At 44.9% G+C, this 69,784-nt stretch overlaps 6 protein-coding genes across 6 annotated transcripts; 2 read left to right on the plus strand and 4 right to left on the minus strand.

The window, feature by feature from the left end:
• Positions 1–552: 552 nt before the first annotated feature.
• LOC149277024 (ubiquitin carboxyl-terminal hydrolase 36-like) lies at positions 553–8,979 on the minus strand. Its single transcript, XM_089503153.1, has 21 exons — positions 8,730–8,979; positions 8,267–8,485; positions 8,026–8,136; positions 7,676–7,778; positions 7,252–7,319; positions 7,082–7,152; positions 6,903–6,985; positions 6,702–6,813; positions 6,452–6,592; positions 6,211–6,311; positions 5,950–6,088; positions 5,256–5,861; positions 4,432–4,562; positions 3,711–4,247; positions 3,098–3,240; positions 2,391–2,695; positions 1,811–1,905; positions 1,586–1,722; positions 1,331–1,495; positions 862–977; positions 553–678 (listed from the first exon to the last, which is right to left on the minus strand). The coding sequence occupies exons 1-21, from the start codon at positions 8,977–8,979 to the stop codon at positions 553–555; spliced, it is 3,759 nt and encodes a 1,252-aa protein (XP_089359279.1).
• An 8,796-nt stretch (positions 8,980–17,775) lies between these two features.
• Positions 17,776–26,104, minus strand: LOC149277025 (metalloproteinase inhibitor 2-like). Its single transcript, XM_089503135.1, has 5 exons — positions 25,969–26,104; positions 20,641–20,741; positions 19,917–20,025; positions 19,307–19,431; positions 17,776–17,973 (listed from the first exon to the last, which is right to left on the minus strand). Exons 1-5 carry the CDS (start codon positions 26,102–26,104, stop codon positions 17,776–17,778), a joined length of 669 nt encoding a protein of 222 aa, XP_089359261.1.
• A 5,491-nt stretch (positions 26,105–31,595) lies between these two features.
• LGALS3BP (galectin 3 binding protein) lies at positions 31,596–35,559 on the minus strand. The gene is made up of 5 exons (XM_089503154.1): positions 35,499–35,559; positions 34,456–34,647; positions 34,241–34,381; positions 32,944–33,205; positions 31,596–32,589 (listed from the first exon to the last, which is right to left on the minus strand). The coding sequence occupies exons 1-5, from the start codon at positions 35,557–35,559 to the stop codon at positions 31,596–31,598; spliced, it is 1,650 nt and encodes a 549-aa protein (XP_089359280.1).
• Positions 35,560–39,572: 4,013 nt separating this feature from the next.
• On the minus strand, positions 39,573–41,172 carry LOC149277027 (soluble calcium-activated nucleotidase 1-like). Its single transcript, XM_089503174.1, has 3 exons — positions 40,539–41,172; positions 40,031–40,234; positions 39,573–39,943 (listed from the first exon to the last, which is right to left on the minus strand). Exons 1-3 carry the CDS (start codon positions 41,170–41,172, stop codon positions 39,573–39,575), a joined length of 1,209 nt encoding a protein of 402 aa, XP_089359300.1.
• Positions 41,173–50,480: 9,308 nt separating this feature from the next.
• On the plus strand, positions 50,481–51,463 carry LOC149277028 (complement C1q tumor necrosis factor-related protein 1-like). Its single transcript, XM_089503155.1, has 2 exons — positions 50,481–50,571; positions 50,913–51,463. The coding sequence occupies exons 1-2, from the start codon at positions 50,529–50,531 to the stop codon at positions 51,461–51,463; spliced, it is 594 nt and encodes a 197-aa protein (XP_089359281.1). The 5' UTR covers positions 50,481–50,528.
• A 3,752-nt stretch (positions 51,464–55,215) lies between these two features.
• Positions 55,216–69,161, plus strand: LOC149277029 (cytosolic endo-beta-N-acetylglucosaminidase-like). Its single transcript, XM_089503156.1, has 16 exons — positions 55,216–55,331; positions 56,530–56,662; positions 58,373–58,434; positions 58,809–58,876; positions 59,014–59,215; positions 59,604–59,752; positions 60,313–60,470; positions 60,681–60,829; positions 61,444–61,603; positions 62,247–62,350; positions 62,650–62,758; positions 62,979–63,169; positions 67,236–67,384; positions 67,642–67,732; positions 68,470–68,584; positions 68,766–69,161. The coding sequence occupies exons 1-16, from the start codon at positions 55,216–55,218 to the stop codon at positions 69,159–69,161; spliced, it is 2,352 nt and encodes a 783-aa protein (XP_089359282.1).
• The last annotated feature ends 623 nt before the right edge of the window (positions 69,162–69,784 follow it).

A 69,784-nucleotide genomic window follows, 5' to 3' on the forward strand; every position in this document is an offset into this window, starting at 1 on the left:
GATTCGGACGAGGACTTTTTACCCCCCCACCACATACAAATTGTTAAATGGGTCATAAACGCTACATAGAATGTAAACTAACGTACAGATCATGTTCTATGGAAGAAACGGGGAAGATGTTTCCTGCTTTCTGTCATCATGAAGCTACCTGCTTAATAAATAAGGTCACGGTCTCCTGACCCTGATGGAAGCTATGCTGCTTTCACTTGGTCTGATGCGTCCAGAAAGTCCTCAGAGGACCGATCAATGTTTTACCAGGCAGGCTTAGGAGGTCCTTGACCGACCAACTCACAGATCGGTAGTTTGGACCCCCTCGCACATCTAGCTTTACGATGTTAGATAGGATCTCCCCTCTTTCTGCTGGAAAAAAACAAGTCGAGAGACGTCTGCGACACTTGGTCTCTCATACAATAAACCTCAGAACCCTACGCCGGTACACTGACGTCGGACATGGGTTTTGCAAAAAAAAAAAAAAAAAATTATATGTATATTCCTGTCGCTGCTTTTTTGTTGTGTGTTGGTTGCTTTTTCAATGTTTCTTCTGGCTGTTCATTAACGATATCCCTTATTGGAGAAGTGAGGCGAGCGCGTGACCGACCAGAAGTTGCGTCGGTTCTGCAGAGACTGAAAACTATTGCTGGTTCTCCACCGGTCCCGCTTGAACTTTATCTTCTTCACCTGTTAAATGACACGAGGGAAGAAAAATAATGAGTTTTTTTGTCCGCTGCCCGCTTAAGTATAAGGTAAGCCCTTGTGGTGCTTATCAAGGTGTTTAAATCATGGTTAAATCTTTATCGTAAAACAAGTAAAAAAAATAAAAGCATAAATGCCAAGACAAACTTTTAACGCCTCTCAATTTACCTTTCCACGGTCAAAATCTTCATCCCATTCATCGATGACCTCGCTGTATTTGGAATCTACAGAATTGTAAGCAGCATCTCGACTCACAGCAGAAACTTGGCCGTCCCAAGTAAGCACTAGGGTAAGAAGCAGATGCCTCCTTTTACTGTTAAGTCACACATTTCTATTACATCACCCTGAATCCCTCTCGTGGGACTTATTTACTAAATTATAAGTGGAGCGTTAAAGGTCAGTTTGCATTATAAAGCCTCAACCACTAATCAGACTCTTCTGCAAGAGTGACTCAATTGGCCAGCAAAAACACGGCTTAGTCATTCCAACTGCTTGGACGTCCGCTCAACAATTTTATGATCCATTATAGGGGTCCAACTGAGCTCTTCTTGCTCACTGAGGTTGGGCCCTCACACACGGCGGTCACTTCTGTAACACAACTTACAGCCCCGGTCCTGTCCCTGGTTTACACACTTACCTTGTGCCCCATAAGCCTTGTCATTTGAGCAACTAGTCAGCAGCTGGACTACATGCGACTCCTTCTTGCCATCCCAGGCTGGCCGGACTGGTTTCTCCATGTTGGTTGCGTCCCTATTACGCTTGTAACCGTCCCGGATCTGGCTGTCCCACACAAACACGGAGGCTAAAACGGCAAATGAAAAGGGTAAATGAAAGACCGTCGCCCAAGAGAGATGGGCGCCACGACTAATTTCCTTGCCGCGGTGCACCATACCTGTGTTTTCCTCCCGCAGTACAGGTCTCTGCTCTGCGGCAGCTTCATGTTCCTCGTTCGGCTGGCTCTCCTCTCCCAATAGTTTTCGGGTTTTTTTCTTTTTCTTCCTGACCATCTCATCGATTTCCTCCTGAGAGCTAAAAACCAGGGTTCTCATCAGAACACTTTTGGATTATAGACACTGAAGTGTACAACGTAGGACAAAAGAAACTGGCCATCACTTACCTGTTCAGTCTGGATTTGGGGTGGCCAGGAGAATCAGAGGCGAGATGAGTGGAACCTGAAGCGTCAGTTATGCTTCCCTTCTGTAGCTTGATGGCCTGTAGTTATTGAAATAAATAAAATCTTGGTGGTTTAAAGAAACAAAAATGAGGTTTGTGCCAAAAACAGGAAGCACAAAGGCAGCAAATAGGAGAAAAAAATGAGTGATTGTGATGGAATGGAAGAAAGAAGGTTTTTGTTAGAAATAAAAAAAAAAAATAATAAATTTAAGCAGAAAGATGAGAGAGAGCAGTCTATGCTAACATTATAAAGGACCACAGATGTGCTTTAAAAAGCCCAAAACATGATTACGAGAACATACTTCAATTTATCATCGCAGCTTTCATACAATTTTTGCTAATTTCATGTTTTATACGGTATATAAGCCCCTGTAAAAAAAGGGCTTATACTTCCTATTCTGCTCATGCTATGTATGGATTTAAACACAAAAGTTTAGTCCCAAAAAAAAAAAGTCCTGCCCAATATCTACTTCTAATATAAAAGACGGCCATTGATGTTTTATTCTTTTCACCAGGACACTCACCTTTTTGGCAGACAGTGTTAGCTTCTTGGCAGGCGGGGGTGACGTGGTGGCCAAGGCATCACATACACTTGCCAGCGAAGGTGATTTGGATTTTGGAGCGCTGGTTTCACTCGACCTCTCTGATGCCTTTTCCCCCGTACTATTGATGTTCTTGGTGATGGGGGGTCTTGGAGATGTGTGTTGGCCATTGACAAGGGTCTCTGGTTTTGGTGGTTCTTTGCCGCCATCAGTCTGAGGTCTTGTGGCATTACTGTATTTGGCATCGCCAGCACTCATAGCGGAAACTTTGCCATCCCAAGTAAACACTACCGAAAGAAGCAGGCACTCAGTAAGGGACTCTTCCCTTCCTTTTACTTATGACACATTTCTATTACATCACCCTGTGTCCAATTCTTGGAGCTTATTCCATGACGCACAAATTTGTGAAGGGTCATGATGTCTTCCCATTGCATTATAAAGCCTCAGACATGAATCAGATTTTTTGGCCAGCGTGACTAAATTGCCCATGAAAATGGAGCTTAATGCTTGGATGTCCTCTCCACAATGTAACCATCCGTTGCCGAGGACCATCTGAACCCTTCTTGTAAATGAAGCTTATTGGGGTCGGCCCCTTACACATAATGCCGAGGCTAAAAGGGTAATGATAGAGTATAACCCAAGAGAGGATTTGGTGGCAGAAACAAACACCTCGCCATGGTGCACCATACCTGTAGGTTCCTCCCATGCTACAGGTCTATGCTCCGCGGCAGCATCACCCTCCTCGTTCGGCTGGCTCCCATCTTTCAATAGCTTCCTCTTTTTTTTCTTTTTTCTGCGGATCACCTGATCTACTTCCATTTCTTCCTGAGGGCTGGAAAACAGGGTTCTCAACGGGTTATATAAAGGCATTTCTTTAATACCTCGCGTTGGTTAATGCCCTGTCTGATGGCATTAACACGGTTAGCATGGGCAAACAAACACATAAGGATCACAATAAAGCAGGACTTGAGCAGCCCTAGCAGTAGGGAGATTTATTTTACCGATGGACCACCGAACAAGGTGCTTCTTCTAATGCCTCATCATAAACAGCCTACCACAAAAACTTCTGGAAGAGGCCCCCGGTTTTTATTTTGCTGGTTTTTATTCTGGATATTAACGCTAAACAACCTTGGTTATATTATAATTTATGGTCATCACCCAGCTAATCTCTCCCAGGTCATTTCTGGCCCCACAAACCCTTCATGGAGCTAAGCGGATCTACTGTACATACAACTAAAGACCAAGCTTTTGTTGTGCGCTAAAACATTTGTTGACTTTGAGCCACAATTGTTTTTTTTTTACCTTTGGTGTGATGCATGGGAATGGTCATCTCCATGTTTGCTAGTTCTCTCCCTTTTCCTCTTGTTTTTACGCTCTGTCTTCTGGGCAGGTCTGTCGGGGTCTGTTGGTTCTGGTGAGGTAAGGCTTGGTTGACTACCGGACTGCTCTGACGTGGTCTCACAGTCCACTTTTTCGTCCTTATCCAGGCAAGAGGCATCCTGTGTTAGGTCTTCATTTTTCCTCTTCTTTTTCTTTTTCCTGGGCAGGTCCTCCTCCTTGGTCCCATTTTGGTTCAAGGCCGTTTTCCCGAGTTCAGATTTTTGCTCTAGTTTAGAGGGGGTGGACGAAGAGCCAGCCACAGAGTCATGGCCCCCATTGCCCTGGATGGGACGGAAGGGAGAGGCTTCCTTACTGGAAGGGTTTTGGGATGTATGAGTAACCGGGCCAGTGTGGTCTTTTACTCCAGGGCTTTGCTTTACGCCGGATTCTGGAGTTTTGTATTTAACGGAGATGTCAGCACAAGCTTCAGGAGAAGCCTCTGCAGACAGGGAGCATTCCCTGTAAAAGACAAAAAAACTACAAGGTCAAGCAAGTACACAATAGCCACTTTATCAGAATGCACCCCTTCCTTGATAGTGAGTGTTACATTTGCATGGTTTCCTTGGCCATAAGCAAACACTTTAAGTTATATACTGGACTATACAATGTAGGACCCACCAGATAGGAACTGAGCATCACTTACCGATGCTTATGGTGCAGTCTGGATTTGGGGTGGCCAGGGGAATCGGAGGTGAGATGAGTGGAACTGGCAGCGTGGGATGAAGACCGGGAGGAGCAAGCGTCATTTCTGCTTCCCCTCTGTAGCTTGATGGCCTGCAGTTATTGACATAAATAAAATCTTGGTGGTCCAAAGAAAAAAAAAAAGGGGGGGTTTGTGGCAAAAAAAATAATAAAAAAAAATGCAAAGGCAGCAAATAGGAGAAAGACGCAAACAAAACAAAAATGAGTGGAATTGTGATGGAATGAAAGAAAGAAGGTTTTTGTTAGAAATCAAAAAATAAAAAAATTAAAAAAGTTTTAAGTAGAAAGATGAAAAAGAGCAGTCTGTGCTAATGTTATACAGGACCACAGATGTGCTGTAAAAACAAAAACCTGATTACGAGAACATATTTCAATTTACGATCTCAGCTTTCATGGGGCCAAACAATTTCTTGTTTTATAGGGCCTTATCCTCTAAACCGCAGTTAAAGTACGACAAGGGGCTTATACTTTCCAGTCTGCTAATGCTAAGGATGGATTAAAAAAAAAAATGTACATCTGTGAGCCCGCCCCCTGGGTGACATCATCTGTGGGCTGTGTATGCAGATGAACCGCTTCAAAGGAAAATTTACATAAAGGGTTTACTTGTTGTTACCATAAGTATTAGTTTAATAGTGTTCTATATACCAGTCCCAAATGCTTCTAAGCTATAAGCTGCATTAAACTCCCACCCATACAACAGCTGCTTGGGTCCTACCTAGTAAAAGATGACAATTAAAGTCATATTCTTTTCGCCAGGACACTCACCTTTTTGGCAGACAGTGCTAGCTTCTTGGCAGGCGGGGGCGACATGGTGGTCAAGGCCTCACAAACACTTGCCAGAGTAGGTGATTTGGATTTTAAAGCACTCGTGTCACTCGACCTCTCTGATTCCATTTCCCCAGAACTATTTCCATTCCTTATGACAGGGGGGCTTGGAGATGTGTCTTGGCCATTGGCAAGGGTCTCTGGTTTTTGTTTGTCCTCAACATCCTCCTTTGGTTCCTTGCCATCATCCGTTTGAGGTCTTGGGTTCCTGCTTAATGTTTTTGGGGAGGTAGATGAAGTGAGAGCACTGGTCTCCCAGTTTTGTTTTAAAGTATCTTGCCTATTCTTCTCACTTGTGGCACAGGCTCCCTGAGCAGCTTTCAGCTGAGGATGAAGCGGTTTCTTGACTCTACTCACTGGCTCATCCAAAAAGAATGGATTATGAAGTGGCTTGGAACCCAGCTTGGGGTAAGGTTCAGCACTCATGGGCCTAGGACGGGGAACACCATTCTGTTCTTTCACCCCAGATGGCAGAGACGAGCGGCAAACTGGGACACCTGTTTCTTCTGAAGTTGGCGACTTCTTTATATGCAGACCATCGGGGCTCTAACAAATCATATCAAAGTGCAAAAAGGTATTAAGAATTGTCTGGGGCACTTCCCGAGACAATATGTGCCATAATTGCATTACCCACCTTTCCAATTAGGGGAGAGGAAAGGCTGCCATTAGACAGCGTCTTCTTTATGGAGGGAGGAACGGAACTGGTACGCACAACTTGGGCATGAGGCCCTTTACACGTGGAGGCATCGTAACTTTTCCTGGATTCTGGGATCCTATCAGAGAAAGATAAAAAAACAAAAAAATCAGATTCATATGTCTAGCACATTGTTAACTATTCCCTGCCAATTCTCAATAACTACTGTCCTCCTACAGTATCCTAACAAAAATGCTGTACCTTAGGTAAAACAGAACGTAAGCCTGCTGGTTCAACACAACCTTGATGTTACTGGCCTGAACAAGGGAATCGTTCATCTGATACCACTGCCCGTTACTGGCCTGCAGGGGAGAAAGTATTAAAACTGTAAGATCACCCTAAAACGAGTTAAGGAACAATGAGCACATCCACAAGTAAACATAGTATTAGATGGTATAGAAGACTGCAGAATAGCCTCTTGTAGGACAATGAACAGACTCACTTTTACATAGCAGTAATAGTGTCCTGCATGGCAGCTGTACCCAGAATGCACCAGGACAGCATAGAGCGTGTACATGACAGGCTCGCCGGTACTCTGGGACATATACGGACGGATATTCAGGAATTCCGGGTAACCCACGTCCTGAAAATAAGAAAAAAATCAATACGATGGGATAATAAGAAAAATCACTTGGATTGTGCAGTGCAGACTAGCGCTCTGTGCCATCGGTATACAGTCCCTGCTTTTTCACCTTGGAGATCTTGCCTCCGCTGAAGTTGGCAAACCGTTTTAGAGACAGGGTCAGGACATTTGAGGCTCGGTGGATACTGAACCTCTTGCTGGCTGGAACCTTCTTCTTACATCTAGCGAAAGAAAAGGGTCCAAAAGGTTAGCAGTGCATCCCCAAAGACCTTCATACAGCCGCACTCTCCAAATGTAGGTCCTTCCTTACTTTGCACACATATATGCGTTGTCGTCGCTTAGAACATCCGACTTGACAAATAATTCCAGAGCGCGGACGATATTTACCGCGTGCTGCAAGGAGAACGCAAACGGGTCAGATTTGATTGATCAGAGTACTTCGTACAGAATGAATTGACGGTATGTTACAGATGTGCAAGGAAAGCCTACCCGTATCTCCAATGCAATGTCCAGATAGGGGTCGTAGGTGTCTGAAACGCTCTTACAAACAGAGCACTTCACTGAAACGCAGAAAACAGATGTAGGGTCTTAGTCCACGTGTATTGGATTATCTCCATTATCTCACAGTTCTAACGAAAGCTGCCAAGAGCTTCACTCACCGCGAGAGCGTAAGTAGCCCCCAAAGATCTGGTGCACCAGAGTAGTTGCCTGACTCTGACGGTCCAACCTACGGAAACATGTCAGTAGTCACTAACTTCAATTGGGAATCACTTTGTTCAACCTGTCTGATCTCCAATTCAAAATGATGGTGCCAGATTAACCCTTAAGCACCCTCTTTATCCACTGCTATAAAACAGTAATGTCCTTTTAAAAATACGTACAAAAGGCAACCAATCAGAAAAGGCGCTGGAAAGGAAATTAGGTGCCCGATAGGAAATAACAGAAGTGCTGTGTGCCAATCGTAAGGATGTAAAGTAAAGAGGAACTTTTTAATGAAAGTTTAACAAAACATGATGGCGCAGGCAGAAACTCATGCAAAATCAAGTGGCAGAAGGGCCGCCATAAAAACATCTGTACACTTACTTGGCGTATCCATTCAGACATGCCCTCTGCATAGCATCTATAGTGTAACGCAAGAACTCATGTGCATCCTCCTGGCTTCCAAAACGGAAATGTCGAGCAATTTCTGCAAAAGGAATCAGCACCATCATGAGCGTTGCAACCATCATTTATTTACTTGGAGTGTGACAGAAGGGTAGGGAAAACATATTTACAACATGAAGCTAGAAGGAAAGCTAGTTCCCCCCCCCCCCTTGATAAATATTGGGACAGTGAGCATGATATGCTGTCACAGAGCCGTCTCGTCGTCTCTCTCCTTTAGCCCCCTTCCCTCGGTCTGATACCCCGAAAGCCAAGTGCGTCAGGTTACTTACTCTTTAATTCTCGGATAAAGGAAACCGGTTTGATGGAGTTTCCGCTGTTTGCAAACGCTTGGATGAGATGATTCTGCATTATACACAGCATACAGAATCCGCCCTGCTGACCTGCAAGAAAGGGCGTTCAACATCACCGACAGATCAGAAAACGTGAACATTGTACCAAGAATTTTATGATTCGTAAGAAAAAGGTACAATCATAAGATTCCACATAAAAATCAGAATAAATAGTACTCACAGTTGCGTGTGTGGTCTTTAGACAGCAGGTAGTTGGCCAGAGGTGGAGTGTAGGTGAGACACTGCACGGTGGAGTTCAAGAAGCAGGTATTTCCCAGATTTTGAAGTCCGGCTCCTACTCTGGAAATTCTATCCCACTTCATGGACAGCTTCACGGCCGGGAAGAGAACCTTTTGAGGCGGTGGGATGCCATCCGCGCCGCTGAGAGGTAGGTCACAATCTAAAAAAAACCCCAGAAAACGGATAACTGTAGGAAAGAAGAGACAGAACAGTCTCGAAAAAATATGAGAGTCATTTTATAGGTTTTAAAGTTGATTATGGTGAAAGGTCCCCCCTGAAGGTGAAAAAAAGCAGCAAAAAAAAAGAGCAACACAATTTAACCCTTAAAATGTATGTTTCACAGCAAATGCTGTCAACCTCAAGGGAACCAAGGCTATGTAGGCTATAGCTAACATTATACATACTCTGCCTCTGGATCGGCGCCCCCTCAAGGCTTCTTTGGGGGGTGCCAGCTTGGAATGTGGGGCTCAGGAGAACATATTTGCTCTTGAGAGTCTCCAGCTGGTAGTGGAAGCTCTTGGTCGCCGGCTCAAACTCAATCTTCTGCAGAAGGATCTTCTTGGCAGAGGAAGCCAACAACTTCCCCAGTTCTCCCTCCTCCAAATCCTTTCGACCGGGCTTCAGGGCATCTTTTAGCTTCTCCACGATGGGCATGATGCATCACTAAAGAGGAGGAGGTGAGAGGTAATGATTCACAGGGTCTAACCTTAGCCCCTATATTTAGTGACCACCACGTCACCATACGGTCTCCCCTTTCCCACCTTCTACGAGTCAATCATAACCGGAAGGTTGTCCTTCACACGGCTATCAGAGGGGCAGAAACGCTGCACGATACTACAAATGGGTTAAAAGGGTAAGGAGGTAGCAAGGCCACAGACCCTTCTTCCAGGAAGACTGCTGAAAACCAAGGTCAGAGACATCACGTTGTAAATCACCCTCCCATTTGATAGGCCAGTGTATGAACACAATTCTCCCATGCTCTCCTCCAGCATCAGGACCGCCCCTCCCCCCCCTACAACATCACACTGCACACACACCACAAAAGCCCGGTTCCTCGGGGAAATAAAACGACTCACACATCGCAGGGCTGTCACAGCGGGTCCCCGGCTGTCTATGCCCACTCGGGTGTCACGTAATACAGAGACTCCTGGCTGCAAGCGGACATCTGTGTGTATGGCAATGTGACACTTGCTGCAGTGGAGGCATGTCTGTTACAGACTGGCAGAAGCTCTGGCCAATCGTAGCGGATGCACACAAGCCCCGCATGATGTATTTCAGCCAACAGTAACAGCAGGGGGGGGCGTAACGTCAGGAGAGAATGCTCTACGAGGCTATCCACGACAGATTAATTGTGTAATCGAAGAAGCAGCAGACACGTCGTGTGTCCAGGGGTGCCGCACAACTGCCCCGCAGCAACGGGGATGCCCAGAAAAGATCTCAACTGCAATAAATCGCCAGCAAGCCTCACTAATCCCAGATATTCCCAAAATAAACTAGAAAACCTTAAAACCGTTATCCTGATTTTGATTTCTTAAATGGATGTTGCTTAAACCGAGCCTTGTCAGTCCCCCGTTCTTCCCGTGCCCTGATCCGTGTTCCTATGTGAAGTATTCCTCAAACACGCTAACGTTTCATCTGTGGACATGTCAACGAACCAGGTTCCCATTCGCTTTAACGATGCGGATTCTGGTTTTCACACGTCTAACACGTTAACACTTATTTCAGGAGAGCTCCCCCAAAGTCACCATCATGAAGTCCGTGGATAGACTGGCTGGGGACAGGGGTTAGAAGCTAAGACTAAGATGTGCTTGACCACCATTGGGGGGCCACATAGATTGTTCAGAGCCTCCAAGCAGACAGTCAATTACATTTCAGTTTATTTATAGAGTGCCAGATTCCATAGAGCTGTTACTATAAGGGAGAATGAAACAACTGACAATAATATTAAACGTATACTAGTAGAAGGAGAACGAAAGGCCCCTTAATAGATATGTTGATCCAAATCCCAATGGATGTGTCCGATTTCAAGAGAATTTTGCCTGCAGGGATCCACATAACTGGCCCAAAGTTTACACCTTAAAACAAACTCAATTCAACTCAACTTGTTAACCAAACAGACCCCTCCGTCCATCATGTCGCGCCCAACTACATGGCAATTATGGGTTTTGTCCAACAGATGGAGGATCGCAACTGCCTAGATCTCACTTTAGATCTCTTCAAGGCATACGATCGTTAACAGCATCTAATAAATCCACTAATAACTCTTAATTGCTTTCTTGTGTTTCAGATCTAGGGACTATATTACCTAAGTTGAGAGGCATGTGATGCACAGTCTGCATCGCTAATTGCTTCACAACCGCTTCCATTGAGTCAGACGGGCAGCATGAATACGGTGAGCAGTAAAATCCTGCGACGGGTATTAATATTAGCAGATCACGCTGGCAGACTGATTCTAGGAGCGCGATCTGGCATTCTGCACAAACGAGGCGTTCTGAGGATGGAAAGCAGCGCGGCCTCACAATGCCACCGACATAAGCGTGCCAACGCTTCCTACGGGCTGGGGGTATGCCGGAGTGTCCTGATGTAGGGGCATAAAATGCTATGTTATTGGTATCTAATATTTTAATCAAAACCATATGGCAAGACACAAGACAATGCTGATTTTAATGTGGGTCTTTAATGTTTTTTTGTTTTGTTTTTAAATCTACCGTGAAAACCTTTGCACGCAAATTAGAGTACTTTAATATGATTATTTTTTTTCATGTAATAAAGGCCTACTCTGCAGTCAGGCAATTCTTGAAGCAGCCAATCATCGGGGAGAGCTTTTTTTGCACATTCGCACAGGGGACTCAAGAAATCCCTTCCTACGGCATTGGCTCGTGCTGACTGGATGGGGGGGGGGATGTTTCACGTGCAAAGAGATGTGCTCGGCCGAACGCTTCTGCTGCTTTGAAAATAGATGGGGAGGGACGCAGGCAAAGAGGTTAATGCATGTGAGAGGATTCCGCAGAGGGACACACAGTTTAATATAGCGCAATCATATTCCGTAGCACTGTACGAACTGGTAGCCAGGACGTAAATAGTATGACGTAATTTGACTTACAGAAACAACAGGTGAGGATGGCCCCGCTCAAAGAGAGCGCATGCATTAAAGCGCATTGGATGCCTGGGGAGACCCTTTAAACATATACAAATCTTCAGCGAACATAAACGTGGGCCATACCGAGAAAGAACATCTGTACAGCAACATATTAAATCATAACGCCATAGGCTCCTTCGCCTCATTTACTGCTTGAAAGCCTCAGGACGTCTTTGGGCAAACAGCTTGCCTCCTCCAGCCCATAGCACTTACGGGCATTATGCAATATACAATCTCCATAGGCATTAACAGTAAAGGGTTAATTTGGCAACCCCACCATCAACACACCAGGCTTCTATTAAGAATAGCCTGGCACCCAGTCCCAGCTACAGAAACTGAATTCTGTGCTTCATGGTACACGTATAGAGATATTTCTATTAAACAATAACACAGAAATATAACTATTTATTAAAATAAAATTATAGAGAAATATTTATCCAATACCGAAATAAACCATGCAGAGCGCACACGTGTTTAAATCCCCGCTATCGGGCGCAACATGCTGCTACTTACTGGGCCTCGCTCTCTACTGCCCTGCACGAGCTCTACTTCCGCTTCCCTGTCCTTACTACTTCCGGTGTCGAAGTTCAGCTCCTTAGAGGCGCAATGAGCGTAGCCAAGAACCGCTCGGTGTGTATTCGCTGCCCGTTTATGGGGCGCTCTGAAGCGATTTAAACGTTTGCTGTGATGTCGGGGTTGGGATTATTTATTCGCTCAGCGACTGCAGCTCCTATCACCCAAAGCCTAGCCACTGAAGTGTCACAGGAATTATGCTAGGTGTCGCTGTGGCTGGCTGAGATTCATGGGAACTCAGACTTGCAGTAGCCTGCCTGTGGGCTAGGGGTGGCCTAATCTTTTATCCCCTCACCTAAAATGTGAGCTGTGCCTGGGTGAGGGGTTATTGTGTAACATTTTGCTGGGAGTGGAACGTTAATTGTCCCTGTAATGTATACAATGAGGGGGTGGCTATTAATTATAGCCGATACATTTAGAGAGATAATTAATCAGCATGGCTGCAATAGGAATATAATTTGACGCGTGAGGGAAGCCAAAAATAGCGACCTGGTGCCCAATAATAACTGAGGGGTCCCGGCCACTTTTGGTGACCCCACGTTTATTGCCCTTCCCCTAGACTGTAAGCCAAAAGACCTATGGAGGCTGATTTTAGCACTAGTGTGATAAAATAAGTGCATAAACGGGAGAACACTACACTTCTAATGGTAAATATATTAATAACTATGAGGAATCTGTCACGCTTAAGTGTTGCCCGTCAGTCCTCGGGCCACAAGCAGCTGTTACCTCGTGCAATGACACGTGTACCTAATTTTGCCCGATAAATCTGTAAATTACAGCCATGGTTTGTATCGCTGTGACGGTAACCTGGGATGCCTATGGTATAGAAATATCATGAAAGGCAGGAGTCATTTTACTGCCTGCTTGCCATGACAAACATACGCCAAGATTACGTGATCAGCCCAGGCCCCCCCCCCTATACCGACCGTACCCCCCAGTCTGGTTGAGATGGATGAAATTACAGAAGAGTGTGTTGCATCAGAATGAAAAGATCATTTTGTTGCGATAACTGTGGACTATGGATCCTCATCTTGGTAGTTGGAGGCTAAGGTTGATGGTTTCTTGCATTGTGTACTTCCTCGTGGATTGTCTTCAAAATAATTTTTAGAAATATCTAAAGGTTGAGCAAAAAACTGACCTGGTGAGCCATGACAAACATAGTAACATAGTCAAAAGTCCGTCAAGTTCAACCCGCTGCTGATCCAGAAGAAGGCTAAAACCGCACATTGAAGCGATTTCCAATTGTGCCTCAGAAAAGGGAAAAAACCCTTCTTAGCTTCAAAATAGCATCTGATTTCAACAAGCGATAACTAACCCTATCCTCATAACCCGCTATATCCCTGTATATTCTTCATCTATTGCATTTGGCAGCACGACCTCTGTAGGTAGCGGATTCCACATCTTTATTGCTCTCACTGTAAAGAACCCTTTAAGTGAAAATTATTTTCTTCAAGTCTGAATTGATGACAGGGTATGGGATAGCGACTCGTGTTGGTAAGACAGTATCTTTTTTTTTTTTTGTACTAAAGAACCAAAACACCTTTAAAAACGTGCTGTACGTAAATCTACGAAATAGCTCACAGGAATCATCTGGATTGAGATCATTTCCATTCCTGGAACCTCTCCGTGTTTGGCCCGGAGATCTCCGGGAGAAAGGATGCTTCTAAGGTTCTTCGGGTCATCACTTCTGGGTTGCCGGACCGCGGTCTTGACACACCCCCTCTCTGCCCATTTCCCCTTTAAATGGAAGTGTTTTCCGTGGATTCACCGGGAATGCCCCTAACGTCGGTGGGATTGCCCCCAATGTCAACAATGCCGCATCTCGCAAGAGTAACTGGAGGCCAAAAGTTCCCAAATTGTGCGATCTGCTAGAATTTCTAATATTGAAATATAAAAGCAGTACACATAACTGACCACTAGATGTCTCCCTCCTCAGCTGCATTTGTTTATAGACTTTTCCGTTGAGGCATGCAGTCACCATGATTATTAAATGCATCCGTATCCAAAGACCGGAGGATTATAAATGACACTTCCTGCTTCCCTTCCGAACACAAATATTTTCCATTAATAGATTGTTCTCTACGCCTTATACAGCCCAAGAATGCTGCACCTTTAGAGTGGATTGTCGGCAAAACGTCTTCTTCTTAGGAACACGGCCATTACTATATGCTGAGAGAATTAATCTTTGTAGCACACAGGCCTTGGCTATTCTACCCTTAACCTCAGCAAACATACACACAACAACATAGTTGTTAACTAAAGTTATACCCCCCTTAAAATGTTGGGACAGCTCCTGAGCTAACTGCGGTCATTGTTATTAGGGCCAACTTTCCGAGGGAACGAGGAAGGCGGTTAAACTAAATGCCGTATTACTCATTCCTGTCCTGTTATTCCTGGGGCCTGCCCGTGGCTAATCACTAATCGTGAGAGATGCCTTATTGTCACCAAAGGAATCTGTTTCCGAAGCAGTGCTCATATTGTTAACGTAAAGGGACTTTATATCACAGCAGGGGTAATCAAAGTGTCCGTACACGGAGCGGACACCAGCGTCAGTGGCAAGGCTGGGAAAGTCTTTGCTTATGGGACGCTTTTAGTAAAAGTTTGTGATCCTCAAAGGTAAAGTTGTATACTGGATATAGCATGTATCCCTGGTTCAGTTAGTAATATGTCATTCTCATCTATTCACTAAAGGTTTGCGAGACCAACCGAGGAAGCCAGCTGAAGAATGGAATGTGGAAGGCATCAAAGGGCCAAAAGTCGGAAGAGAATCCAACAGAGAAACTGCAGGTCAGGTAGACAACCTATTGTTCTGTTGAGTATTGTTGTTGTTTAATGGCTTTAAGTCAACTTTGGTACTTTCAGAATGGGATGTAACCAAAAAAGGGATAATAGGATGGGCAGCCTTGAGTAGACAGCTAAGATCTCAATGACTTCAGTGGGCACTCAGCTCTAGAGTATGGTTGAGGTGGTCTTGCCACCAATGCAGTAGAGGTTACATTTAGGATTTGCCATTAACCTTGGTAACTATGATAATCCTGACATGGGTCCGGTTTATCCCAGGTTTATTTCAGTGATGGGTCTCAGATGGTTAGCCAGCGACTACCACCTATCCAGTTAGTGGTTAGACATCCCCACGGGACACCGATATATGACAAGCGCACAAAAAATAACCAGACCAAACGATTCTTGTCGGCAGATAATACTGTTTAATGGCACCGATGAAACCTTCACATACAGATTTTATCATCGAGCATTGAAACATGTGCAAAGCGCAGGTCATGCAGCCTTCCTCCTTTCTCCACAAGTCTCAGACTTTATTTTTTTTTTCAGCAAAAAAAAAAAACCAGAAACAAAAATAACCAAAAAATAATAATAAAAAGAAACACAAAAGATAACTAAGCTTTAAATTAATACTGGCAGCAGAAAAAAAAAATACACATTTCTTTTTATACTTATACTAAGCATGGACTCTACAAGGAGCAGTACGGTGACTTACAGCTTACTTGTTTGCACGGAGGGGAGGGTGTGTGGTGCAGACGACCAGAGAATCACTGCAGTGAAATGCCAGTTACATTTATATAAATATGATAAAACAACTCATCCAGCACTGAAACGGTTATTCACTCCCACATGCTATGCACAATTTGCCCTTTGTCCTGTGTTATGTGTGTAAAGCGATCCAACCTCTCCTGTGAACACTTGTAGAAAAAGATCAGATTGGAAAGGGTTACTTGTCATTCATGAAACTTTCTCATTACTCCAAACAGTCCCAGTTTTTGCAGGAGTCCTGATTTTCTTTTGCAGGCCGTGGGGATTATGGGCCAGTTGGGGAGATCATCGGATCTCTCCTGACTGGCTCTGATACCTATAAAATCAATGGCGGTCTGTGCTGTTGCACGGCCCGCCCGGACTGGCCATCTGGCACACTGGGCTGGATACATATGGCCGGACACTGCGCGAGGTTAAAAAAGTTAGCATGAGTATATCCATCCTAGTCATGTAGCTGCCTAGTCATCCCCAGCCCAGCCCAGCTGAACAATACCTATGTACAAAATTCTGCTCGAGAAGGTGATATTATTGATGTTATTTGTTTAAATGTTATTTAAAATGTTGCAATACAGTTTTTTGTTTTTTTTTACTTTTTGTCTAATTGTATGATGGCCATACTATATGACCGACTTTATAAGATCAGTTGAATTAAGAAAATGTATACATAATGGACAGGTCAACTTAAAAAGAGTGAAGCTAGCCACCTTAGTCTTGGGTTTCCCAAGTGATTGTTTGGATGTCCCAAGGTAGTCTTCTCCATGAAGTCACCAAAACAGAGCATGTCCTAATAATCTTGTCAAGTTCAAGATCAGTTCAGTGTCTTTCAGCAGGGCCGGACTAACCGGAATATCTAGGCACAAAGACCACGTGTGCCCCCATATGAACAACAAAAAAGTAAATCATTAAAATAGCTGTGTATGGGGGGCTTAAGCTGAAATGGATGGAGCAAAGGAAGAAAAAGGGTGGTAAATCGGTAGAAATTGGTCAATGTAGTCAGTAAGAATAGGTGGGACTCGTCTTAACCCCACCGCTATTTACCACCCAGTCCTTTGCCTAACTAAATGTCTATTCATGCTCAGGTGGCATCTAACCTGCAGATGTGGTGAGGAGTTCCTTGAGGACTCCTGGGATGCTTCTTGAGAAATGAATGGAATCTGAATACCAGTTCCACTTGGTTGGAAAATGTCGTATGAGTGCACATGATAAAAGAGAATGGTTGATACTACGGTTCTTGGTAGGAAGAAGCCATCCTCAAAGGTTGAGAACTATTGTTATTTACAAACGAGGACCTTGTGGTAGGCATCTAGCGGTGAGCTGCGCTTCTTTGATCCTGGGGCTATGTTTGTGTATTGTGTTCGGGACAAATGTTGCCGTGGTTGTATTTCTTGTGACATTATTACATGACACTGAAGGATCGAGTCACACAGGACATTGTGTCAAATATGTTATTGCCTTCAGCTAGCTGCACATTTACACAGCAGTCTCGTTCAAAAACCTTCCCCCCAGCTTTTCACTTTGAATGCCTTCAAGGCTTAGCAAATGCTTTAATGTACAGAGGAAGTGTTTGGAAGCAGGGCTGTAATTCTAAAGAGATTGGATAATATATGCTCTTTCAAGGAACTATACAGAGAAACAACCCAGGAACACTTATTCAGTCCCGACCCCCCCCCCCAATTACTCAGTGTGTAAAAGAACATTCATTAGAATGGATTCCACCGATTCCAGAACCTTAAGAGCCAGTCCCACGCTCGTCCACCAATTAAAATGTTTAGAAGAAATCAAAATAAAATACAAGGATACATAGGATATAGGATTCCAGAGAGGATCTCCCTCAGTGACAAAGGGGGCTGTAGACCAGCTACACAGAATAAATGGGGAAGACCTCCCTGGGGTCTTGTGCGCTCGGAACACAGACTGTGTGAAAGGGAAAAGAGATGATGGGTAGTGGGTGTTGAGGGAGACTACAAGATCCACCCTGAATCTCGGGTGCATTTAATCCTTTCAATGCTGTTGTGTTTAAAGCACTAAAGGGGTTAAACTACTGCCCCAGGACAGTTGTCGTCACAGCCGTTTCTTATATAGAACCAAAGGATTTTCAGGAAGCGATGTAAAATCTGGACCATAATAAAATTGCCCTCTTCTTCTAATCCTGGGCCGGGCCCTTGGAATTGGTGTCAGGGACTTGGAAGTTATGGGTCCTCTATGTCGAGGAACTCTTGCTTGGGGGGAGCTGTTCCCCTGTACCAGGAGCAGGATCCATCACTACGTTTGATGCAGGCATAGTGCTTGGCCTGCCGTCCATTAATGCTCTTCTCTGTCACCCAGTCTGTCCAGAGACACTCGTCTTGAGAAGTGACCAGGCAGGGGATGGATGGACAGCGAGAGATCTGCAAGACAACCACAAGTGAAGAAAACGTTAAAACAAAATCTACAAAAACCCATTAGATCCTAACAAGGTTAATACCAGTATAAATGTGTCTTAATCACTAATTTGGCCTCCTGCCGAAAGGATAATACTACTTGGTCGTGATGTTTAATTAGGTTTGGCATAAAAAATGCAATAGGTAAAAAGCGTCCCGATGTGAACTGCTTAATCTGGTGTTTACGTGTTTTGGGCTGCCTGGTAATCCTTCCAAATGTTCTTGTGAACAGCGTGTGGTCAGTTACAGGGGAACGGCAACGTATGGTAGCATTTACTCTGATTACCACCTTGAGAGTCCAGCTGGTAGTTCAAATGGTCTGACTTTAGAAGTCCTAAAGGAGATGTTTTAGAAGTCCATGAGTGAACATTTTTATGTTCAATAAATAGTCACAGTATTGCCAAATATGAGGGCCACCAGGAAGGGTTGACAACATTTGGACCTCATTATCATTTGGTCACATGAAGTCAGATGAATGCGGTAAAATCCAAAACTGAACAAAAACAACACAACAATTATTAATAGGCGTTCTGTAAAGCCAACTGATTTACATCTGACCTTTACGAGAACATAGGGCTGGTTATAAAGTTGATCATGGGCTTTAAAGATCTGGTAAATGCTCTTGTTTTAATATTCAATGTTTCTGTATTTTAAGAGAAGGCCTCTAAATGATCAAAAGTCTTGACTCGTCTAGGGTTAATTGTGAACCTCAAGAAGTAATCAGGCGATTAAAACCTTTGCATTAATTCTGTATTTGGGAAACCTGCTGATCGGATCATCGGATGCCAAAACAGGGAATAAGAACTCCCAGAGTCAACAATTTCTGCTTCCAAATAATAATCCTCCACTTTCCAAAAGAAATCCGGAACGCTATGAGAAAATGCTTTCTAAATCTCGCAATTAATACAGGGAGCCAAAAGCTTTCTCACTGACGTTAAAGAGACAGCCAACCCAATTATTTTTTCTTTTCTCGGATCGGTAAAACAAATCACGACTGTCTTTCCCGCCCGGTCTGTTACGCCGTTCATTAACTTAGTTCACCTAAGGTGCTAGAAACCCTAGAGCCACCTCTGGATGAATTGGAGGTTAAATCAATGACATCCGTAATGGAAAGTGTCTCTCTCTGTACTTTTAATTGTCCTACCTTTCTATTCAAAAGCTAATCCCATGGCTACAGGTAATTAGTATGGAGGAGTCAACACCAACAATAAAACAGACATGGCTGAACGGGGTGTCACATTTAGGAGACCACCTGCTCCTGCGGTAGCTGATAAGATGTTAGTTGATGCAATCCTCTTACCTTGCACTCACAGCCCATCTCATACCGCTGATTGAGACTCTTCTTCTGAGTCTGGCTCAGAGAGTCCCATGGCACAATGAAGTCACACAGTGTGATGTGCATCTTTCCATCAACCTCCGCTTTACCTGGAGGTCAAGGAGGATATAAGTAAGGTCACGGTTATCGATACTGTTAGAAAAATGCTTATGTTATCGTAAATATTATTTCTGACAAAGACATAAGAAAGCAGGGAATGTCTAGTCTATGATATATGCACGAGTTCACGCCAACACGTCTACTCTATGTTGTTCTACATATATGTGCAAAGGGTCAAGTCTAGGCCATCCTTAATTATGCAGCTTAAAGAGGTGTAACTTGCTTGAAAAGTAACCAATCGTAATGATGCATGCTATTAGAAGTAGATAAGAGGTTATATAAACCCTGTAATTCAAACATGTAATTAGACAACGCTTCGACTTTTGTGTGTTGTGTGCCTTGTCTCGATTATGCGCATGATCTAAATAAAGGAAAACTCTTTCTGAGGAGAATTCGACCATTAATTCAACCAACAGATACCAAGCTAATGTTACATTACCCTGCAAATAGGGGATACATAAAAGTTGGCCCATACCTGAAATCAGATACTCCTTCTTGCCCGCTGTCTCCAGCGTTACCCCACACACGGCGGAAGATGGGGCCGTAAAGATGTACTCAATGTCCTTATCAGGACCCTTAAACATCTGTAAGAACAAGGCAGGAGAGAAAAAGTTTTAAAGAGCTTTTTAATCTGCAACAGTATGGAAATATCTGAAACAAAGAAAAAGAAATTGGACATGAGCTAAACTTAGTCTGCCACTTCAAGTCACTGTGGTCTTATTTGGCTATGAAACCTAGAGGGGGATGTTACCTAATACAATCAAATCTTCATCCACACAACTATAAACCATTAGTCTTTATTAGATGCAATAGTAACCTAGATAGAGAAGTTAAAAGAGACATACATTCCAAGGTATGCCAAACATTTTAATGACGATCGTACCTAAATTGCTCAGAAACTGGGAAGTTCTGAACCTTCTTCATCCATTAGCCTTTACACAGAACCCCATTCCTTAGGAGATATGTGCAGAATGTCTATGGCTAAATAACCCAAAGCAACCGGGACAACAAGTAAATTATGTGCCAGCTAAATAATCGGACAGTCCAACTGGCCAAGGGCGCTCCAGTAGCTTCACCACTTGCTGTTCCACCAAAACCTTATTAATCACGGGTGATACCTAAACGAACGCTTACAGTAAAAAGAAACGGAGAAGGAACAAGAGAATTCAACTCAACAAAATGCAGGTATATTTCCATACCTTGAGCTGTTTGATCTCATATTGGATCCTTTTAATTGGATTCCCGTAGACATCATTTCCACTGTTCACCTCTTTACCTGCGATGGCCTTGGCTCGGATCACTAAATGGAAACAGAACAGATTAATATGGGAATCTTTGACTGTCCTGATGGGGAAAAAAAAATAATACATGCAATATACGACAATCCATATGTGTGTGATATAGCCTTAGTAAGTTATCTGAGATAATTATTTATAGAAGAGTTGGATGAGATGCGGCCAGCAACAAAAAGGACTTCCCTTGCAAGAGAGGTGGTTGGCAGTTCCTTTCTAGTTAATACTACACGTGTCAGAATAATGCGTGTAACATGACCGAGTCTAAACACATGACTTCATGAATGGAGCCACAGAACTGCTTTCACAAACCACAGCAGATGGGGGTTGGGGGTCTATTTTGAGACTGACACACTTTCACGTGAGCTGTGTCCACCAGAGCCTGGAAAGTTGTCTTGAGTGTCATATGTTGGGTTTAGATGATGAGGATGGAGAGTAGGAGCAGCTTCTGGACCAGAAACGGGTGACAAGGGGTCAAAACACTGGCCGTGGGTAATAGTGAGATCCAGTGCTTTTCCTCTCATGTGCTGCTGAATCACTCGACAAAAATGCATCCAAATTGTGAGAGGATTTGTTGGGAACAGAGGGTGTCTTTGTGGAGGGAATTGCTACTCTGCACTTTCCAAGCCAAAAGCAAAGCAACGCAGCCAAGAGAGCTCATGTGGACGCGCGATGGAGGACAGCGAAAAACAGCACAAGAAAGACTGAAAGGAGGGAGTAACAGAGGGCAGGAGAGGAGAGAAGTAATGGTGGAGAACAGTGTGCTCAAAAACAATAAGTAGAAAGAGATGTGGGACACAGAGTAGTAGCGAGTAGTAAAAAGTGGAGAATAAACCTAAAAAATTGGACTTCAATCAGACTAAATGAATTTGTCCTGCCCCACCTGCCACTCTGCTTCCCAAATCCCTCTTGCCCCCGTTAGCAGGTCACATGCACTGGAGCACATTTTTCGTGCCAAGAAATTGGACTCTTTGCAGAAGCACGCGGTACCAATTCACGGTACAAAAAAATGCGGCTTTTAGGATGAAATAAAAAGGAGACGGGGCAGGAGACAGGGCTAGCAGGAAGGAGGGAGGCAGCTAACCCCACTGTGAGAAAAACATCTCTGTGCTAATAAACGCAAGGCAAAAAGTCTTTGACCATATTAGTACAAAAGAAAAGAGAGCGCATCACCTGGTCGGGGCTGTCACAAGACAAGAAACTGGATCCTAGTATTGTAAATGAAAACATGTGCACATCAGCCTCTCCTAACCAAAGAAAGAAGAACAAAAAAAAGGCTCCCCGCGAGCGAGGAGTGGGAGGAAACAGAAGGAGAAGATGGTGTTAACAAAGAGAAAAGAGGCTTTGGGTGCTTTAACCTAAAGCTAACTTACTACGTAACTACTAGTAAAGAAGAGGCGCAGGGGAGGTTTGCCCCAAGTGGGTGGGTGTCCGAGGGCAGAGGATGAAGGTAGGTGAGTAGATCTACCAGAGGTGGGGGAGGTGTGCATCTTGGTATGAGTTGTATCTGAGCCAGTGCTGATGGACAGCAGGAGCCCTGTCTCCCTTCCGGCCACAGTGTGGTCTGCAGACTTCCTGAGAAATATATTTCCCCATCTGGCCACAAACACAGAAGCATCATACAGAGGGTGAGGGGAACGATGGGTAGCCTCTGTAGAACGGTGGAGACGAGGGAGATCCAAAGGAGGGTAGCCAAAGCCCACCCAGCCATTCAATCCAAATCAATGGCACAGTGGAATGTATGTTCACAAGTGGAAGCTATCTGGATTTATACCCCAATCTCAGGGTCAATGGGCAAGTTCTCAGGGTCACACAGTCTGGAGCTGCCCATTTCATATTCTAAGATGATGTAAAGATATCTAAGCACCCCAATTAGAGCATTTCTCATTGTTATGTCAAGGCTGAAATCCTTGCTTGAATACAGGTGACTTCACCCAGAATCGCTTTAACCCTTTACGAGTCAAAGGGTTGTGATAAGAAGCAAGCATTTTGAGCTACTAAGATATAATCATTGTGATGGACCATTAAAGGTCTCAGGTCCAGCTCCCTTAGAAATTCCCCAGGTGTGGGCATATCCGCACCAGAATTCCCCAAACTGTAGCTTTCGACAGCAGCCCGACACAAACATATCCATCACGCACTGACAACTATATCACAAAAGATTTCAAATCCCTCAACAAACACACAGATGGGCTCAACACACACAAAGCTTGCATAATCAGCTCATCATAAATCATACATTCATTACTCAACCTCCCAAACACAGTTATTCTGAGTTATTTTGGTACTTAGTGACTCAGAGTGCTTCATCTAAGCCAGATACATTGTTCCATTTTATATCAAATGAATACTTAAGACAGCCAAGCCTCTATTAACCATCAGAATAGCAAGATGAAGACATCTACTGATACTCGGAACAACTATGAAAGACAAGCTGTAGAGAAGATCTCCATATGCCCTAACCCCTAGTACAGAGAGCCAACGGTGTAATAAAAGGTACCCCGTATGATTTAACATACCAAGGCTGACTGGCAGACCTTCAAGGTCATGGGATGGCTGGGGCCACCACTGATCCCAGGATCCAGACCACCTAAGATTTTGCTATCCTGCTTACCTTTGCGTGGCATTATATATATTGGTGATTGTAGGTGTACCATGGTTTCTATGGTGATTGTACCATATCTATAATTCTGCCCCACAATTGCTTCTTATAAGGTCTTATCTGTCCTTTTGTGGGCACTAGCTTACAAACAACCGAATTCCTAATGTTCTTCAACTAAGCATTCTTTCCGTGACCGCAGATGACCAAAAAACATAATAAGGTTGTAGGGATGTGGCTAGGGATATAGTGAGGAACCAGGGCTTTATCGACGCTTTTATGCGACCCTATGCCCTATTGATAGATATTTACTTTACCAAATAAGGCATTTAGTTTATTAATTTATAAACACAGTTTAAATGTAAATACATTATTGTTACTTTTAGGGGTGTAGAACCCTCTGATACCTTCGTACCCAGCAAACATTCCGAGCTCCTAGAAAAGAGGGGCATCAGGGGAGGAAAGAGGGAGACTAAGGGGTTTTAATCCGAAATGTGACACTTTTGGTTTGGCTGTGCATTGTGGGAATAGTAGTCCAACATATGCTTCGAAGGATGCTGTTCTGTGACTATGTCCTTAATACTAAAAATCCAAACCAGGTAATACATGATCATATGGATGAATAACCATGCAATGCATGATCACATGGATGAATAACCACGCAATGTACGATCATATGGATGAATACACATACAAACTGTTCCAGACAGCTTCATCACTGACGTCCCATTAACAGAGACTAGAACCTCGCTGTCATTTTCTACGCTGTCTCTTCTACCACTTTTCTTCCTCTGTCAACCATGACCTTTTACCAAATTCACTTATAAATAACGTTTGGGTTTCAGAGGTCTTATGGTTAACTTCAGGCTTAAAATAAGGATTTAAATAATCCGCTGATTTTATGCATTTAAAAAAAAATTGTTTTGGTGAAAGGGCCGTTTGTTTTCCAAATTGTGATACCTGTTTACCCATTGTACAGCACTGTGGCATATGATGGCGCTATATAAATCAATTAATAATTTTGATAATGTGCACTGATAAACAGCGCTCTAGAATAGAGCTTTCAAAAACCGCATATGATTATATATATTATATATGTGTGTGTGTATGTGTGTGTATATATATATATATATATATAGAGAACCATTCAACCCGTCTAATCTGCCACTTTTCCTGATTTAAAGACTCAGACCTTAATCAGTCCTTCTTAGATTCAGAGCCATATGCCTTCCACATGCATGTTTAAATTCCCTGTACTCTACCACTTCTTCTGGGAGGCTGTTCCAGTTATATACCACTTACCCAAACATACATGGGTGTAGAGTGGCAGAATAAATATACTGTATTTCTCACCTCTCAACATTAATCTGTTTTAGAAGCCAGCGCATACTGGCCAAATTTCACTTTTGCTTCCCTATTAAATATATAACAGCATAAGGGACTGCCTAGCAGAGGAATGGCCACAGGGCCCTGGCAGAATGGGAAGGGGTGGTTAGAGCCAGGTCAGGATGTGGGAGGAACCAAAAATAGGGTGTTCTCTCGTAGGTTTTCCTGTACTTTTTGCGACCACAGACATGTTAGATATTTGCCTAAAATACAGCGTCAAAACAAAGACCCTGGAAAATATTACTTCTGCGCACTGTACCTTTAAATACATGCCTGGCTGCTTACAACTTGATCGCTGAATTACATAGCCCTGGTACCTAGTGGGTTAATGCTAGCTAAATAATTGATGAAAACCAACTCCAATGGCTTTTTGGGAAGATTCGCACCGGCTGGAAAGCTAGACCTTGGTGTAAACTTCATGAGCTGCTGGCAAAGGTGATTAGTGCTCTCAACACCCTCAGCCAGATATATGCTTTGTTAGAACCGAGTTTCTAGTAGTTACCAGTCCCAGAATTCCCTGGAAGAAGATAATGGGAGTTGAAGTCACAGAGGTTGCCTATAAGGGTACAGCACCCGGCATCCTGCTCCCATCAGCACCCAATTCTATCATTTGTTCCATAATAAGCTACAAAGTAGCACCCAATACCCCAATCATCTGCCCCAGGGAAACACATTAATCTTCTCCATAAGCACCCAATGCCAGAGCACATGAGCACCCAGCTTCCCAGATGCACCCAGCAGTACAAGACTGCATGAGTACCAGATCTCATGAGCACCCAAACTCCATCATGTCACCCAGGAGCACCCAAACTCTGTCATCTCCTGTCCCGTCAGCACCCAATTCTCAGCTTCTATTAGCACCCAAAATCCATCATCTTTAGTGCATCAGCACCCAATCCCCAGGTCCCATCAGCACCTCAGCTCCATCATCCTGTCCATCAGCACCCAATCCTCAGCTCCATCATCCTGTCCATCAACACCCAATCCCCTGCACCCATCAGCTCCATCATCCTGTCCATCAGCACCCAATCCCCTGCACCCATCAGCTCCATCATCCTGTCCATCAGCACCCAATCCCCTGCACCCATCAGCTCCATCACCCTGTCCATCAGCACCCAATCCCCAGCTCCCATCTGTTCCCAAAGTCCATTGTCTCCAGTCCATCAGCACCCACCAACTTTCTCCATCACCCCAAAGTGTGCTCCCCTACACCCCGAACTATCTCCCCTTACCCTTCCCACCGGCCTCACCTATGTCCGCGTTGCAAAAGGCCTGCTGGGGGTGAACGGGGGAACAGCTGCAAGCTTCGGACAAACGCTCTGAGGGCCACAAGAGAACGAGGAGGGCCACGGGGGCCAAGAGGCCGGAGACCGGGGCCGCTCGCATCTTCAGAGCTGCATGCAGAACTCGGGGCAGGGTCCGGGCAGAGCTGGAGGTCCCGGGTTGTGTCTGCTGCCTGCGGGGACCGGGAGCAACACTGTGAGCAGCAGAGACTCCGCCTACCGGGCAGCCGGCCAGCGAGTCACCGGGGAGCGTGTGTGAGTGAGTGTATACCACAGGGGTGTGTGAGTGAGTGTATACCACAGGGGTGTGTGAGTGAGTGTATACCACAGGGGTGTGTGAGTGAGTGTATACCACAGGAGTGTGTGAGTGAGTGTATACCACAGGGGTGTGTGAGTGTATACCACAGGGGTGTGTGAGTGAGTGTGTATACCACAGGGGTGTGTGAGTGATTGTGTATACCACAGGGGTGTGTGAGTGTGTGTATACCACAGAGGGTGTGAGTGTGTGTATACCACAGAGGGTGTGAGTGTGTGTATACCACAGAGGGTGTGTGTGTGTATACCACAGAGGGTGTGAGTGAGTGTATACCACAGGGGTGTGTGTGTATACCACAGGGGTGTGTGAGTGAGTGTGTATACCACAGGGGTGTGTGAGTATACCACAGGGGTGTGTGAGTATACCACAGGGGGTGTGAGTGAGTGTATACCACAGGGGGGTGTGAGTGAGTGTATACCACAGGGGGGGGGGGTGAGTATACCACAGGGGGTGTGAGTGAGTGTATACCACAGGGGTGTGTGAGTATACCACAGGGGTGTGTGAGTATACCACAGGGGGTGTGAGTGAGTGTGTATACCACAGGGGTGTGTGAGTGTGTGTATACCACAGGGGTGTGTGTGTGTGAGTGTATAAACCACAGGGGTGTGTGTGAATGAGTGTGTCACAATTATGCATGTATATACCAGTGTGAGTGTGTATCCCACAGGGGTGTGAATGAGTGTGTCACAAGTATGCGTGTATATACCACAGGGGACTGTGTACAACACAAAGGTGGGTTTGAGTACCAGTGGTGCAACACAAGGGTGTGTTTCTGCGAGTGCACGTCTTTCACAATTGTGTTTGTTACACTCGGATATGTACATAAAAGGATAACAAGTGTGCTTCTTTCATGAGTACATCACAAGGCTGCACAATCCCTTTCTGTAAGTGACACAAGAGTTTTGTGGGTGCTTTGTGGTTATTTTTTGGTCATACGTGAATGTATCACACGTGTGTGTCTTGGATCTGTGTGTAACACAAAGGGTGTTATTTCACAAAAATGTGTGCTCAATGGATGTGCGTGTCCACAGAAACTACGCCAAGGTGTGTGTTTGTGTCTGTGTAAGAGATATGTGCATGTATCACTAGAACTTGTGTGTTTATCAGCCAAAGATCTGTGTATGAGACATGGCATGCACACGTGTTAGTTCCCTTATATACACGTGTGTTGCTACACGGTGCATGTTGCTTATTGTTGTGCCTTCTTGTGGTTCATGTTACTTTATTTTATATGTGTCTGTTTCCACCCCAGTGTTAAAATGGCATCAATGTATCATGGATTGGTTCACAAAGACCTTAGACTAGTATCCTGCACAGACTTTATGACCGTACCCAGTGACGTATCCTGACTATGCCGGTTACATCTAGGGGGGGGCAGTCCCTCGACACAAAACCCCTCTCGAGAGATCAAGCCCCCCGGTGTCCCCTGCACACTGGTGTCACTGACCATACCCAGGAACTCTCAGGGCTTCACCACAAGGTAAAGAGACAGATCCTCAGGATCAGGATCATCTGACCAATTTAATTATGCATTCTAGGGCCAATTTAGACATTTTTTGTAGAAGATATTCACCAAGGTGCCCAATTTACATTTCTTAAAGGGGCCACGTCATCCTTGGGTGACTGCTCTTCCTTTATGACATCACCTACGTGCTAAAAAGGCAATCACAAGATACTCTAAACTCCACCAAACATATGATCTCCTGCGGTTAATTTCCTTGAGGCCTTCCAGAGTAGGTGGGTTACGATATCCTGGCTCTAGAATGGTGACATAGCACAAAAAAAACATGTGGGTAACATTAAGCCGAATGTTTGGTTAGTATTAGTACAGTGTGAGCGTGCGTGATAATGTTTCAAGGAAATGCACGTGTCTCTTGGAAGTACATTTGGGAGTCTTTAAGGCTACCTCTGAAATTACTATGTTGGACCCTTGGCCTCCACCCTTGGAGGTGTGCTCTGAACTTCATAGCGGAGCTGGGAGAGCAGCCTCCCTCTTTCTAACTGCTGTCTGGATTCCTCTTTATGAGGTCAGATGCCATTTCTTCCATGTCTGTTTCCAATTACTACACATCAACCCCCTCCTTCCTCCTTTGATGTGTATCAGGACATACAGGGACAGGCTCAAAGATTTGCACGATGGGATGTGTAGTTTTAAGGATATGGCAGAATCTTGAGTTCTTTGTCAACATAATAGAAAATATTCTAGTAGAATCTTATGGAAACGGAGGTCCAAACTTGTCATCACGGGACTACACAACCAAAATACATTGTAACATCACGCAACCAGGACCATCTTCTCCTTCTGTACCAGTATGTTTTAAGTTAATTTTATATATTGTTACGTTTTTATTCTTCTCTTGTAATATCGGTACAAAATCTGGTGCATTATAATTAAATTGTAGTAATACTATTAATATAGATAACCTGGCAAATTGTGACAATGGATGGACATCCTTTGCAAGCATGCCCATGTGACTATAGTCTTTCTTTGTATGGGTTAGCGCAGTGGACTAATACATTTGTTAATTAAACAATTTCCTTTTGGAGTATTCAGAGAAAGGCATAAAGGTGGACTATAAAATGAGGGCAGCCTCCACAGTTCCCCCATAAATCTACCCCTAGGGGCATAGTGGTCCTAGCTTCAGCCCAAAAGCCTACTATATTAAGTTGATGTTTGTAAATGGGACGGATTACTACCATGTATGTGTTGGTACTATAGCATTCTTCTGTAACCTGGGTATAGAGAGGAATTGAGGATTGTAAAGGGCATGGAGTAGTGCAATAGACCACAGCATCCAGTGTCTTCAAAACACAAACTGGAGGAGTGACCTCACATTCTGTATGTATCGTTAAAACGATATTAAAGGTACACTATATTGACAAAAGTATCGCGATGTCTGATCATTAACTACACCAGCAGGGTCTTTGACGACATCACATTCTAAATACATAGACCCTTTATATTCCTCCAAGGACTAGACGAGACTAACAGAATTCAGTTTATTGAAGACAGCACAGATATCTATGTAATCTCATCAACCACCAGACAGCCGGCCAGCAATGCCCACCCAAGAGTCACTAATTTGGGGTGATTCCGAGGGAATGGCATCGATCCCTGGGTACCAATGGAGAGCTCAGAGTTCAAAGATGTTATGGTGCAAAAAGTGACGTGATGCGACCTCGGGACCCTCAGCAATAGCACAGATTGGTAATAAAACTAGGGTTCCCAAACGAGCTCCCTCTCCATAACCACCACCGAGTGTTGCCCACCACAAGTTAACTGTAACCTCAAAAGAGTGACGTGGGACAAAGGGGGTCCGTAGCGACACAGTTCCCTGAATTTGCGGCTAGGTCCCACTCAGGCGCATCAAGCATTTCCGGGCTTGTAGAACCCCCATAGCTGGCAATTTCATGGGAGTCTGGTTAGGGCAGACCAGAAAGGGGTTCCCCTTCACCCTGTGCCCCCCAATGAGCAGAGGGTTTCTTAGACATAAGACGGGGCTGGACAGGCAGGTAAGGAGTCTCCCCAGGTATCCACCAGTACCCCCACCCCTTCCAAACTCAACCATACCTACATGAGTCCTCAGCCTCAGGAGGTTACCGTGACCGTTATCACTTTGCATCTCCATCTGTGAATTAAGCTACTTGTATTAAAACCATGGTTGATGAATAAGCCATGTTTATCCAAGCTAAATTATAGTGATTTGTAGATATGTCCCACTGCACTGGTTTTTTAAGCTGTGTTTTGCAAAATGCATATAGCCATATTAACCCGAGAGAAGATAGACCTTTTATGAGGCCACATAAGACAAAGAAACATACACTTCTGAAACTCCAGACGTCTCTTCAGATGTACTTGTCTGAGAAAAACGTTGTTTGTTCCTTCAGCATATTTCATCTGGTGTTTCTACTTTAATTGTGACCTCTAGTGGCTTCTGTGTTAAAATGCTTTGGACAGATTGCAAGTTGTTCATTGGTTCTCGCAATTTGTTCACATATCACTTGTTGTCACCTTTTGCTGTCATCCTTGCGATAATACATACATTTGGAAAAATAGTGGATGCAGGAAAAATCCACTTGAAGTTTGTATTAAACCGTAACATAGTGCCCATTTTATACTAAAGTAACTTTTCTTATTAAAGAAACCGTATAGTTAGTAAAATTGTATTGTTATTTTTAAGTCATGTTGGAGTCCATTTACCACTTGGCTCTGACTATTCCGTTTCAGGTTCATTGCCCACTGCTTAGGCCTTCAAAGCCCAAATAAAGCCATTACATGCTTTCTGCTCCAGGCTATTCCTCCTTCGTGCCCCGGTTGTCATATGGCTAACTCTTTCATCATGACATCACCGCTCTGTCACTTTGTATCCATACCTTTTATAGAGCTTTAACTAGGGGTCTTGACTGGGTGGGAGATCCTGCCAAGTGCTGACGTCACATCTGCTTTTGGAAGCGGAAAAGAAAACAACACCGCCATGCCGCTCGAGCTCTACCCTCAGAACGCGGCCCCTGGGGCGGTTGCCCCACTTCAGCCATAGAAGTTACAGCTCTGCATCTTCATCCTCCATGGTCACTTTGTACCAGTGTCATAACTTCAATGGTGGAAAAGAAGCAATGCATGCATACTCATTTTTTTAAAAGAAAATTTTTAATGTAGAAAATGAAATATAAATATCTAATATTCTACAGTACATTGCAGACATATGAAAAGAGGTGAAACAAGGTCGAGTTAGGACATTGCTATACTAGGTGGCTATAACAGACAGAAGAATACACAGGGTTCCTTTTATGTTGCCGTTGAAAGAAGTAGGACTGACTCACTCCTTAGCACTTTGCATAAACTGCAGAAATTAAAATCACGAATGAGGACAAACTAGCATTATCAATTACCTGTCTTAACGTTCTCTGTCTTCTCCTCCTCACCTTACCCTGAGAAAGGCTGCCCAAACTGACCAACAATGGTGTTTTGATGGATAATCTCAGCTGATAACCATGTCGTAAGGAGCATTACGTCTTCCCATGTTAAGACTCTAGTTGTAGAGTAAATGTTGACTATATTACCATAATGTCATTTGCAAAATAGTGGCGTCTCTCTATGCTCTGATGACTAGGAATTTATGTTTGGGGATCCTTGTGTTTGGTAAATGAAGACCCATGGATCGGAACTACCTAAAAGTGCGTGAGAGTTAAATCCAAACATTAAGGAGATGAGAACAGGTTTCGGGGAAAGTAGGAGTTGTTAATAGTTCAGATAAACGAGGCATCATAAAGACTTTATTCAGCTAGGTTTGTAAATGGGACGGATTACTACCATGTATGTGTTGGAACTGGAGGAACATGAGAAGCTGGTGCTATTCTGAGCAACTGGATCTGGGGCAACTTGGTTACTGAACTCCTGCATCCCTGTAATAATTTTGTCACCGCATTTCAGCAGTATAACATTCTGGTAATCAGTGTAAGGGTAATTGCTACTTCCAGCGAGCCTGAATAAGGGCAACACATAATTAGAGCAAGGTAGCCCATAGTTGTAGCAGGTTTGTATATTAGAGATATAAATAACACTCCACTGGATCATTTGTGATGTGGATTGAAAAGCAGTGTGGCTTGGAGTATTGAAGTATTGGTTATTGTATCCATAATATGGATATGCATTTACCCGTGAACTCCATGTTGTAGAGGTGTAGATCCTGGGGGTGTAAGCATCTAAAGCGAGATTAATGTAGCTGCTAAGGACCTGGTAAGATATTGTGTGGAACATTAACGCTTGAATTATTTTATCCTGGAAGGCAAATTTATTCTTTTCAAAAATGGACGTATTGAACTGGATCTGGAGGAGATCTTCAGGGGTCATCATAGGGAACCTTATTTTTGCAATAAGCTCATTAAGCAGGTTTCCTTCTATATTATTGTTAGATACCCAATTCTGCAGAGTTTCAAAGAGGACTATCTCACTCTTAATAACCAAGTCTGACCTGGAAAGGAGGGATTGTAGCTGTCCAGCCGTTAGATCGCTCCATGCAATGGACTCAGAGAAGGCCTCAAAATTCCAAGCAAGATATCGTAGACAAATGTCCCGAAGTTTGAAGTCATCACTGGACTCTGCATAATTAAGCAGTTCTATCTGTTTTCGGAAGGAGGAATCCTCTGTGATCAAGATGGAAAAGAACGAAGCAGTGTATTCTTGCAGACTGTTCACCTTGTATGTTGAAGCCATTTGGTGGATACACTTCAAGGAGGACAAGGTTACTTTGATTTTTTGTGTATATAGATACCTAATGACAGAGACGAGGACATAGTAAGTTATCTCACTCAATGCCATTGACTTTTATAAAAATATTTTCCTAACATAGCCGTGTCCGCAATGTCAGCACATGGCTATATCGGTAATAGCCATAATTATAATGATTATTTATGATCAGGTTCTATTGTCCCAGTTGGAGTCTTTGATCAGGAAATACAGAAACACAGGTAGCCATGCGAGATATGCTGCCTAAAAGACATATTTCTCTAGATAACCCAAGTGATCATTTTTTTAAATGGAGGTATATTTATTGAAATCTAATAGAAAATAGGTATTTTCCATCATGACCAAGTAAACTTTTCTATATAAGTCTCCTGTTCCTTACCTGATAAACTTCTTGGCTTGTGGAATACACTCATCTTGTAAGCTTAGGGTAAATCTATTGCCCTCTCCAGCCAGCAGGAACTTAGCCTCTGGATTTAGCATTAATATGAGTCGGTGAGTGCAAATTTCCTTGGGCTGAGGAAGTCCATCTTTGTTTATCACCGTGATAAAGTAGTCGCAGTTCTTCTGACTGTCAAAGAGCGCTCTCAGGTTTTGACCGATTTCACAAGAATTATCCAGGGTGTAGGTTGTGAAATTTCCTTCTACAAGAGATTGAAGTTGAGTGCACCTCAAGCCAAAACATACTTTTTAAAGATGGTAAACATTAATATTTGTATCACTTTTTAATCATTAAAGAAAAAGACTTTTGAATAATGACATTTAGCAGGTCGACTTTGGACTAACTAGCGCACTAAAATGTTGCGTTGGTCCTCACAGCAAGATGCGTTGGAGGGATAACATTAGTTTAGATGTATTCACCTTCTATAATAACATCTAGAACCTCCTATACAACGTGACTTAACAACCTTCATTTGTGATCATCCCAATAACCTGGATGTTTTCTAGCCTTGATCCATACTGACAATGAAGGATCTGGTCACCAACAGTGGTAACTCTCAGGTCTAGTGGTGTCTCTATGGTCACAATGTGGGATCGGTTTAGAGCTGCAAGAACTTGCTTCACCCAGCTTGCCTGAGGTTTCTGATAAGCAAAACTACTTTAAGAAGCTCAGCAAAGAATTGCCTCCATGGTGGTTTGGGGCCTTATGTTGACTTTGGCAGCTCACTTATCGGTGAAGGTATGAATTCCGTATTTCACCAAAAACTTAGTGACTCATGTGCAATCAATTCCATCAGTTCTCATCTCATCTTTACCTAATATTATATATCATACTCTAATTGGAGTTTACTGTCTCTGGAGTGCTTCATCCTCTCGTTGGCAGAGCACACCTGGGGCAACGGAGCACTGCTGATTGTTACCTAAACCTGGAGTAGTCTTTTCATATCTATCCAAATTATATGTGGATTAACCTAGCTCAGGGGTTCTCAAACTGCGGCCCTCCAGCTGCTGCAGGACTACATCTCCCATAATGCTCCTTCAGCTAAGGGGCTGGCTGAGAAGTATGGGAGATGTAGTCCTGCAGCAGCTGGAGGGCCGCAGTTTGAGAACCCCTGACCTAGCTCGTGCCTGAACAGAATGTAACACCATAATATAAAGCACACCCTTGTAGCCTGCTGGGCAAACTGGAAATAGTTTTAAGATAATAATAATAATGAATTGGTAAACCTTAAACTCACCGTCTTCCTCTGGAGCACAGACCACACCAGCATCTTCGCTGTGGTCACAATCAGTGACACCCCAAGCTTTGAAAGCACAGTTGGCCAAAGAAGTCTCGTTTCCCGTGCACCTTAACTCATCCAGTAAGATGGGACCATATCCTGTAAGCAACATACAGGGTTTTGGACACAGAAGATGACCAAGAATTAACAGAATTACACGAAGAGTGATTTACCTTGAGGGAAAAAGCCTCCTCTTGTAGCTCTGATGGCCCCAGAGAACCCCAAAGCACGGCAGACTACTGATGCATCCTTAATATCCCATTCATCATCACAGACTGTCCCCCATCTTCCGCCGTAGTAAATTTCCACTCTGCCTTCCGCTGTGCTGTTTCCATCGGCCAACCTCATGTCTCCATCTCGAGCAGCTTCCATATAAAAAACAAAATGCATATAAAATGAGCATGTTTTACACCAAAAGGAAAAACTGATGAGTGGTTAGTTCCTAAACAGGGACTAATCTTTTATGTTTAAATTGACTAAAGTATCCCTTTTTATGGATTGTTCCTTTTTTGGGACGTAAATCCTCCTGTCCCTCTTTAGTTTTTTTTAGAATGTTGCAGAACTCTACCGCCCTAACAGTCCCGATTAAAACAGAAACCTGTGTGCTGACGGGGGAGGGGTTGGCACATTCTACCCTGTGGGACAGGTAAAGCTGGGTGGCCTGGTAACTCCTGATAACTAACATACACACTAAACACACACTTACACAAACATGCTAACACATGCCCACTCTAAGACACGCAGCTACACATACATACTAATTCATACACTCACTCTTACTCATACACCTAAACTCACACTAACATATAGATTCATTCTAAAAACACTAACAGCAAAACATCCTCACTCTATCATCACACCACACTCCATCACACCTTCACAACCTTGCCTTGTCCAGAGCCTCCCCAGTGTGCCGGCAGCCGTGACATTGCCAAGGGCTCACGTAACACTGCGTTACTTGACCCCACTGTGCTCCTGCTTAGGGCCGGTCTGAGTTGGTCTGAAGAACTTTGTACCTGCCCAGGGGCAGCGGCCCCTAGGGCCAGTGAAGCCCTTGGCTGCTGATTGCAGTCAACTGGTAAAGGTAGCCTTTATAAGGGTGAGGAAAAAGGCAATAACTTTCAGACATTGATTAGGCACACTAGATCTCAGCAGGTAACTCTCCGACTGTAGTTAAATGATTGGGTACTCCTAATTCTTTTTAGGTTTCACTTACCTGAGACCACTCGACAGGCATGAATCAGGGAAAGCAGACAGATCCCTGTGATGAAAACCATTTCTTGCTTACTCTGCAGAACAGTACTAACACTTCAGCATGCGAAACAGCAGCCACAAAGTATCGGGTATCCAGAAGAACGTTACGGATGATAGGTCTCAACTTCTCTGATGCCTTCTCCCAAAGAGCTAGGGTATTTGAAAAGCAATTCTTAAGCTTCTCATCCAATAAGACGAGCAGACGCACGCTTGGTCCTTCCCATCATTGAATGTTAAGTTTCATTTCCTGGGAACTGAATTGTTCAATGAAAGTGAAAGTCATTCCTATGCTAATAAAAGACACACGGTTACCAAGTATGGAGCTTGCCTATTAGTGTTTAAGCGGTATGTTCTGTCTGGGTACAGAAGCGGGCAACTTTTTCATGGAGCGGGATATGTATCGTAACCATTTATTGTAGTAAGGTTGGCATCCAAGGTGAGATGTCACATGGTTTTATGACTTTTAAACACAGGACATATTTGAAACCGACCTTGGAAACGGGTGGATACATGGTACAACCAAAGGAAATCATGCTAGTGAAAGGACTTTTGCGCGGACAGAGAAAGTCAGCGAGACGTGGAGGGTGCAGCTGAGTTATGGAGAAGAAAGCGGAGAAGGGAATAGATGGCGGGGTCTAGGGTGGCTTGTCTCCTAATCGGCTCACAATCTTATTTTTGTAGGGTCCAATCTGTGCTAATCATAGACACGGAAGAGAAACAAGGGCATATTTAACCCCTTAATGTCAAAGCCCATGTACGGGCTCAAAATGCATTGTTTTCAATGGGTTTTGGGACCTCCCATTGTCCTTTAAGGGGTTAAAAAAGAGAAAATAAAGGAGCGCAAAGGTTAGACATAAAGGAAAACAAACATGATAACAACAGTATCTCTGAGGAACCTCTACCCTCCATTTAGACCTCTATTCCCTTATATCGGGCCACTCATATTTTCGGGTCCAAGAAGTTTTGTGCCTCCTACAAGACCTCATATACTTATACATTGAGGTGGGTGAACAAATGCCATGAGCCGAGCCAAACCACCTAATGACTGAATGAGAGTAGAAGTTTAAGATGGCTTGGCTCTGGCTAACACTTTTATATGTTTATCTGTTTCCATCTAGAGTTCATTTGGCTGAAGCTATTTGCACAAGTGTCTGCCATCTAAGCCTGCCCCATGCTGAAATTCATAAAAATAAAATTGCCTGTAGTTAGCAAAACTACGGCTTTTTTAAGCATCAAGGAAAAGCCATTTTGCTGATCGGTGCAGTCATTTCTGCAAACTGGTAGTATTATTTTCAAACGCAAGCTTAAGCAATAAAGATGAAGCGTCAGACCACAAACTCTCGCTTTAATCACTACGACAAACTTTGGTACCCGGCTGGAAGTAAGGCTGGCCCATGTAGTTTTTGGTACCCCTGACATCAATGACTGGGGATGACAAGGCGGCCTTGGGACTTTATGGCCGACGACTGATGCATATACCTGGGAACTCTCATGATTTGACTCAGAGTTTTTGCCCCAATCTCAGGGTGAAGGGGCAAAATCTCAGGGTCACACAGTCAGGAGCTGACTCACTGATGTGGTCATATATAAAACTCCCAAACTGGTGCTTTTGGACCCGGTATGTTATGGTTGATAACCCTGCTTGAGTCACGGTTTCCGTGAGGACCGGTACTAGGGTCATTTGGTTAGCGCATTTGATGAGTAACTATGTAAAATCGTTTGAATTGAATTGACGTTCAATGTTTAAAGAGTCTCAGGTTCAGCTCATATAAAATGGAGCCAGCTATTTGCCCTCGAGATCACTGTTGCTTAAAGTTCTGTTGAGTTGTTTAAAAGCATAGATATTTATATAACACAATTTTATAGGTACATTCAGATATTTTCTTTCAGGCAAAGCAAAAACAAAGGGGTGAATCCATCGCTGAGTTAAGCCCTAGTTATCCCAAAGTTGTTTTTATATATATATATATATATATATTTATTAAATGTATGTAATTATAGATGTGTAATTGTGTGTGTGTGAGCATGGATGTGTGTGTGTATGTATGTGTAGGTGTTTGTGTGTGAGTGTATAAGTGGAGTTAGAGGGAGTGTATATCAGAATGAATGTGTATGTGTGTTAGTAAGTGTGTGTAAGCTGTGTAAGTGCGTTAACATATCTGTGCCAAAGTGTATGTTGGAAGGGGGGCAATGATGGCACAGACCAGCTGTTAAACTTGGGGGCCCCAGCCAATTTTCACACCAGGGCCCTGTGATGTCTAGTTACGCCCCTGAATAAGACCTTAGCTAAAGCTCTGCCTTGTCTAAAATGAGGTAAGGATGCTGCAGAAATGTAAAGAGCCCCCCACACTCTTTAGAATGAACTAAACCACCCCTATATGCTTGAATATAGCCCCAAGATGCTTTAAACTGTCCGCCTGAACATCATGTACTCCAATTAAAGAGACAGTCCAGCCATCATATGCACTTTAATGTATATGATTGGAGAGAGGCCCCTTTAAATTTCTATTTTTATCCTTTTCCCAAATGCATGGGGGTATTTTGCAGAATGCCCCTATACGCATTCTCCCCTGATCCATGCAGGAGATATGTTCGGCCGAGCACGTCTCCTCGCACGCGATATACCGGTACTTACCGCCCGATCTCTTCACAAGAGGGTTTATGTAATAAACTGACTTTTTTAGACATTCACTGCGGTGAACACAAAGTGACGAAATCCCTCTGCCATGTAGCAAGCAATCTAAAATACACTTATGCCGGTTTGGACATGTCTAAAAAAAAAAACAAACAAAAAAACTCCTACGCGGTCTAGTCAGAGACACGCAGATAAAGATTGCAGAAACCATTTGGTTGAAATGATCTATATACAGCAGCTTCGACCATGAGCAATCTCATTAGGGCAGGAGAGGAACAGGTCTGACCCCTGCAGGTAGGTGTGAGAACAGCAGCTAAGTATTATTAAAGGGACAGTTTAAAGTCCCTGACAGCCCCACAAAATAGACACTTAACCGAGGTAGAAGCTGCAGCTGCCCACCTCCTCCATTGTCTGACGACCAATGTAGCAATTTTTGTGCATATGGGTCTGTCTGGATCTTTGTATATCACAAGCAGGGAGAGGATTTCCGCCAAACATATCGTCCGCACATAGAGGGGGGGGCAAATGCAGAAACGTATGCAACACATTATCATCCAATTTCTCAAGAAGCCCTGACTATGCTTCGATGTCATTCTTTGTATACGAGCCATTCATTTCAGATAAACCCCGCCAACAGGAACACCGTGCCGCTTCCCACTGAATAACACTGCCGCCTACTGTGAACTACGTGACGCTCGCGTGTATTTCCTCTTCTCCTTCCTGACATGGAACACGTGGTTTTAATCATTCAAAATGTCCTGTATTATTCTGTATTTTTCTTTTATACTGTAAATATATAGCGGTATATTGATAAAGTCACATACTGAATTGTGCCAGGAACCTCTACAGAGCCCTTCTCGTCATTCATAAAAGCTTTTAGCTCAGAGCAGCCATGATGAACACTCATGAATGAAAATTCATTTACTCCAGTGAGTTATTCCTCCCCTGTTAAGTAACTCAGCCTTCTGGTGGCTGCCTTACAAGGTGGCATCAGAAAAATAAAATGAGATACTTTGACGATTATTGAGAATTCAATCACAAATTATTTCAGACAAGAAACACAAGTATTAAAAAGAACATTTAATCAAACTTTTGACACATGAGCTCGGGTTTGCTTTGGGGCATTGGAAATCTTTTAGTTAATGGATCCTTGGCACGTTTACTCCAGTGATTGCCAGTTTCTATATATTTGTAAACATAAATAACATCACTGAATAAATAGATTTAAAACCATATTAATTATTTGGGGGGTTAACAATTAACTGGTTTAATGATAAAAAAAAAACCCATAGAAACCAGGAAAATTAACTCCCTAGCGGTTTAGTAAAACCCTGCACCATGCCAAGAGGATGAGAAGCAGTTAAGTTAAAAACTGTTATGTGCAAACGCCGCAGGGCAAATTCAGATAAACTCAATTCCTTCATATTTAACGTTGCCAATTTTGGTCTCCGGCAACAGGACTCGGCCGTCGAGGAAGAAAACCGTGATGTACGAAGCCACTTTCCCACTGTCCTCCTCGGATTTCAGAGCTACGATGATCTGATCGTCCGTGCCCGGAACGAATTTAAAGGACGAGAAGCCGTGGGTGGGCATCTGCGGCCCGACGTTGGACTTTTTAATCTCAGAAAAGTTAGGGGAGGCACGGAGTAAGATGTTAGAGCCTCTCTGCTCATCCTCTTTCTCGCTGTACCGTTCGTGGCTGGCTCGCCGCGGCAGAAAGAACCAGCTCTGGAGAGTGTCGCTCCACGCTGCAGATTCATGGATCAGGTATCCTACGTGGAGATAAAAGGGAAAGTTCTCAGCAAAGGCACTTAAATAGATACAGAACCCATCAACAAGACTTTAGTTTGTCCACTTACCCGGGGGCACAATCCCAGCCGCTGCCCGCAGCGAGTTGTAGTTGGACACCCAGTTACGATGCTGGACGTCCCCCCGCGGCCCAACAACTTTCACCCACTCTGGGTTTTCATTCAGCACCTTTCCAGTTGTGGTGGTCCACTCCTTGCCCAGACCCCCTACATACAGTTGCTCATCTTTCACTGCCATCCACTCTGCCTTAAACCCTGTAACAAGCAAGACACATAACGAGTATTACTGAAACACACCTGAACCAGTTTGCAGTTCTTAAGTAGGTTCTTCATGGATATTTTCATGCTGAAGGAGTTGTCACTGGCGTTGGGTCTAAGAAAAGTTCTAAACCCTGAAAAGATAACTGACCCGTGGTCCATGGTGATCAATGGGCACCTGGGACAACTCCTGGAAACAAAATGCCTGGGGGTTCCCTCATGACTATCATGGAAATGCCCGGTTTCAAACGTCTCCCAAATTGGCCAACTTTTACCAAGTCCAGATCGGTCCAACACTTACCCTTATCGACACTGCCATCTCCATCGGTTAGTATCACCCAGGGCACAGCCCTGTTCCCCTCCAATCTGTATACTACACCCGTACGGTCATCCACTGTGTACAGCTTTCCGTTAAATACAATCAACTCCGACAGCTCCATTCCCCGTCCTTTCTCTGCCAGGTGAGTCTCCACCGCAATATTTTCATTGTCCCACTCGACGGTCACTTGGTCCCCACTGTTAAACAACGTCAAATGACCCTTTTTCATGTAGCTGAACCAGGTGTTGTCTTTAGAGCTGTGCGAATCCGTGTCCAAGTCTGCAATGATGGCGATTTGGTATCGGAGGCCATCTGGGGTTTTCTGGGGAGGGGTAAGCGGGTAGGTGTCATTGTAGGCATCCGTAGTCGTATGATGAGGAGCAATTCTCCCGTTGTGAACGTTGGGCGCCACTAGCCGTGGCGCTGAAGATCGGTGATAACACAGCAGCAGTAAAACCAGTGCCAGACTGACACCAACCAGGACAATGGCACGCCACCGCGGCCGGAAACGGGGATCTGCCGTCTTTGTCATGGAAGCCAGGACGGGGAGACCACCCACGCTGATCCGCAGAGGGTTCATAGGCTCCTTACATTCCAGTAATGTGTAGGATTTCATAAGGCATCAGCACGGACAGCCAGACCCTGGTAAAAAGACAAGATCCATCAATCAGAAGAAATAATCTGGACACAAGTATAAATAATCAGTAACCAAGACTTGTCAACCCCTCTTCGCAAGACATGTACTAAGTAGATTTGTCAGCGTAATAAACGGTTCAGCAAATAGAATGTTGTACTAGGTACAAATACCACAAACATTCCTACTCTCTATAAACTAGTTATATGTCATCTTGCAGCTAGTTAAAGGGTCACCAATTATTTGGGCAAATTCCCGCAGCTTTTTTTGCTTTTCAGATATTAGTGTCACCCTCAGCGCCACTCCTGTTTTGGGAAAAGAAAGAAAAAGAAAAAAAAGCTGTGCAAATAATAGAAGTAAGAGATTAGCGCGTTCCCAGGCGCCTAAGACACGCCACAAAAGGGTGTGATTTGGTTAAAGGGCCTTTGAAAGAGTATCACGGGTGACAGAGTACAATGAGAACGCAGATATACGGACAGGTTCACCGTCCCCAAAACCGGAATACATCACGGCAGAGATTATACGAGTGTCGCTCCCTACGAAGCAGGAGTCCAAAATTGCCTGATTCTCTCCAAGACCCTCTTGCTTCAGGTAATATCAATTATTTGGCATTTCCAATACCCTCTGGTACATTGAATAACACGCAGGCCAAATGCTGAGAACAATGGCTCCATGATGGTAACGTCTAACGAAGATTTTTTTTTTCCCTCTGGCAGCTTATCAATTAAGCTGAGCTTGGATATACGGATATGGAAGGTGTGGCAGTGACGTGTCTAGAACTTGGCCTGTCTTTTCGCTGATAGGGAAGACAGCAGGGTCATGTTACATATAGAGCCTTAGGTGGCATAAAACATGTCAAGATGGGACTGCAGGGTTGCAATTAAACAGGATCACATGGTAATGATGCCCAACACTTGTGTCAAAGACCAGGGGGACAGAAGAAGGTCAAATTAAGAAATAAAATATGAAAAGGTTTATTGGAGGCTACAGGTTGTGCAAACACAACAGCCACCCTTATATTTGGGGTTTAAAGTCCTAATGATGAACACATTACTCAACACAAAGGTGGACAATTCTATCATCGAGGATCGTTCTGAAGACCTTCAGCAGCGTGGCCTAGAATTGTTATTTTGGGACAAACAATTTCTTCTTATTAAAAACCTACACATTTGGCTTCCGGTTTTGACCGCAACCGACCAGTTATACTGGAAAAACTGGAAGGGAAAAAAATGTCAGAAAGCGAGACCCTCAACAAAACAGGGCTATATATTCATCACCGTGGCCTCTGCAACCAGCTCATACATGGCTGGAAAAAGATTAATATATATTTCCACATTTCTCAGTAAAATCAACTTTACACGGTATTCATAGTAATTTAGCGTTTCCCCATAATCACTTCTTTCTTGTGTATTTACGGGGTGTCATTTCTTTTCCATACAATACATCTTTACCCAATTCTTCTAATGCACCAAACGGATACATTTATTAAAATGGACAATGTATACATTAAAGCTGATGGAATGACCTTATATACACATTTAAAGAAACACGCACCGACCCCAAAGCGCATGCCGGTAATCGCAGAGGGGGTGCTGCCCTTATTTCTATTCTGTCAGTTAAATCCAGTAAATAGAATTATAGAGAAGAGGTCATCGGCTAATAAAATACATTAAATATTTGATTAATAACAGATAACCTGGCATTTTGCGGTGTGTGTGTGTGTATGGGGGTTACTGTACCTAGAGAAAATAGGGAGATCAGAAACAGCTGCTAAAGGGTTAAGGTGTATAATATTTATATATATATATATGTTAAAACAACCCCACGTCGTGATATCTCACCGGTAAATCGGGTCCACGGCTCCCTGAGGATTCAGGCAGAGAAGTCGCCCATCAGCTGTGCCGGTCCATGACCAAATACCTGAAAAACTACAGTACTTCCTTCTTTCATCGACACTACAACTTCCGGCATTCCTCCAGACAGCGACTACAACTTCCGGCATGCCTCCAGCACTGTGACCATAACGCACTTCCGCCAGGGGCTTGAACAAGAACTACATCTCCCAGCATGCTTAGGGGTAAGGTCTGTGTGCAACGTGGAGGACTCGCCTATGGGCAGGATATCCGCGAATTACAACGTGAAGGGAATGCATAGCAATGATAGCGCGCCTCGCGAGTCTCCCAGTATTGGAGGGATTCTCGAATCCAAAACCCCTCCCCCGTTGCCCCTCGTTCCTCCCCCGTTGCCCCTCTTTCCTCCCCCGATGCCCCTCTTTCCTCCCCCGATGCCCCTCTTTCCTCCCCCGATGCCCCCTCTCTTCTAGGAGCTCAGAATGTTGTTGCTGGGTATCGGAGGGTTCTACAGCCCTAAAAGTAACAATAATGTGTTTGTTTATAAATTAAACTGTGTAAATTAAACATTATTTTTATTACTGTTACATAAAAAGGTAATGTAATAATAATAATAATACTGAAATGTGGCCCTTTACTGTGGATGTGTATATTTTTCAGCTTTTTACAAAAAAATTCTCTTAATTTCAGAAATATTGTACATACCTGTAACACCAACAACACTGAAAGGGTTAAACAAAAAGTGTAACTTTGTCCACATTATTATCAAAAGGGACAGTCTAGAGTCCCAGACGGCCTTCTCCACAAAGAGTGCGTTAATAATATAAATAAAACATTTTAGGAGAATTTTAGGAGAAGCTGCAGCTCCAGAGGTGCATTGCAAAATTGTTATAGAGTCACTGATTGGCTGCTTGAAGCTACCAATCAGTGTCAGGAAAGCCCTCCCATTGAAATCAATGGGATTGTTTTATGTTTATGTGCCCAGGAGGTCTCCCCCCAGGGACCCCCTCTACTGTTGGGGGGGGGGGGGGCGGTGAGTATATCACTGGCACTGGCAGCGGAGATGTTGAAACTCCCAGGATTTAATTCTCACCTACTGAAGGGCAACAATTGCGGGCCGGCAACCTGCGAAATGTATATGTCTCCTTAAACAAAGGTTTTATGTGGTTTCCCCCTACGCCAGGAGGCAGCTGCCAGAAGTAAAGCCGGCTTGTTCCTCCGCATCACGGACCCCAACAGCATCGCTGACCCTGCGCCCTGAATCCTTCATAAGCCGCGCTGTGTAGGTGTATTCGGTGTACCTTATTTAATGTAGGGTCTGGAGCAGGTAGAAATATGGAGGCAGACGCTGTAGCGCTGTATTTGTGTGTCGGTAGCAAAGTTTGGTGAGGTTGGCGGATGCTTCTCGTAATTCTGGGCTTGACCTCAGCCGAGTTGAATTCTTTGGCACCTGAGGCAAAGGCTGCAAAAGTCATTATTCCTCCATCCCGCGCTCCCTCTCCTTCCATGGCTGCCAGAAGCACTCTTCATGTAGAGGAGCCTCACCTTCCTTATATCGGGACAAATAGGCACCAAACCCTTAAAGGGACAGTATGGTGCCCCCTTAGGCAGAAGCTGCAGCCCCCCCTCCTTTTCCGTGGTCCTAGAATTCTCGCCACCAATTGGCTGCTTGAAACGGCCAATCAGTGGCAATCATGGAAAGGCAAGAACAAAAGTGTCAATAAACCCAGACTGGGTGTAATAAAACCAAGCCGTCAAATCTCAACCAAGAACGAGAGTATTTGGGGGTTCTAGAATCATAAGTAGAGGGTTTTTTTCAGATACATTTGTTTGTTGCTATGGAAACGAAGCCCTTTGTCTTATTGTATGACTACAGGAACCTAGAATTTGGCATTCCAAGAGAAAATCTGAATGTGGCAAAATGTGGCAATTATTTCTGGGTATTTGGGAATAAGACTCGGTTTGATGGAATGTTAACTTTTAAGCTTAAATATCTTGACGCTTGTGTTTTGACGGAGTATGGAGCGCGGGAGTTCAGGTTACATTGTGGTAGTGTGTTAGGGTGTGCAAGACGCTGCGTTCCTGTAAAGACCAGGTGTATGTTGTGTATGTTCTGCAGGTTGTGTAGGCTGTGCAGGTTGTGTCTTTTGTGTAGGCTGTGTCTGTTGTGCATGCTGTGTCTGTTGCATATGTTGCGTATGCTGTGTCTGTTGTGTATGCCGTGTCTATTGTGTCTGTTGTGTATGCTGTGTCTGTTTTGACTGGTGTGTATGATGTGTATGTTGTGCAGGTTGTGTATGTTGCGTCTGCTGTGTATGTTTTGTCTGTTGCGTAGGTTGTGATACGGTTTGTATGTTCAGTGTTATGGTAGATGTGGAGCAGCTGTTCTCTGCACATCTGTCCTTTTTTAACACGGAGCCGGGAGGGGGGGGGGGGGTTCGGATTTGGGACAGTTTGCAGAATTCTTTATTGTCTCATGAATTTTCAGGACTGCGCGGGAGGAGCTGAAGGATCACACGGAATGAACACTCAGTTCAGACAAAATACACACTGCACACAGCCAGAACACACTCGGCTCTCTTCAGCCACACAGCACTCACACTCAGGACACACTCATCTGTCAACAAGCACAGGTATACACTACTCCCAGGCACTTGGTTCACACACACAACTGTCAGTCGATATCCTACAACCAGTGGAGGTGAGTTTGACCATAAGTGCATGCAATATTTTGTAGTTAAGTCTGAACCTGGTGCGTACCTCCCAACTGTCCTGGTTTTTGCGGTACAGTCCTGATTTTTGGGCACTGTGCTGGGTAAAATAAAATTCCTGCTACCAGAACTAATCTGACTTGGTTGGACCTATAATGTATAGTGTATGTGTGTTAAGCAGGCGGGCCATCGTATGTTTTTTCTCTGTGGGTTTATTTATAAAACAACAGCGTTTTTTTTCTGTTTCTTTGACAACAACCTATCAGCGCCTGTTTTCACGTCACATGATAATTAAGTGTTCCCGGCAAAAAACAGCCTTCCTTGGAGCGATGCTTCTAATGTTGGATGGTCTTACAAACTTGATCAATGCAACAGAAAAGGTGGAACAGCACCTTTAAAATCAAGTGTGGCCGCTGTCTCCGTGTTTGTTAGGATCAGATTGAAAAAAATCCCTGAATTGGAAAAAGTCCTTTGTGGATCATTAATGCCTATTTTTGTTCTGCAGTTTCTATGGTGATATGTGTACATTTTGGTCCATCTGGGAAGTCAGCTGCGTATAAACCGAAGCATTTGCTTTTCGTGGGAACGATTCCAATCTGTCCTCATGTGCTTTTCATGATGTGAAGTGTCATTTCTGTTTCACTACCCATGGTTTCCCATACAGCTCTTAGAATTAACCCCTTATTTCCTGCGAATCTACAATGATGGGGGGTATAGATGACAAATTATAGAAGGTGTTTTTTTTCCCACCAAAGTCAACGGTTGGATAAAAATGAAAGCCTCACTGAGTTGTCCAACCCCAAGGGTAATGTGGGTCCTTACTAGCTCCGCTGAGCTTCCTGGTCCTTTTTTGAAGTCAGGAGGCCAGTGAAGATGTGAAGAATGAATTCAATCTAACATATAAGATACAGCATGTGACGGAGACACGTACACTATAGAATAGCATGCTTAATTGACAACAAAAATGGAGCAACATATAATACAAGACTGTGGATGTAGAGAAAGGATCATCCATGGGGGGCTGTATTCAGATGTGTTGTGTTGTGTTCATTCCTCACTATATAAAAAAAAACCAACAACTCATCATTCATTAAAATGAACTCAGTCACATTTTGGAATGAACTTGTTAGGGACGCTCCTGAAGCCTGTTTTCTGTTACTGAATACAGGGTTCATTTAAATTCCATAGGGGAACTACTGTATTATTTGCACCTACAGAGTTCATCAAAATATGCAGGTCAGTTCGGATCATGGCCTGCAGAACTTGTGAAAAATCATAAATATTAGGGGCTTTGACAAGTTGTGACTCTTCTCTCTGAGTTCTGTCTGTGGGTCACAGCACACAAAGACCGTATCATAGTACAATTAGTACACACCATCAGGGTGAGATTACTTTTCGTGATCTTAATGTCTATGTGACACCTCCAAAAACGGACAGGTTCTTCACTATCCGCTTTTGTCCTCTTTGTAAGGTTTATTCACCTATTTCAACAACTGAGTGCATGTTCTCCTGGATGACACCGTTTGTCCGAGCTTGAAGTAGACACAGATTGCTAATGCATTGACTACAGTTAATAAGGACTACATAAAGGCACAAGTAAGATTGTATATGCAAATCAAGGAGATAACATACATCCTGAAAGGGAAAAAAAAACGCAGGCTTGAGACGTGTAAGGAAGTGGTTGCTTCCCAGGATCTGGAAAGAGGTCAGACAGAATTTGGCAGAAGGACAGGGTTCTACAGAAGAATGTGACATAAGCTCATTGAGAACGCACGCAAGGAGACATCACAACAGAGAAACCAACTGGATAAACCTAGGCAGGAGGAGCCAAATTCACTAAAGCCTACATTTAGTTAGTCAAAGACCTGGGGCAACTCAAGCTGGTAGGGCTAATAATGGGCTTATAGGCGTAACTTTCAGTTGAGTTGCTCTGATGTAAGGACTTCTATTGAATATCTGACTGGTGAGTCATTGACCTGGATTAACCTTATAAAAAGCCAAGAAGATAGCGATGGGGTAATTGAGAATGATTACCCTAGAGGACTCTTGGCCAGCTTGGCCAGGCAAACCTTCCCACTCGGCGTATCATCTTGGCGTCCATACATAGTACCGTCTACAGAAGAGCCACAATTTACTCTTCTAGTTGGACTGATGGAACCTCCATTGTCAAGTGGAGCAGGCAGTGGCACAGCAAACTTTTTATGACTGTATATAATTACATGGAAACCAACTCAGAGGATTTTCCATGACGTGGGTAAACAGGTACTCAAGGCCACCAAGCTAGGGCAAACAGCATCTGTAAGAAGGGGTAACAGGGGAAGCATTCATGTGACCTGATTTTTAGTCGTCGGCAGCAACGTCTATGCAGGCTGATTTTAGATACTGAGTAAGTTATCAACTGGTCTCAAGGTTACCTAAAACCAGATCTCAAGAGACTTAACAAGTCCAGGCTGATGTGAGATGCTGCTCATGTTGGCTTCACTCTACACAAGTCAGCAATGCAATCATGGTTTAGGTAATAGACCCCCTTATGTGACCGTCCACTGCGTTCATGCAACAATCCTGAATTTGTACAATGGTCCCCTTACAATCACAGACCTCCTGCCCCCAAATCCCTTTGTATAGAATTAGCTAACAGGGGACTTTGTCAAGCTTTCATAAAAGTCGAGTATCGGTAGAGATAACGCAAGAGTCTTATTCGATGATCCTAATCATGAAACGCAAAAGATGCCAAGAAAAACTTGCATCTCTGATTATCAAAATAATTTTGCCCTCAGGATCCTCTAATCTGGCACAAATACCTTGAAAGCATCCTACTTTCAGTTGAAAGAAAAATATGCAGCGGATTAGGCTTTAATAGAGGGGCGGAGATAAAAACCGGATGGAAAAAAGCTGCAGAGCTTGAATATTTCTGGGCTTTTTTTTTTAGAGGTATTGGTCCAGCATTTTGTTGTTTTGCAGCCATGCCAGAGGTAGGGCTTTTAAACCAAAAAATGCACTTTCTGTGACTTTTAGGGCTGTGATACCCCCCATGCCCAGCAAACATTTTGTGTTCCTAGAAAAGAGGGACTTTAATGGAACAAGGGTTAGCCTCTCTGCCCCGTACGCATATCAGGGGTGTTCTTAGAACGCTAAGGACATTTTGGGCACCGTATGGTTGACTGTACATCATGGAAACTGCAGTCCAACAACATCAGTTCTAGGGTTATATCTAGCATTCTGTTTATTTCTTTGAAGACCTCTGTTTAAAGATGAACTGGTTTCTTACAATGACCGTGATGCCTGTTTGTTTCGACTATGATGTTTCTCATCCCCTTTTTTGCTACAATCTGTTTCCATGGAGGATAGCGAAGATAATAAAGTGAAACATTGAGTCCTCAGGCCTCCTCGGCACATCTCTCAGCAAACGTTTGGTTGTATCATGGATGAACACTTTTGTTTGCCTTCTTCTGGACCATGAATGAATCTGGACATACATGTCCTCCTCCTCAAACCATATCATGTATATAACATGTAATGAATGAGTAGTTACAGTCCAAAGCCAATTTCAGATTTGTAGAGCCACATAAGCTTCAGAGGTCTCTCCTGATGTTGGAAAATGAACTTCAGAAGTTTAAGCACTGACCCGTGGCTACATAGATATTCGTATGTCCTAAAAACATTGTCCCCAAAAAAGGCAATCAGAGGGTTTTGATGTCATTGTATAAGTGAAGAGACGAAGAGTGAGGATGAAAAAGATACGATAGAGCGAAAAGAACACAGCAAACAGTATAGGGGGTGTCAATACTCATGAAGACCTCCTCTGTGCCGTGAATGAAGCCCAGAGGGGGGAACAAGCTGACAACCTACCTATGGAACTTTGGATCGATTTCTGCTACCATGTGCATTCCTATCGGTAACGGTGCAAGCTTTCGCACTTGTGTGTGCACATGGGTATTTTTGGATGTGTTGGGGTTTATTTTAGACTGTTGGTGCGCTGAAGTTCTCCGTAGACGTGACCTATTTTCTGTTGTATAGGAAGATGGTTAATTCCGGCTTCTGGTTTTTGAGCGGCTCCTTCATCCTGGTGTTTCTGATACAAGCATTTTACGCCCTTTCAGCCAATAGACAACGACGAGAAGCCACCACATATGGGCCTGGACCAACCACGCAGAGGTTGTAATACATACACTATTCTCCATTGTGTTTGTTTGTCAGTCCCAGATACTGAAAGTGAAGGTGTAAAGTATCATACTATGGCAACAGAGAGTGTGTTTAAACTTAGTGGGTTAACTTAAATTAACCATTTGTACCTCTGTTATGTTAGCCCGATCTACTAGAGATATTCCCTAACGCCTTATCATGCAGGCTTATTGTAAAAGATAGAAAGGCTCGGTCTTAATCACTCATCCAGACACAACGCGTAATGAAAGTCTATGGATGAACAGACTTTATTAGCATTGTCATGCTGAGCAGGGAAAGTCATCTAAACTATCACATGACCGGCAACAATGGAGGCCCTGGCAAGGCTGGTCTTTCTTAATGCGCAGTTAATGTGGTCAGATATAATGTTGCCTTCTCCAGGCAGGTGTCGCTTTTAATAGAACAATATCACTATTATTTGATAACGATATCATTATTTGATCACATGGGAGTCCATTAACCTTTTATGGCTTGTTTTTTAATCTATAGTTTTACACAGAGCTCGCCAACTGATCCCCCAAAGACAGAGCCCGTGACGTCTCGATCTGAGTGCGTGCGCTGCTGTGACCCACCAGCTGCATCTCCTGCGTATGTCATGTACCATCCTGTCCCCCAGGTCAATATCACCATCCTAAAAGGTAATGATTGTTAGCGAGGAATCAGTATGGAGACTGGGAAGGAAGGGGGCACGGAATCCGGAAAGTACTTGTCAATGGAAGTTGTTTAATTTGGGTCTTCCCATGCTTCAGAGTAAGTATACGAGACTCATGGATAAAAAGCGGTCAATAACTTTCAAAAAGGTGTGCTAAGTTTCATCCCAGATGCCCTTATATATTTACAAAAAGGAACATGTACGAATCGGGCAACATGAACTCCAAGTGCCCATAGGAACCACAATTAACTTACCGACTTCTGGATACACCTCAATAATTCTAGTTTGAATGTTTTTATTGAACTGACGATTTTTCATTCCTATCAGGTGAAAAGGGTGACATGGGACAGAGGGGAATTCCCGGAAAATCTGGCAAAGCAGGAAACCCAGGACCAAGGGGGCCATCTGGTCCAAGAGGCCCAAAAGGAAACATCGGGGCCCCCGGGGACTCTTGTAAAAATTACTATTCGGCCTTTTCTGTTGGTCGCAAGAAGTCTCTTCACAGCAATGACTATTACCAGCCCCTTATCTTCGATACGGAGCTAGTGAACCTGTACGGACACTTCAACATGTTCAGCGGCAAGTTTTTCTGCTATATCCCCGGGGTTTACTTTTTTAACCTGAATGTGCACACCTGGAATCAGAAGGAGACGTACATGCACGTGATGAAGAACGACAACGAAGTGGTGATCTTGTACGCCCAGCCCAGTGACCGCAGCATCATGCAGAGCCAGAGTCTGATGCTGGAGCTTCAGGAACAGGATGAAGTCTGGGTCAGGCTCTTTAAAGGCGAACGGGAGAACGCAGTCTTCAGCGATGACTTTGACACCTACGTGACCTTCAACGGTTATCTTATCAAACCTGCAGCAGAGACTTAAATCCGGGCAGGCGCTTGACGTCATAATAACTACTTTGCCGGTTCCACACCACTAGATGAACCCTACGTTGTGCCAACGTACCAGATTGCTTAAATTAAGGTTATTATACAACACTTATTACTCAAGGTGCTTCTGAACAATGCAAAATGCAAAGTTCAACAGGTTTCAGTATGCGCCTCTTATATCTTCCGCTGCAGTCTAAAAGGTTATTCCAAGTTCTAAGTTATGTCAGACTTTCACGTTCCTGTTTCCGTAAACGTCATCACTCTCGTCATTTTTTGCTTAGTTAGAGAGTTAGAACGTTCCAAAGAACCACGTGCTGTGTTAGACATCGAAATTTCATTGGTCCTTCGATAACCACATAAACCCCTGAACTATGAAAGGTCTAAGAAAGTCTCACGAATGTCCTGTGGACTCCATGCTGGGTGATGGAGGCTGAGAAGTACATAGGAGGTGGTTTTTCAAGGCGAGACAGGGCTATCCTTCAGCAGCAACCCATCCCAGGTTGTCAAGACAATAACTGAGTTGTCCGCGCTGAAGAAACAGGGTCCTTGGTACTTGGAGCTCAATTTTATGTCCCCCCATGTTAGACCTCTAGTGTTACCTGCCAACTTAGATGCCCAAATCCTGTGGATAATTTTTTTTTTCCGGCAGAACAAACAATGCCGTTACTCACAACTGGTCTTGATCCAGAAGCTACTTAGATTCTATGTAATATACCTCAGTCGGTACGTAAACCTCTTTTTTTGGGTTTAAAAGGGTTACTTTTGAGACCAGTTGTGGTCTCATTACTCAACTGCAATTTCCTTGTCTCACAAAAGCCCCACAACGCACCGAGGCACATCTGTATTGCATTTGGCTGCAAAATGATTCTTTATTCTGGCCGCTTTTAGGGGGTCAGCTGACTTCTGCTTTTTATTTTCCAGGCTTTAACGAAAAAACACAGGTCGATGGCTTTACTTGGTTTTTTTTTCTTGTGTGGGTTATTGTGCACATCTTAAGAATATGTTATAAAAATATATATTTCTAATAAACTATAATCCTTATATATGCATCGGTGAAAATATATATAATTTACGGACATTACCTTCTTTGGATTAACAGCCATCAGGACACCTACCCCTCCCCTCCTCCTAATACACAGACATCAGGACACCTACCTCTCCCCTCCTCCTAATACACAGACATCAGGACACCCACCTCTCCCCTCCTCCTAATACACAGACATCAGGACACCCACCTCTCCCCTCCTCCTAATACACAGACATCAGGACGCCCACCTCTCCCCTCCTCCTACTACACAGACATCAGGACGCCTACCTCTCCCCTCCTCCTAATACACAGACATCAGGACGCCTACCTCTCCCCTCCTCTTAATACACAGACATCAGGACGCCTACCTCTCCCCTCCTCCTAATACACAGGCATCAGGACGCCTACCTCTCCCCTCCTCCTAATACACAGGCATCTGGACGCCTACCTCTCCCCTCCTCCTAATACACAGGCATCAGGACGCCTACCTCTCCCCTCCTCCTAATACACAGACATCAGGACGCCTACCTCTCCCCTCCTCCTAATACACAGACATCAGGTCGCCTACCTCTCCCCTCCTCCTAATACACAGACATCAGGACGCCTACCTCTCCCCTCCTCCTAATACACAGGCATCAGGACGCCTACCTCTCCCCTCCTCCTAATACACAGACATCAGGACACGTATCTTTCGCTACTAAGTCATATCGAACTCGGGGTTAAATGATCCAGACCAGAATTTTGTTACATTGAATTTTTATTGCTATTATTGAAGTCCCTGTAAAAAAAAAACCCATCTGTCCTTCATTGTCCAAACAGGCAAGGATGAGGCATGAATGTCAGTAGGAAATGAATTTCTAGGAGCAGCCAGTCTTTAAACAGGAACCACTCCTTTCAAAGTGTTTTGTTTTCCTCTCCATGGCTGGCAGAAACAACATAAGGAAAACAAAAGCTTATTTTCTTGTCCTGTCCCACATATTGTTAATAGTAGCCATCTTTCCTAGCAGCCAACTTATTTGGTGGGATCTCTGTACCATTGGCCAGCGTTCCACTTTTACGCAGCAGCCATCGTGCCGAGGAACAAAATAAGAAAAGTCAACCAAGACTAATAATAACAAACAGCTCATTGTTGGAGCTTTCTAGACCAAAAATGATCAGTAGACCTGGGTGAGCCAGTGTGGGCTTGATCCCAACTCTTTGGTTGGCCCTGCTGTTCAGGTGGGAACAGAGAACAGCGAACCAGAGCAAAGCTACATAAGACAGCTTCTAGCTTTCTGTTCTCATGCCTGTCTGTAAAGAACCAGTGAGCCCAGAAGGCTTGTCCAATTCAGTCATTTTTTTATAGCTACCAACTGTCCTGACACAACCGACTTTCCCACCTCTACGCAACAGGCATGGCAAGACCAAAGAAAAAGGGTTGGTTTCCCAACATTTGCTCCGCTCTGGAATATATCTAGAAGGTGGTTACTTTTCTAAAAATATCATGAACGCTACGAAATATGTTCTCTCCAGAGGTACCCGCGCTCTTCTTTGACTATGGCCTCTGTGCCTCACCAACATCCAGTTGACCAGGTTTAGTCCCATCAAACTCCAGATAAATATGAAGGTACGAGAAGATGTAAGGGTTTAACTGCAATCATTATTGCTCTTTTCTTCCAAAACAAAGCTCTAGTTCTTATTCAAGAGAGTGCGCCTGTCTGTGTTTCTTTTTGTACTCACAGTCCAGCCAAGAACATAACTCAAAGTAAGACCCAGGGGCAGTAGCTGAGCTGCTCAATAAGAGCGCAGACAGTATCTGTGCCAGCGAGGAGAAGACGAAGGACTCCTGGTGATCAACAATCATGTTCTGAGCCGGGGGTCTCCGCGCTGCTCTGGCCGTATCCTATTACAGGACATAAACCGAGATCGTGAAGGGTCATCTTTGTTCTTAAGATCAAAGCCATAGACTTCCTGAGCATTCGGGTGGCATTCTGGCTGCGGTTTCTAATAGCTCCGGGAACTTCCGCAGCTATGTTCTCCTTCTGTTGGCTCCGTGGCAGATGACAGTCTGTCTCGTGACATCCTTTAGGAGGGACAGCACAGAAGGAACGGAAGGGCAACGCTAGCCACAGACTTTACTAACAGGGGAGAGATGAAAGGCACAGTATTATTTTAACCCTTTAAAGGAGGATGAGTATCAATGCCTTGCACATCCATACCTCCCAACTGTCTCACAAAAAAGGGGGCGGCGCTCAAGAGGTATGCAATACTGTACATGTGCGCGATCGTGTAGGGTTGTGCGCATGTGCAGTATGCTTATTTTGGTGTCCCAGGCTGCGAGATTGGTCTTGAATCCCATTGTCCTGCCGAGCTCTACTTCTGTCCCGAAAAGCGGGATTAGAGGAGAAAAACCAGGACTGTTCGGCACATAGCGGGACAGTTGGGATGCATGCCCATCCGTCTCATACTCATATGGCTTATGCTGTAGGCTACGGCGGCGCTGATCGCGTGTATTGTTGTAACATCTTATTTATAGAACAGCAGCAGATTTCATCGCACAATCACAATAGGGCAGAATTCTAAAATAAAAATATAATTTACATCATACGGCAACATCATATACCACAGAGCTGTACATAAACATACATGAGATAAGAGGGCCCTGTATGGAAACCATGGAAACCGTCACCACAGATTACCCTGGAGAATAACCCGTAACAGAAAGCACAGAAGGTATGGCGATGACTCCCCGTTTTGGGGGTCGGTACCAGGGTGGGCCAAGTTCTGTAGCAGACGCCGTTAGCCTGGACGGGGCCAAACCGATGGCTGTCGTGTTTTACACCCACACCTCCCAACAGTACCGGTTTTCTCAGGGCAGTCGTGATTTGTAGCATATTGCCAGAGTAGCCACACTGTCTTAATTTGTGAGCAATGCAGGTCATGGGAGGGTTGGGGGGGAGATCCTCTGATCTGTAAAATCACTAGAGGTAAAATCCATCTAAGCTTCTACAGGCCACTTCATGGCGCTAGCTAGCCATAGGGGGCTTATCCGGTAAGGCAGGCAGGTGGCCACACTCTTGTACAGTTATACCCTGACTGGATCTGTTAGGGTTTATTAGCTCCCCATACTAGACAATTATTATTATTATTTTTTATTTTTATTTTGGTGGAACAGCACCTTTAAATGCTTGGTTATTTTCGTTATATTTGCCCTGATATTAAATAGCCGGGGGGGGGGGTTGAGGGGATTCAACTGCTCTCAGCCACAGATAACAGGTTAGTTCGATCGTGCTGGCTGAGAGTGAAGGTAGCTGCAATCCGACGCCATCTGCTGAAGCTGCTTGCTCTCCGCCACCCCTCCTGACACAGGAATCAAGATTTGACAGAAGGGGCGGGGCCTCAGAAGCCGGAAGTCTGCTGCAGGCGGCGGGGCGATGCTTGTGAGAGGGAATTGATGAGATACATTAATAATTACTCTAGGTATAGTATGTATATGATACCCGGTTACCCGGGAGACGGATTGGGGTTTATTAGAAGGGGGGGGGGGTTCTCAGTCCACCACCCCATATAATAGTAATAATACAGTGTTTTCATTTAATGCCATTTCACAGGTATTGCTGCAGTTGAACAAATTTCAATGATTCCTAATTTATTTACATTTAGAATTAACCCTTTTGTCTAATCACGTCAGAGATGTGGGGCAGGTCATGTGCATATGGCTGATGGGGGTAACTGTAAATGTTTAGGCAACGGGGTTATTATTATTATTATTATTATAATGGGGTGAGTAATTATAAAATAATGTTATTTATGACTTTTAACATTCTATGCCCCATCCATCCCACTCCCCATCATGTCTCTTCTTTCTTTCCCTTTCCCTTTCCTCCATTCTACCCCCCCACCACCCCCTTTATTCGACTCACTATCTGCCCCATCAGTACCCCTTCCATGCTTTTGCTTGCATTGAGTCCTCGCAGCTCTGTCCCCCCCTTTCTCTCACCCACGCTGTTCTCCATCCCTCCTTTTTCCTCTCTCACCCACGCTTTCTCTGTCAGATGGAAAAAAAAAGATCTTTCTGCTGAAGCCATACTGCACGAGGTGGATGACAGAGAGCAGAACCAGAGCGTCGGGACAGACAGAGAGAGAGACGTCTTTCAGGGAGGTGACATCGCATGCGGCTGTCTAGAGGTGAGAATTGCTGTCGCTCGCAGATCCCACTTTCCCCTAAATGACTTGTCGTAGTCTGTATTCCAGGCAGCACAGATGCCGTGGAACAATCGGTCCGTGGCGCCTCGCTGCACTTATTGCTGTTACTGGGTGTGACATTCCTCTGATGTGTAATGTTTTCAGCGTGTCGTTGTTTGCGTTATTTTCACTATGAAGGGGGCGATAGGCCTGTTGAGGTGTTAACTTGGGGCGACCAGACGTCCCGGTTTCCAGAGGAAAACTGTCCCCAGACAAATTATGTCCCCGGATGCAGGGCCGGATTAACATAGGGGCTGATGGAGCTGCAGCTCCAAGCCCCTACCTGAAAATAGGCCCAAGCAGGGCCTGGCCGCACACTGAAGTGGCTGATGCAGCCGTAACTGCCGATCACTTCCACTGCCACGTCAATTTACGTAACATGACCCTACTCCGTTCCTGCTTCCCCTGTCCCAGTGTGTGTGTTTGGGTGTCGTTGTGGCAGAGCCTTTCCCGGTGTGTGTTTGGATGTCTGTGTGGCAGAGCCTGTCCTGGTGTGTGTCGGTGTGGCAGAGACTGTCCTGGTGTGTGTGTGTGTGTGTGTCTGGGTTTCAGTGTGGCAGAGCCTGTCCTGGTGTCTGCGTGTCTGGCTGTAGGTGTGGCAGAGCCTGTTCTGGTTTGTGTGTATGTCTGGGTGTAGGTGTGGCAGAGCCCGTCCTAGCGTGTGTATATGGGTGTCAGAGCCTGTCTTGGTGTGTGTATGTCTGGATGTCAGTGTAGCAGAGCCTGTCCTGGTGTGTGTCGGTGTGGCAGAGACTGTCTTGGTGTGTGTGTGTCTGGGTTTCAGTGTGGCAGAGCCTGTCCTGGTGTCGGCGTATCTGGCTGTAGGTGTGGCAGAGCCTGTCCTGGTGTGTGTGTGTGTGTGTGTGTCCGTGTGGCAGAGCCTGTCGTGTGTGTGTGTGTGTGTGTGTGTGTGTGTGTGTCTGGGTGTCGGCGTGGCAGAGCCTGTCCTGGTGTGTATTTGGTTGTCTGTTTCCTGGTACTTTACTTACTGTAGGAATAAACTGTGTTATTTACTCAGTTTCAATCTGCATATCTTGTGGCTTCAGGCGTCCCGTGTATGATGACCTTTTATTTTTTTTTAGCGTACTGATGATTACTCGCAATCCCATGACATACGATTCTATCCCATATACCTATGAAAGCGTAGTGCAAAATTGGGACTGTCCTGCACAAAGCATGGGTTTCAGTGGGTAAACAGGATAAAATCAATTTGCACTAACTGAAACGAAAACGCTAAAATACATGAACTTGTTCCTAACAGTGTGGCTCTTAATGCCCCTGGTGCTTTTATATGTGCTGCCCTGGGGGTGTTGTTGAGACACCTTCCCCATAAGATACATATAAGGATCGGTTTTTAGTACATATACGTTGCTTATTTTGTAAACACGATCACAAAGGTGTATTTAGCGTGTAAATCGGAGGCAGGATCAGACTGATAGGTTGATGGAGATTTGTTTCCTCTAATGGCATGAGATTTAAAATGTGTGATGCTCCCAAGTGGGGACGCACCGTAGGACAGGCTGTGAAGGAGACGTCTGTTCTCGGTTGTCTGTGTCTCTTATTTATTTTCTATGGTATTTCACCTTTCTGGGATCTTTAGGGTCTCACCCTAGGTGAGCCAAGACGTGGACCCTCACGCTCTCTTATGCCTAGCGGGATGCCAACTGGACCCCCAATGACAGGGACCATGAAAGCCGAAACCTACGTCTGGAATTGTTGGTTCCCTCGTGAAGGGGAAATAATATGCTTTATGTTTGGGTTCTGGACTGGACGCGGGGCAGAATCAGACTGATTAATGGTTTATGGAGGTTTTCCTCTTTAATGGTACAAGAGAGCTAAAACTTGCAAAGTGTTTTTTTTCAATCTGCATTGAGTGTGTATCTGGGATTGGTGCAGGGTTGCTCTTGCTCTTCCTTTACAAGACCCTTGTGCAAGTAGACCCCTCACAGTGAAGGCAGCGATGTGTAAGGTTCTCCTCTACCGGTTTAGTGAATATACCCATAGGAGTGTGTCGGTGGCACATTGTGTGTGTGTATTGGTACTACAGGTCAGGGTGGTTGGTCCTCATGTTTTGCATTGTCCTCCTCAGGTCACGACCACTCGCAGATATGAAGGTTTATCAGGAAGTGATTAGATACGAATCTGCGCCACTGTCAGGTAACGAACTTTAATTTAATAAACAAAAAGATGCCTGGGGAGGTTGATAAATGGAATAGTGACCCCGTGAGCAGATAAAGACAGCACCCACCTTATCCTCGCAGCTCTTCTTATTAATACTGATTCTTCCTCTCTAGCAAGACACTATGACAGAGAAACCACTGAGCCAATCAGCTTCTTCCTATCCAGTCTGGAGGAGCTTCTGTCCTGGAAACCCACCCATCAGGACATGTTCAACACTGCGGTGGCTCCTCTTGCCAAAAGACACCCACCGTTACAGAGCCAGCGACCCCGGACTCTTGTTTGCCACGATATGAAGGGCGGATATGTGGAAGACAGGTACCGGGAAGACCTCTTTGGCTATTATCTAAGAAAGCGTGGAGAGCGGTGTCTCCATGTAGCTGCCAAGCAACCGGTGAATCTCAAGCCTCCTGTTGTGATTGATTGGCTAAGGATAATGGGAGATGTAGTTAATTTGCGCTTGGCCAACCACATGATGGCTTCTGTTGTTTTAAGGTATGGGTCGGGAACAGGTATTTTTGAAAGCTGCAGGATCAGTGATGGCTATGGGACAGCTGACAGCTGGATCTGCGCATGCTCTGTATTTGTGCTCACATTGCGTGCGGCCGGGCATATCTACGAGTGCGTGGTGTGGTCGTCCGGCGGCCCGCCGTTTGCCCGTTTTGTCCGGGCCTGACACTAATAACAAGAGTATTCTCTCCGTCAGGTTTATTCAGGGTTCGGATGCCAGCAACCCCTACGTATTCTACCATTGGCAACATATTGATATATTTGTCTACTTCAGCCACCGCATGTTCACGCTGCCTCCTGTGTGTTGGACTAATGCAGCTCACAAAAACGGGGTTTGCGTCCTAGGTGAGATCCGCTTTTCTCGATATATCTTTTCCCTGCTATGTTTGCACCTGGTGCTTCTGTGCTGTTCTATTTCTTTCCCTCTGTTTTCGTAGTTCTGGCCCCGATGGATTGGCAATGATGGATCCAGTTATTGTACACACTGACCCGGCCATGTTGTTTTCTGTCCTGCCTCCTCCCTGTTGTGTATCTGCCACGACACTTGCTGCCCCATGTAGTTTATCTGCTGTGTCTGATGCGGCTCTTGCTGCCCCAGCCAATTACGAGGCTCTGTTGTTGTTGTCGTGGAACTCCTCAGACGCAGCAGCTTCGACCTTTTCTTAAATCGGCTCCTTGTAGTCTCGGGACACACACAGGAAGCCCGGCACGCTTACGTCTGAAGAAGGCTTTAGTAATATTCCTATTCTGTTGTACCTGTTACGCTTGGATCAAAGCATTTTGAGTGTATTATTTCACTATTAGCATGCTGCCGTTTTTCCCTTTTCTAGTATCCTATCCTGAATTTAATGTCAGTGTATTTGCTGCGTCCGCTCATTGGTTTCCCCTCGTTTTACCCCCCCTAGGTACCTTCATCACAGAGTGGGGTGAGGGGGCAAAGGTCTGCGAGTCCTTCTTGGCAGGTGAAGACTCTGCGTATGGTGCGGTGGCTGATGCGATGGTTCGACTCGCCCAGGTCTACAAGTTTGATGGGTGGTTGGTTAATATTGAGAACTTGTTGAGCGTGAGTAGTCAACCCTCCGAAACATCATCTTCCGCCGTCAGTGCCTCTTGTTTTAGTACTAGAGATCTCTTTCTGCTTATTCCGTTGTCCTGTCCCGCTGCTGTCATCATCTTTATCGTGTCCTACTCTTAAATATAATTGTCGTTAAGTGTGACGCATGTAGATCAGAAATACCCAGTACCCTCTACTCTTTTCCATGTCATTCACCAGTCTGTCGCAGCGTCCCGCGTACCCTTATTTTTGCGATACCTGACGGATCAGCTTCACCTGCACGTCCCCGGCGGCTTGGTTCTGTGGTACGATAGCGTAATCCGTAGCGGGGAGCTGAAGTGGCAGAACGAGCTGAACGATGATAACCGGTGAGTACCCAGATGTATTATGAGTATCTTTATTGAGTATCTGTAATCCCAGACTGGAGGGGTTTCTGCCAATGCGACCGCTTTTACTGGGGGGGGGGGGGGTGATGTTCCACCCACTCTGCACAACGATTTTTATATCCAACTTGTTTAATTGCTATTTACCGGGAACACTTAATTGTCACGCGGTATATAAGAGGTCACTTTTTTGTGTGCTTTATTCCTTAACTGGTATGCCGGATACGGCCGGCGGTATCTATAGGTTTTTGAAAGCCATATGTGGTTAGAAAGGCTTTCCTGCTGATAGGTACCGGCTTCAGGTCATGAACTCCAAACGCTGCTGTTCGTGAAGCTATCGAGCAGAGGAACGCATAGCCAGACGTTTTGTTCTCCAGGATGTGTATGGTCACCGTGGCAACTCTACATAGTCTTCACGCAGAATCAGATGTTTTTTCCCCCAATACTGGTGGAATGCCGCTCCCAGCATCCTTAGCAGACAGAAGCTCGATTTGGGAATAGTGGGAGCCGCACTCCAAGCGTGTTCACCGTATCATTAAAGAGTACGGCTGACCGAGCAGGAGTCCTGTGCCGCTCACCCATGTCCTCCTTCTCCGCAGCCAGTTCTTTGATGCCTGCGATGGGATTTTTACAAACTACAACTGGCAAGAAGGACACTTACAGCGCATGGCCGAGGATCCGCGCCGGGCGGACATTTACGTTGGCGTGGATGTTTTTGCTCGGGGAGAGGTGGTGGGCGGAAAGTTTGACACCGTTAAGGTAGGCTACGGTTATATATTAACGAGCTTTCCTCGGGTGCTGCTCCTTGGACTGCTATGTTCCAGTACAGTGTGTGTGGTATTCATACTGCTGTGGTTTTGGAGCATATTCATGTCCGTTCTGAGTGTAGGAAAGCCATGCAAAATGCAAAAGTTGGTAAAGATGTCCCCCTGATTCCGCATGCTTCTGATATAACATGGAGTTATGGTTCCGTAAAAAATAAATATATTTGGATTTGATTTTTAAAGCATATTGTTGTGACCTCCTGGGTCTGAATTCTGTCTTAATCTTTATGAAATATTACGTCTGCTCTTCATTTGTGGATTTATTGTCCCATCTCCATCCAGTATCCCATTTGAGGTACACCAAGAATACTTAATTGTGATCCATACTCAACCGTTCTGCTAGCTAAACACAATAAGAGCTGTATTTTATTTTTGTTCCTTTTTATTACTTGAATGTTTATTAAGGGCAATACAATACAATACAACACAACAGAACAAGCAACCGAGACAACCAAACAAAACATGCAATCTAATATATATATTTCAGTGCTGTGTGAAATGTATCAGGCGCTAAGAGCCTGTAATAGGTGGGGTGAAGTTATCTAATTCCGGATGATTCTTACGTCTTGTTCCTTTAGTCTTTAGAGATGATCCGACGCTACGGCTTCTCAGCTGCCCTTTTTGCTCCCGGCTGGGTGCTTGAGTGTCTGGAGAAGGAGGAATTCCTGGAGAACCAGCACAAGTACGACAACACAATGAATGCTTTTAACCTGAGCTAAACGTGCTGTAGATGCCCGTCCTAAATTTGATCTGAAATACACCCTACTATTCCTGTTATCTGCCCCTTGTTCTCTTACACCTGCTACCACCCATCTCATATTAGCCCCCCCTAGTTTGTTGGACGAGTAAGGAAAACGCACACAGAATGTTTTCTTGGTCTGGACCGCCAAGTAGACATGTTGCACGGGGTCCGGCGTGGTTGCAGGCAGAACCCTTATACTTCTTTATCGCTGCGCAAATGTCTCTTTCCTTTTATTTCAGGTTCTGGTCTCTCCTGGACAGCCACCTGTTCACGCACAGTCTCTGCTCCCTCCCCGTCTGCTCCGCTTTCTGCATCGGGTGCGGGAAAAAGAAGTTCTCCTTTGGCGAGGTGAGACCTGGAAGCATGCGGTCTTGTCCCAGTGTTTGAAATATGTTCTGTTTCTCCACTTCATGTTCTCCCCAGCGCCATCTCCCTGACGCTTCCGTTTTGACGTCCTATCGTCTCACACATTTATTTCTTCCTCTGCGTGGGATAGCGATCAGTTGAACTTCATTCCATCTGTTTTTGTTGTTAGTACTTTTTACCATTCTACTTCTTCTTCCCTAAGGGAGAAGATATCGGCCCCTGGTCTAACCTAAGTGCCCAGGAGGTGCAGCCCATATTCTCAGAGGTAACATCCGAAGACCCAACGGGAGGGTGGGTGAGATCTCGGATCTGCCAGAAGGATGCTTGGCACGGAGGCAGCTCCCTTTTGATAGAAGGAAAATTACCGGCGGATGCCACCGGAGTCACTTTAAGGTCAGCGTCGTGGTGGAGATGAGGTCTTCGTGGAGGTCACGAGCACTGGGAAGAGACCCGGAGAGAGCAGCGTCTCGGTGGGGTTAGACGGAATGGTGGGGTGCAGTAACGTACTGTATGGTATAATGACCACAAATGTGTTTTCCGTTGTTACTCCCGGTAGCATAAGAGAGATAGCTCTGGCGATCCGAATAGGGCAGGAAAGATTGACCCCCCAAAGCCCCCCCCCCCCCCAGAACCTCCCCTTTACCCACAGTTCTTTCTTTGGAGAGCTCTCCTGTCCGGCGCTGCAGTCCCGCTTTTGTGTAGTGGGCGCTTGCGGTTTTGTGCCGTTTAACCCGGTCCGGTCCTCGGTGTGATCGTGTTTACTAGCCTACTTACCTTTAGCAGCCCTTGGGCGGGCTAGCTAGAAGCGGGACGCCGCGGCTGTGCTTCGGTCTGCCGACGAGATCTGTAAGCAGCTTTCAGATGAGAGAAGGTTTTTTGGGGGTTTTTGGTAAGGGTTTTTCTATTTATTAGCTTGCACTGCTTTTAGTTTGCCAGAGTCCTGGCTTCCTGAGATTTTCCGTTCTGGTATTTGTCTGCCTCTTAACCCAAGTAGGTTATGAGTCTATGGGAGTTTATCTGCGTTTGTTTTGTTTATTTTGTTTTAACCGTCTCCTATCCTTTATTATTAGGATGTCGCTAGATAAGCCAGACCTCCCTGAAGAATCTGCAGCTCCTAGGAAGGCTGCGTCCAAGACGAAACATCTTGCGCGTAAAACCTGCAAGGCTACGATGTCTGACGCCTCTAGGAAATGTTGCTCATCCTGCCTGAAAGCCAGAGGGGAGTCCATTTCCGAAATCAAGGAACGGATGAAGGCTGAGCTTCAGTCCACTTTTCAGCAGATGAAAACCTCTGTTATGGATTCTTTACCTCGGGCTAGACCCTCGGCCCGGGTTCCGGCCCTCTGGTCGGGATCCTTATACTTCAGACTCTGAAAAGGAAATGGCAGATGGAAGATCCCGAATCCCTGGAGGATGGGGAACTATGGGAAGAATCTTTCTTCTTTCCAGCAGAAGAAGTAAACCAGCTGGTTACTGCAGTAAGGGCTGTTCTAGATCTGGAAGACGAGCAGCCAAAAGACAAACCTTGAATAAACCTAAGGTTCTTCCTGTTTGTGAAACATTAAAATCCATAATCACTGACCAGTGGAAGGCTCTGGAAAGAAGGCCAACCACCTCTAAAAGGGTGTCCAGACTCTTTTGTTTTCCCAAACGATTTCTCTGAGCTCTGTTCAAGTCCCAAAGTCGATGCTCTGGTGGCCAGAGCCGCCTGAAGATCTGCTATACCTTTAGAAGATTCCTCTCATTTTTGGGATCCCATGGACAGGAAGGGGCAGCTATGAGATCTTTTGAAGCCTCAGCAGCTATCTTGAACCCAGGCATTGCAGTAGCTAGGGCTATGCGCTTATGGCTTCAACAAATTGAAGATGATATCCTAAGCGGTGCCTGGAGAAGAGGATATCCTCCGTGGCGTCTCAGATGTGAAGAGCGCTGGTGATTTTTGTATGCGACTCGGCGATGGAATCCGTGCGCATGGCTGCTAGGGCCTCTGCATTGTCGGTTGTGCGTAGAAGGGCTCTATGGCTCAAAGCCTTGTCAGCAGACTCCAAGCAACATTTGCGCAGGATCCCCCTTTTCTGGGGCAGATCTTGAAACTTTTTTGGAAAAGGCTACTGGGGGGTAAGTACTTCTTGTCCAACAGACCTTGTGGTTCCAGGTTTGGACCCTTCCGTGGTAGGGGCAGACTCCCCCCCCCCCCCCCCTCATCTAAACATGAAGCTGGAGCCGCTAAGAGACCATGATCCCACCTGCTTCCCACCAGAATCATTCCCTTCCTGGGGGGTTTATCCCGGACACTACGTGTCAAAAGATTATTGTGCCGGAGAACAAAATTCCGAACGTTATCAGCCTTAGCAGCTTGATTCTTTGCAGAGGTCTTTCCAGTCTACGGCTTCTCACGCGACCTCTTGGACTGGCGGTTTCTACAAGGCCTGCCTTGGCATGGGCGATTCTGCATATTTATCCTCTACAATGTGTCGTCCTGAAGTCACGGGATGGATCCATTCCGGCCCTTTCAAGGAAGGTCTCTGTTCCTCCCAGCGTTTGTTCTTCCCTCAGATGGTGGCTTCAGGCTTTCCACGGACGCCAGTTTATGGGGTTTGGGAGCAATGAATGGCGTCAAGGTTTCTGGTCCAACCACGAGTGCCATCATCTTCATATCCATATGCTGGAACATCTGGCAGTTTGGAAAGCTCTCCTCTCATGGCAGTACCAGGCTGCGAGGGAAAGCGGTAGTGGCTTTCCCCGAACAAACAAGGAGGCACGAGAATTCTTCAGTTAGGAAGGAAGTAAGTGTTGTCGAGAAGATTGGGAAGAAGTGGGACGAATTTCATGTTTCTTTGTCACCTTTCAGCCGTCTTTATCCATGGGAAGGAGAACGTCTCTGGCGCTTTCCTAAGCAGTACTTGTGTTCTTCAAGGAGAGCGGAGCCTGAGCTATGCGACGTTTGATGGGATCACGAAGATCTCGGGCGTTCCAGAGATGGACCTCGTGGCTACTACAGCCAACAAGAAACTCCCTCAGTTTTATTCTGTGGTGTCAGCAGCAGGCCATCCCTTAGCTCTGGATGCCTTTTCTCTAGAAGAAGTTTGGGCCTTTGATGTGGGTTATATCTTTTCTCCTCTTCCTCTCATCGCCAGGGTCCTCCGGCGGATCAAGAGATCTCGGGTGATTGTGATAGCTCGTGACTGGCCCAGAAGGATATGGTATATGGAGTTGATCCATCTGTCCATAGAGAGCCCACTAAGGTTGGAGATCAAAGCAGACCTGCTCCATCGGTATGATATGATAAGATAAGACAAGATCTGCAAGTCCTTCTCCTTATGGTGTTCTACCAGACAGCGACAGGATCCTATCTATCTTCTCTATATCAATCAAATCAAACAAACAATCAATTGATCGTCTCACCTGGAAGGTGGTTTTATTGGTTGATTTAACATTGGGCGAGATTCAGTCTCTATCCATTTTCAAACGTTACCTCCAGTTTTTTGGTGACGATAGAGGAGTGGTTGTCTTTACTCCTTGGGATTTTTTCGCTTTCTTTCTTTCTTACTTACTTACTTCCTTCGTTCCTTCTTTAGTAAGTAAGTAAGTAAGTAAGTAAGTAAGTCATGTCAGCTTTCCACATTGTATTTATGGTGTTCTGTCCTCAGCCTGGTAATGACAAGGACTATTTCCATTGCTTGGATGTTTGTTCGGAGGTCCATCTATGTACAGAAGACTGCTCCATGCAGAAGGTCTTTCTTTGAATCTATTTATTTGTGTGTTGTTGTCTCCTTTTCTGGTTCTAGAAGAGGTCTTGGAGTTGTTTTGAGACCATCTGTAGCTCGATGGCTGATTTGATTGATTGATTGATTGATTTCTGCTATTTCTCATGTCTATGTATCGGCCGGTAAAGAATCTCCTTCTGGTGTCAAGGCTCTTTCCACTTATACCTTCATCAAACAATCACTACTGACTGCAATCTGCCGGTGTGGCTGATGCCAGATATGGTCGAAGTCTTGGAGTGTGTTGTTGTGTCTGTTGTTATATCTATCTATCTATCTATCTATCTATCTATCTATCTATCTTGTATGCTACTGTGAGTAACAAGGGAACATTAATATCCCACATGAGAATGTCCTTTCCTTCCTTGTTACTTCCTGGTAGCAATATCTGTTGCCCTCCCTAAATAAAGGCTTTTTCGTTGATGACTTACTTAAGAACGTAATGTTTCCACCTAAACCAAGTCAAATGCTTGGTGTCGCACGGTCTCTGTATTGTAAAGATGATAACAACGATTTACTGGCACATTGTATGAATTTGTAGCTCAGCTATTGTGATGAATATATGTATCTAACATTCTGTGGATGAAAAAGGTGTTGTAAATGTAGATTCAATGTCTTGCATAGAATTGTCATCTTTATTTAAAGTTTCCAAACGGAAGAAAAAGACAGACGCGCGATATTTATTTCCCATCCAGGTTGTTCTCGTTGCATATCGAGGCACCGAAAAACCTCCTGCTCTTTCTCGTATACAAGCTGGAGGCAACCTCCAATGCGGCAGTGGCTCTGGAGCTGGGGACACGAGACGCCCCGTCCTGCAACATCGAGAGCATCACGGGGCTGAGCGGTAAGGCGAGAAATAATAATAGTGTTAGACAGAGATATAATACATGTATGGTTTGAAAGTCCTCCAACCTTTCTTGCGTCCAGCAAATCCTTCGTGTGCGCTGTAATCCCTTCCCCCGTATGAATCTTGTCTGCCTGCGCCGGAAGATTAGTGGAACAATTAAGCGGATGGAACATTTAACGAAGCCCAGGTATAGCATTACGTTACCTGTGTTTGTGAAGCTTCCGGTCTCACATCGTCCCTACCGTGTCCCACAGAGCAGGCGGACGTACGCAGACTACAGCATCTATCCGAGCCTCCGGCCCGATATAGAGATACCCAGAACAACAAGCACGGGTGGGAGCAAAGGTAAGGTGTGGGAAAGACAACGACAGATATTAGCATGACTCGTGAATGAACGGTCTTACCGACCCCCAGGCAAGTGCACTTTGATTCAATTGAATTGAGACCCGGTGCACATTGAATAGGTAATTACAAGGTTTGCATGGCTTACCTTACCTGCGTCTCGCCTTCCTACGCCGTGTTTGTTTGGGGATCTGCAGCTGCTGGGTCTCCCCACACATGCCTGTGGAGGGTAGGATGCGGCCGGGGCTGCTGTGGGAGACGTAGGGGCCGTTGCCCTCCTGTCCCTCCCGTGTCCAACTCCCATGTTCAACTCCGCCACTTAAGCTGCCACTTACGCCAAGCACGCTTGTGGCCAAGCCAGGGCGGCCCACGGATATAGGCCCGCCCCACCAATGGCCAGAGCCGGCAAACAGGAAGCGGGCGGGGCACACCTGTGCGTCCAATTAGGCCAATCAACACGGCCCCACACACGCAGTTAACCCTCGCAGAGCAGGCCTGTCTGGAAACAGAAAGACACATCATCTGCCAAACAAACAAACAGGGGCATGAGGGCGCAGGGGTGCGACACACGCCACGAACTAACCATACCGGGTGACCGCCTACCCCGTACAAACATCCCACACACCCTGACCTACCCTTCCACGTTTACTTGACGCTTCCATCCGGGTTAATCATTGCTGGGATCCATCCATCCATACGCTTCGGCCAGCAAATGACTGCATTTCCTATCATCATCGCAGGTTTTATGCCGTGGAGCTCGGCGGCTGTTTCCTCACCGGTCTGTCCATCCATCTGTCCCGCGTGGCACCTAATAAGCAGGACGAGACCTTCGTATGTCACATTGGAGAGATCAGGGTATCTATCTATTATTATCTTTCTCGCATTACTATTCACCCCCTCCTTGCATGTCCATGCTTCTTGATCGATGGCATTGTTGTTGTTGTAAAGTCCCTCTACTGTTAGACCGCTAGATACGCGCCACACCTCTGATGTCGTATGCAAGACCGCCTTACCTGAGATGCTTCTGGTTTTCTAGGTCCTGGATGTCTCTGTCCCGCCGTCCCTTCCCCCGCAGCCCTCCGATATCTCGCTCTCCCACCTACGTTGGAACCGCGATTCGCAGACGCGTCAGCTCTTTGTCAGCTTGACCCTCCATTGGACTCACCCCTCAGGCAGCGCCCGTCATTTTCGGATATATTGCCGCGGGGTCACCTGCCTGCGCGCACCCGCCTCTCAAGCTCACCTCTTGGGCTTGGCTCACGCTTGTGTCTATCGCGTGGTAGACCTGGCCGTCCCCAACCCCTGTCCTCCTGCTCCGGGACGGCTGGAGTTTGCCATCCAACCGGTCAGCAAAGATGGACTCGAAACGTTACCGCTGGAATGGGGGCATCTGGTTCTCGAATACGTAGAGCAGACTCACACGGAGGTGTGACCCGGAGAGATGATACATATTATTCTCTTTTTCTCTGTAGCTCCAAACTTTACATCTCCACACCGGTAGGTACGATAAGCAAATCGAACCAACACCGGAACGCCTCCAAATCTCGTCCTTATTTCAACTAGCATCGCAGTCGCAGAGAACGATGGCCAATCCTCGCAACCCTTCTTCACAACAAACATCTAAGATAAATAGTGGAAAAATGTTTGTTAATTGTGTTTGTTTGGCCTGGTTGCTTGTGAATAATAATCATAGCGCAAAAGAGTTAGTTGTAACAAATGTCAATCTACCTCTTCATCTACTCACTCGCGGGGACATCGTAATGTTCATTTGCTGCGCTCTGAATTGGGGGGGGGGGTTGGATTTGTCAAATTACTTCATAATTCTCCATGTCGAATGGGCAAACAAACACCTCCAGAACCAGACTGCGCCTGCAGCAAAGGCCCATCTGTCCGACGGGAATCGTTCATTAGGACCGCTCGTTGGCACACGCTATAGCTTCCTAGAGGTTCAACTCCTCTACATGATGTGTAAAGAACTACCTCGAAGACCATTAGACCAATTGGAAGACAAAGAAAGACGAGGCATTTTAGAACTTCATTACAGTAACAACTGAT

This window comes from Sceloporus occidentalis, unplaced genomic scaffold, assembly GCF_023333645.1.
Source record: "Sceloporus occidentalis isolate IW3139 unplaced genomic scaffold, rSceOcc1.0.p SCAF_221, whole genome shotgun sequence".
NCBI lineage: Eukaryota > Metazoa > Chordata > Lepidosauria > Squamata > Phrynosomatidae > Sceloporus > Sceloporus occidentalis.

What these genes read in the sequence shown, in the direction of transcription:
- LOC149277024 (XM_089503153.1), bottom strand. Translation starts at nt 8,979, where the DNA reads ATGCCCATCGTGGAGAAGCTAAAAGATGCCCTGAAGCCCGGTCGAAAG. An exon ending in CCTCTCCCCTAATTGGAAAG is followed by an intron (nt 5,862 to 5,949) that starts GTGGGTAATGCA and finishes ATGATTTGTTAG; the next exon opens with AGCCCCGATGGTCTGCATAT. An exon ending in AGACTGCACCATAAGCATCG is followed by an intron (nt 4,248 to 4,431) that starts GTAAGTGATGCT and finishes TGTCTTTTACAG; the next exon opens with GGAATGCTCCCTGTCTGCAG.
- LOC149277025 (XM_089503135.1), bottom strand. Translation starts at nt 26,104, where the DNA reads ATGCGAGCGGCCCCGGTCTCCGGCCTCTTGGCCCCCGTGGCCCTCCTC. An exon ending in GAAGGAGTATCTGATTTCAG is followed by an intron (nt 19,432 to 19,916) that starts GTATGGGCCAAC and finishes CTTGACCTCCAG; the next exon opens with GTAAAGCGGAGGTTGATGGA. An exon ending in AGATGGGCTGTGAGTGCAAG is followed by an intron (nt 17,974 to 19,306) that starts GTAAGAGGATTG and finishes GTTGTCTTGCAG; the next exon opens with ATCTCTCGCTGTCCATCCAT.
- LGALS3BP (XM_089503154.1), bottom strand. Translation starts at nt 35,559, where the DNA reads ATGGTTTTCATCACAGGGATCTGTCTGCTTTCCCTGATTCATGCCTGT. An exon ending in TGCCTGTCGAGTGGTCTCAG is followed by an intron (nt 34,648 to 35,498) that starts GTAAGTGAAACC and finishes TTTATATGGAAG; the next exon opens with CTGCTCGAGATGGAGACATG. An exon ending in CTGTGCTCCAGAGGAAGACG is followed by an intron (nt 33,206 to 34,240) that starts GTGAGTTTAAGG and finishes AATCTCTTGTAG; the next exon opens with AAGGAAATTTCACAACCTAC.
- LOC149277027 (XM_089503174.1), bottom strand. Translation starts at nt 41,172, where the DNA reads ATGAAATCCTACACATTACTGGAATGTAAGGAGCCTATGAACCCTCTG. An exon ending in AGATGGCAGTGTCGATAAGG is followed by an intron (nt 40,235 to 40,538) that starts GTAAGTGTTGGA and finishes TGCTTGTTACAG; the next exon opens with GGTTTAAGGCAGAGTGGATG. An exon ending in GGCTGGGATTGTGCCCCCGG is followed by an intron (nt 39,944 to 40,030) that starts GTAAGTGGACAA and finishes ATCTCCACGTAG; the next exon opens with GATACCTGATCCATGAATCT.
- LOC149277028 (XM_089503155.1), top strand. Translation starts at nt 50,529, where the DNA reads ATGTACCATCCTGTCCCCCAGGTCAATATCACCATCCTAAAAG. An exon ending in CAATATCACCATCCTAAAAG is followed by an intron (nt 50,572 to 50,912) that starts GTAATGATTGTT and finishes CATTCCTATCAG; the next exon opens with GTGAAAAGGGTGACATGGGA.
- LOC149277029 (XM_089503156.1), top strand. Translation starts at nt 55,216, where the DNA reads ATGACTCCCCGTTTTGGGGGTCGGTACCAGGGTGGGCCAAGTTCTGTA. An exon ending in TACACCCACACCTCCCAACA is followed by an intron (nt 55,332 to 56,529) that starts GTACCGGTTTTC and finishes TTTCTCTGTCAG; the next exon opens with ATGGAAAAAAAAAGATCTTT. An exon ending in TTCCTGGAGAACCAGCACAA is followed by an intron (nt 62,351 to 62,649) that starts GTACGACAACAC and finishes CTTTTATTTCAG; the next exon opens with GTTCTGGTCTCTCCTGGACA.